Source organism: Lactuca sativa, chromosome 9 (genome assembly GCF_002870075.4).
Source record: "Lactuca sativa cultivar Salinas chromosome 9, Lsat_Salinas_v11, whole genome shotgun sequence".
Classification (NCBI taxonomy): Eukaryota; Viridiplantae; Streptophyta; class Magnoliopsida; order Asterales; family Asteraceae; genus Lactuca; species Lactuca sativa.
This window is the reverse complement of record NC_056631.2, coordinates 14,975,418-15,047,506: the sequence shown is the minus strand read 5'-3', so window position 1 is coordinate 15,047,506 and position 72,089 is coordinate 14,975,418. Positions and strand designations below refer to the sequence as shown.

The 72,089-nt window shown below is 35.5% G+C and overlaps 2 protein-coding genes, 1 long non-coding RNA gene and 1 pseudogene across 5 annotated transcripts; 1 reads left to right on the top strand and 3 right to left on the bottom strand.

Moving 5' to 3' along the window:
• The first annotated feature begins 3,965 nt into the window (after nt 1-3,965).
• Nucleotides 3,966-7,541, top strand: LOC111885528 (uncharacterized). Its single transcript, XM_023881780.3, has 12 exons — nt 3,966-4,188; nt 4,294-4,981; nt 5,103-5,277; nt 5,380-5,453; nt 5,586-5,670; nt 5,757-5,846; nt 5,974-6,104; nt 6,178-6,259; nt 6,340-6,387; nt 6,465-6,537; nt 6,937-7,040; nt 7,142-7,541. Exons 1-12 carry the CDS (start codon nt 4,023-4,025, stop codon nt 7,259-7,261), a joined length of 1,836 nt encoding a protein of 611 aa, XP_023737548.1. The 5' UTR covers nt 3,966-4,022; the 3' UTR covers nt 7,262-7,541.
• A 443-nt stretch (nt 7,542-7,984) lies between these two features.
• On the bottom strand, nt 7,985-9,539 carry LOC111885529 (uncharacterized). The gene is made up of 4 exons (XR_002848133.3): nt 9,399-9,539; nt 8,782-8,898; nt 8,255-8,573; nt 7,985-8,163 (listed from the first exon to the last, which is right to left on the bottom strand). It is a non-coding gene; the product is annotated as an uncharacterized LOC111885529 (long non-coding RNA).
• A 37,272-nt stretch (nt 9,540-46,811) lies between these two features.
• LOC111885598 (uncharacterized) lies at nt 46,812-49,324 on the bottom strand. 3 transcript variants are annotated; one of them, XM_042898517.2, is made up of 11 exons: nt 49,123-49,324; nt 48,862-49,043; nt 48,642-48,718; nt 48,455-48,537; nt 48,307-48,367; nt 47,978-48,045; nt 47,786-47,867; nt 47,534-47,611; nt 47,360-47,458; nt 47,161-47,280; nt 46,812-47,050 (listed from the first exon to the last, which is right to left on the bottom strand). In XM_042898517.2, the coding sequence occupies exons 2-11, from the start codon at nt 48,953-48,955 to the stop codon at nt 46,862-46,864; spliced, it is 951 nt and encodes a 316-aa protein (XP_042754451.1). In that variant the 5' UTR covers nt 48,956-49,043; nt 49,123-49,324; the 3' UTR covers nt 46,812-46,861. The 3 variants fall into 3 exon arrangements, with proteins under 3 accessions (XP_042754451.1, XP_023737612.1, XP_052623239.1); XM_023881844.3 differs by having other exon boundaries at nt 48,862-48,957; nt 49,123-49,323; XM_052767279.1 differs by having other exon boundaries at nt 48,642-48,708; nt 48,862-48,957; nt 49,123-49,323.
• Nucleotides 49,325-70,051: 20,727 nt separating this feature from the next.
• Nucleotides 70,052-70,609, bottom strand: LOC128128857 (uncharacterized; annotated as a pseudogene).
• Between the last annotated feature and the right edge of the window lie 1,480 nt (nt 70,610-72,089).

Genomic DNA, 72,089 nt, shown 5'->3' with positions numbered 1-72,089 from the left:
AATTATTAATTAAGAGATATTTTTAGTTATATAAAATTATAATCATTGCTTTAAATAAATATGTAAAATTATATCACTTTATAATTTGTGTTAATTTTATGTTAAATTGTATTCTAATGATATTAATTTAATATAATTAGAGTGAGAAATTTAAAATTTTGAAATTTGAAATGGAGAATCAATAGGTTGACAAGTGACATGCATTAATCTTACATACTTATAAAGCTTGCATTTTCCCTTGATTGTCATGCATTTGAAACCCCGCACAATAATTTGCTAAAACCTCATGCATTTGAAACCCCCAAACCTTTTCACATTCTTAATAATTAATCACACATAATCAATGGTAATTCATATGAGATAATAATTTGCTAAAACCTCATGCATTTGTATGATAATAGGACATGTTTGAATTTTTGGGTTTTAGACTTTAATAAATAGGTAATCCATTTGATACGTTGGATTTGAAGCTATCTTATTCAAATTCCCCAAAACAAGAGATAAATTAATAATATATGCTCATGCGTGTTTTGTACAAGCCCCAATCAAAATACAATATATCATTATCATATAATTAAGTGTCTTTTATTCCATTTTTGGCTTTATAACAAAAGTTTGTTTACGTGGCGAAGAAAGAAAACTTGAAGATGAATATTTAGGTTGGATGTTTATATAAGATTTGTTTTAAATATATAATATAAATATAAATACACAAATGTACATGTGTCAAATACAGCCCATCACAAATTTAATGTTATAAACTACAATATGACTGAAAGTGGTTTTCCAAATATAATGTTTATACTATAATAAAATATATTAGAAGAATACCATATAGTAGACGAATCTCACATGTTGTGTAGAAATTTAGTTGCATAGATAATATATTATAATTATATTTCATTTAAAATATGTTAGGGTCATTTGGTTATTACATTGTTGTATTAGGCACTATAATCTCATATATTTTGAATGACTTACAAAATTGATGTCTGTAATTTGAATATAACGTAATATCTTATGATGTTTATTGAATGATATTATCTTCGATTGAACACTTTTTAATTGGAATCAACTTTATTATAGTTAAAAATTTTGGCTCCGTTTTTTTCTTTTCATTAGTTATAGAATATGATTTTTTATATTAACTTAAAATATGTCACTATCTTAAAATAGATTGAGAATGAGATTTTTTATATTTACTTAAAATACGACACCATTTTCTATTCAATAGTAAAACTCACAAAAGTTGTTAAATATGTATTTTTATGAGGTTCAACATAAATAGACGACCACAAATGAGAATCCATATCTAATCAGTCATCAACTAATTAAATTAGATACTAATGTGTACATAAAAATTACATTTAAAATTTTAAACTAATAGTAAAAAAATTTCATTATTTATTATGATAAAAAAATATGTAAATCAAAAAATATACATGCTATTTAATCGCATACAAGTTTTATGTATGACTTATTCACAATACATTAAACCATATATAACCATATTAAACTACATAATTATCTCATTGCGCAACGCGCGGACATTCGTCTAGTTAAGAGATATAATAGAGTGATACATGACAAAAGAAAAATAAAATATGCATTAATTATGAGGCCTAATATATTGACACATGTCAAAATAAAAATAAAACTATTATTTTATTACAATAGGGATATATTATTTCTACATAATTCATTGTCTACATAATTCATTGTTTTAAGAATCAAATATTTTTATACTTTTCTTTTACATGGAATACCATTATTATTAACTTGATTGTCATTCTATTTTAACCATGAATTTTACAAAGGAGAATGATAATGTGCATATCATACACAATGATCTCCATCTCATGAATAATCATGTTACTCAAAAGTACGTATCATGTATAAATGTATAATATTATGCATCTAATGTATTAATTTGTGCATATTATAAATTCCATTCGATACTTGGATTTTCATGTACAAACTTTTGAATAAAATGTACAACTTTGTGCTATCTTGAATCAGTATCATAAAAATGCCGCAAATAGCTCGAGTTTTAATAGCGTTAAACCAAGTTTAAACTCTGACTTGTAACTTAACGAGTCTTCTTTTGTAAATTTAAGCTTGCGTACATAGAAATTAGTTAAAGCTCGATTCAACAGTAGTAGCTCAAATACAGCTATTGGAATGGAACTATGTTTAACAAGTCAATCTTGATTCAAATGCTTGAATAATATGAAAATATCCGAAAGACAAAACTGCAAATTTGGTCCTTGTGGTTTGCAAAAATCTTTGGATGGGGTCCAAAAAGTTTCCAGCTTGCACCGAAGGTCCAAAATCAAGGTTTTTCATTGTTTTTGGTCCAAAAAAACTTGAAAAGTCGATTTTACCCTTTTCCATTTCTTTTTTCTTTTTTCTTTATTTATTTTGGTATTTAAATAATTAAAAAAAAAATCTTACCCACCACACACACACACACACACACACACACTCTCTCTCAACTGAAGAACTTCCCATCTCGTCTCCATTGGCAACCTCCAAAGTCTTGATTTTAACTCCGACAAACTCACTGGAAACAGGTGAGCATGGGAACTGCCGGAGTCTCAAGAATCTGAAGAGAAATCAAGAACCTACAACATTTGGGCCAACTCCAACAAACTCACCTCCAAGACTTGATTTTTGTTCCACCAGTTTATCAATTTTAGAACCATAAAGAGAAATCAAGAACCTGCAACATTTAGGCCACCTATCGATGCCTTCTAATTAACTCTGACTAACATTTCCCCTCTCAACCTTAGTCAACATCTCTCTCCCAGAAGGTATCACGATGGTTGGTGATTTTCGTCATCAGAGAACATAACCCACCACCTGTAACTCATCAAAAAAGCAAGCGCCACCATCGACTTGATCTTTGCTTCCTTTTCTCCTCATCATTGAATCACCCCACCTGGAATCTATTATCTAGTACCAAATCTGGAATCCACAAAACCTAAATACACACGAACGAAAGGCAAATTGAAGGGAGCTGAGGTGCAAATGGGAAATTGCAAGGAGGGGCAAGGGGGTCTGTCAAGACCGACGACCCTTTGTGGGTTTACTCTTCGTCTTCACTGATTGGGAGAAGTAAGAAAGAACACAAATAGAAGCAGTCAAGGTGGTGATCTGTTGGTCAAACAGATCACGAGAAGGAGTCGATCTCCGACGAACTCCCCTAGGTTCTTCGCTTGTCGTCGGCGGCCCTAAATCGAGGGGGAAAGGGAACCGATTGGATCGAAGGGAGAAAGAAGAAGAGCAAAAGCACAAAATGGGTGGTTCGATGGAGTTTTGGTCCATCGCTAAAATGAAAGAAGAAAATGAAGGTGGCTTACGCTGTTGGGTGACTATTACAGCGAGGGGGCTGCTCCGGTGGCCTCCTTGGTTGTTCTCATTCTATTCCGTTGGCAAAACACGAGGGGTAAAGGGAAAGAAACACCGAAGTAGCAGCCGAAGGAAGTGACGATACTCAGGGGTGTTTGGTTATTTCCAATTGACAGAAAGGAGGGGTGGAGGAGGGTTGCCGGTTCCCCCTTTTTTCTCGCTGATGGTGTAGAGAGAGAGAGAGAGAGAGAGAGAGAGAGAGAGAGAGAGAATTATTTCCTTTTCTATTTATTTTTAAATTAAAGTAGTATTTGAAAATTAAAAAAAAATATAAAAAAGAAATTAAAAGGGTATAACCGTCATTTTAAGTTTTTTTGGACTAAAAACACAGAAAAATCTTAATTTTGAACCTTCTATACAAGTGAGAAACTTTTTGGACCCTATCCAAAGTTTTTTGAATACCACAGGGACCAATCTTACAGTTTTGTCTATCCGAAAGTTCAATAAAATACGCTTGATAAAATACCCATAACTATCGTGTAGGGACTAAACTTTCATACTTGTAAATTCAGGGGCTAAAATTATTAATTATTTTAAAAGTTCTTCCAGTCCGGATTTCTGAGCTAGAGAACATTATAGCGAGCTGAATAGAGACCTTCGAAGGTTCATCAATGGCGGAAATATCTGAAACCATGGGAACTGAATTGTCGCCATCAGAAGAAGATAGAAAGGAGAACTCGGAGACATTGATATTCGACCATAAAACCATGCGAAAGACAAAACCTGGATTGAAGCGTCTCGCACTAACCCTGTCTGTTTTCTTCTCCTTCCTGTTGGGTATCTCTCTTACTCTATTTGTACATATAGGTATCATATGGATACACTTAAAATCTATTTGTACAAGCGCATTATTGATGATTTGTTTTGGATATGTCATAATAGGTTTACCATGGTTGCTTAAATCGATAGAGATCTATCGATCACCACTTCCTTTTCGAGATATAGATTCACTATCAAACGCAATTGATTCAAAACCGTTCTTGTATCCGTGTAAATTCCACGTAGTGTTCGTAAATCTCGATCACAGTACTCCAGTTAAGTCAAACGCTGAAAAGTTAGGGTTTTTGGTTACCAATCACATGTTACGATTTGCTGATCGGAATTCCGTTTGTGGTACTTGTGAAAACAATTACACAGTCTCAGTGAGCTTAGACTCCGGCAACGATTGTGTAGAATATGGCGACGTTGATCAAGAGAGGGCATGGAGATGTGGAGCACTAAGCAAGTTGAATCATGATGAGACCTTGAAGAACGAAGACAATTTTGATGATTATTTGGAATCTGTTGTAGGAAGGAACAGGGTTTACACTGTTGTAGTTGTGAATACTGGTGAAGGGGATAGGATTAGATCAGTGGTGGGGAAGTATCGACATGCTTGGATTGTAGGTAGGGTTTCAGAGATGAATGTGCTCGCAGAGAAAGTAGCTGAAATTTTCATCAAGATATTTGTGAATGGTCTGAAAGAAGAAGAGAGTATCCAAGGGGAGTTTATGCCTGCTGGTGCTGATGGGAAAATTGTGCTTTCTTTCAATTTGTTGAATGCTGATCCAAGCGATTGGATTTATGATTGGTATGAAAGATTTTCTTGATTTCTTACTTTTTAGATCCCAACATATGTATATTATGCAATTATGCATCACATTCTTATTTGATCCCACATATGGTACTAAAATATCTGATTCTATATGAAGGGATTTTCAGGAGGTAGATGAGAAACTTTTAGCCCCTACACTTGAAGCATTGGGCCCTATAGCAAATATAAGTGTGGAAAGTCAGGTTCTGTATCACACTCCAAAATCTTCATATTCTTATTGGGATGCTGAACAAGAGAGTCATGTCTTTAGCACCAAAGATCTCCCATTCTTTGTAAGTTGATAAGTAATTAATTACTTTCTAACAGAAGATTATTATTATTACTATGGTGTGTGATTAGAGGTTTTTTAAGTGAGGTTTGTGTAAGCTTTGTAGGTGAATTCAAATGAATGGCACGTGGATACTTCCATTGCAGCTGGTGGGAGGTCAAAGATTTTGCAATTTGTGGTGTATATTCTTTAACTCAATATCACCTTTATTCTTATGACTATTTATGAAGAAGTAAAAAAGAGTTTGCACTTTGTGGTGTCATTAGTTGATATCTTGATGTGTGTATTGTGTATGTTTGCACTTAATTTCAGATATATACCATCTGCCAATGAATGCCCACTCAGGTTACAGCTTCCAAATGGAGAGATTTCAGTGACAAATGGCTTTATATCTCCGGTGAACTTCTATGTTTATATTTACTTTTCGTACCAATAAATACATTTGGGATCTTGATTTCATTATAAATGCTTTACATATTGCAGACATGGGGTGGTGTTGTAATTTTGAATCCTCCCAACTGCTTGGAAAATACCAATAGCATGCACCCTCTCAGACGTAAAGTTTCTCCTCAGGTTATAAACAAATATGCACTCTTACAAATCTTCCAAATTGAGAAGTTTTATATATATATATATATATATATATATATATAATGTGATGTGACAAGGATTGATGATGATGAATCTGAATCTGAAACAGGAAGTTAACCAAATATTTGAAGTTTTCATGGGACAGCTTCGACAATTATTTGGTTTAAAATCAAGTGGTTTCCACAAGGGTACATCAGGAACATCTCTTCTTTTAGCCAGTGAGAGAGGCTTTACAGAATGGTATTAATTTGTATCATTTATACTTTTTACCCCTCATTTTTTTTTAAATCAGATTGTTTACTTATGAATTCAGGGAGCTAGATGTGTTGGCTCGTAAACATGCATGCTATAATCTTCGCCAATGTGGTGCAACACTCGGGTCACTTTCAAGATTGGTATTTTTCAGATTATTTTAATAATAATAATAACTTGAATCAGAAATGTTGACTGAAAAAGTTGTCCAATCTCAATGCAGGTCCAGTCACTACCAAGAATGATCATCAAGGATGAGATTGGAAAACAGGTTCCTTACTTAATACAGAAAGAAGGACTTAATAATAATAATACAGAAACAACTTTCTTACAACTTTGCTTTTGCAGGTGAAGTTTTCTCTCGAGGCTGCAAAGTTAGCTCAGAGTAATGCATCACAAGGCATTTATGATGCTTCAGCTGGTATTATTGTTGAATTTGTATATATATATATATATATATATATATGGTTAGGTTATTTTGTTTTTACTATCTATTGTGTGCATGTATGACTGATTCTGGACCAATCATTTTAGTTATTTTAAGAAAGTAATTAATGCATATTACATGTTGAAGATATAATGAATATTAATTACATCTTCATCATTTAATATACATTAATTACTTTCTTAAAATAACTAAAATGATTGGTCCAGAATAAGTCATACATGCACACAATAGATAGTGAAAACATTTGAACTTATCTCTCTCTCTCTCTCTCTCTCTCTCTATATATATATATATATATATATATATATATATATATATATATATATATATATATATATATATTGTTAATGATTTATGTGGTATTTTTGGCAGTTTCCTCGAGGCATGCAAGATCATTGGCTGAGGATGCGTTTTTTCACCCATCTGTAATGTCTGTCAGTTACTACTCATTTGAGCACAACTTTGCTGTCTACTCGGTTAGTTTCTTTTTTTTTTTTTTTTTTTTTTTCCTTATTAAACAAATGGTAAATATGAAATAAAAATTCATAGAACAATATTTTGTGCATTTGCATTGCAGCCTTTCTTTCTGCCACTTTCACTACATGTGATTCTTGCGGTTGTGAGGGAGATGAAAAGATACAAACAAGAAACCCGAAAGTATACAGCTTGGAAAGCTGCAAGAAAACCAGAATTCTGAAGATGTAGACCAATTACCTCTTGTATTCCAAATGTTTTTTTTTATACAATTTCGGACTTTAATTAGATTTCATACGGATTAATGGTTGATGGTGAAAAAAAAAGTAGTTTGTTCATTCTTTGTTCATGGTTTATTTTAGATTTTCTTTTCTAAATCAAGTTATATGACAGGTCATTTAAATTATTGTTGCTTAAGTGGCTACCTATTAACAAAACTACATGTAATTCTTTCTCATTAGATGAGCATGAAAATGAGGTAAGATTGATTTCCTTCATGTCCATTATAAAGATGCAAGAGGAATTGAACTTGTTTAGGTAGCAGATTCATTGGTTACAAGATACCAGCTTAAATGTTGTATATAAGTCAATCGAATCTTCATGAATTCATCCTCAACATTTCTAACATAAATTAAAAGTCTCAAAGGCTCTCTTCACTTTTGATATAATCATCTTGTACATTGAAGAAATTTTGAAAGCTTATTAAGCCATTCTGCTTTTGAAAAACTCACCCCATAATAACATTATACTTCCTTTTATTTTCTTTCTTATCAGGACATTATCCTTTAAAAACTTTACCCAAATATAACATTGTTTTTTTCATTTTTTGTGTTGTGTTTCTAAAACGACAATTTTAATTAGAAGCCCGAACTAGTAAATCTACATGAGCAGTAGTTGTAACTAAAACTTAAAACACAACAAATTGAAAGGAAAAAAGACTGATGGGTAATCTAAAATCGGATGGGTAGGTAGATAGAGCATAACCATAATTGTCATCATCAATCTTCAACACATAAAGAGAGAATGGATATTACAATTTACAAACTTCCCTCATCACTCTTCATTAAAATCTGTGCACATTCACAAGCAATCAGAACTTGCTTACTCCACATTATTTCCTACTTCCTGTCAATAAATAAATTCACATTATATAATCATTACATGTTTGTTGTTTTAACATATAAAGCAAAGTAAAAAAAAAAAAAAAAAAATCTACCTTCTTTGGTGTGGGTTTATTTTTGTGTCGGAAGAAGTAAACAGTTCCATTTCTGAGGTTGTGACTTATTTTGAAGTCTTTTGACAAACGTCAAGCAAAAGCGGTCTTCTGGCAGAGCAACTTAGGATCAAGAATTGCAAGTACTTGTTTTCTTTTTTCTTTTTTCTTTTTTCTTTTTTCTTTTTTGTTGACAGTAAAGTAAACAATAACAGGCTCCTGTCCTGTGCTTCTTCACCGAGCGAAGGCCGAGAAATATTCAGATAACTGGATTCCCCAAGCTTTACATCAAACGCTTGACCACCGCATTTCACTGCAGCACCTGAATCAATCAATGTAAACCTTATACACCAAGCATCTATTATCCAGATCAAACATAAACAAACAAAGCTTGTTTTGTTACAAGAAAACGATGAATATCATCAAGGTAAATCAGAGCAAAGATTTGCATCATTATCAAAACCAAAAGAAGCTCCAATTTTTCATCAAAACAGATAAAGAAATACAAACCAAGAGAGATGATTTGTTACCCCAAAACTCCATTGTTGCAGAGAGAGGAAAACCCAACACCAACGCGCACCCTTTCAATGATAACTAGGATGTGCAACCCAGCAGGTGTAAGCCATTTGTTTTACTCTAAGCAACACCTTTCAATGTAAAAATAATATAAAGGTTTATACTTATAGACATTATAAATAATCAGAAAACCCTTAAAAACCACACAATCAACCACAAATCATATTATGTTGACACTAAATAAAGAATAAACACACCTTTCGTCACGCAAATGTAGCATCTATTCACTACACTTGAATTGAAGTCGATTCAATTTTTAATTTCAAGCTTTTTATCGCCCAAATCCAACACACATTCGCTAAATTCCACTCATGCAGTTCAGATTACCCAAATAGCAACCAGATACGTATGAAGGCATTTTTATTTTTTCAAAATTATGCAAAATAAAGATTCAAATGGAGATAAATCCTAATTAGGACAACCCATATTTAAAATCGGTGCATAAATTTTGTGAAGAGGGGGGGAATCAAAATTCGCATCCAACTTGTTCAGGTAACGGAAATTACGATTGCAAATTAAAAATTACAATGAAAAACCGGTGGACTTACTAAATAGGACAGAGAGGACTTACTGGATGTAGGGAGCCGGTGGACAGGAGGCACAACGGAGAAGAAAGCCGGTGGAGAAGAGGTGTGGGAGTGCCCGTACAGGGTGGTGCAACGTCACAGCATCAACAAGGGTTTTATGCAGAAAGAATAGGGTATTAGTGTCGTTATTTTATTATTATTTTTTTTTATAAAATGCTAAAAATCTAATTATTTAATATTTTAACGGCAATGTTTTTTTTTATTATTATTTTTTTATTTTATTTAAGAGTAATAACAGATTATATGATTTTTTCAAAATAATATATAATATTGGAAACGATTTTATTAAAAAATTTTCTAAAATAATAAGACTTTTCTGTATAAAATCTCATCAACAACGGTGTTTAGCTAAGTTATTTAAAATTTGATAAGTATTTTTTAACTTATAACTTATTAGTTTATATCGGTGTCAAAACAAAGTTTGTTCTTTTTAAAGGTTTAGATTAACTTATCCGATGTCAAAACACTATAAGTTGATATGTCTTTTCTAGTGTTTGACAAAATGACCAAAAAAATATTTTCTACAGATGTTAGACAACTATAAGTTATAATGAGCTTTGATAAATTATGAGTTAGTAGCTTATCAAAAATGACTTACGTGTTGTTTGATTCACATAATGTTGTTGAAGGAATTTGAATTGGAATTAGAAAAAGAAGCTATTAGGAATTTAAATCCAATTCCATATGTTTTTGGTTGGTAGGAAATTGAATTAGAACTAATTTCAGAATCTGTGTGGTTCGCAAAAAATAGAGTTGGAATTCATGTAAAATTAAAAAATTGTCATTTTCTGATTTGTTTAATTTTACTTTGTTTTATAAGTTATATATAAACATATATTAAATAAATTATTGAACTTGTAAAATTTTAATTTATTAATTGAATATGCATGTCAACATATTACGAAAACCATGTTAATAAACATCATAACTTAAAGTCATTCGACTTTGCATCATGATAACGTTATAAAAAAGCATAACAATTTTTTGATACATCCCTATTGAAGATACCAAAAACTTACAAATCCAAAATACCAAGCAGCATCCTAATAAACATCCCAAAAGAACTTAAAAATCTAAAATACGAATTAACATCCTAATAAACATCCTAATTCATAATACTACCCTTCTAAAATGTATTTGACCCAAACCTCTCCATCACCTTCTTCAATTTGCCAAAAGTTTTGTATGTGTATATGATCACTTCTTATCTTGGTCAAAGCTTTGAACTTCTCGATTTCATTTAACATTAGTACAAAAATGATCTACGGTCACACTTTTCGAAAAACAGGTTGTCACAGTCATTATTAAAAGTGTGGCCAAATGTCACTAAAAGAATTTAGAGACTGTTTTTAGATACATTTTAAATTAGTTTGTGTGGCCATTATGTAGATAATCAAAACTTTAACCACATTTAATTATATCAAATATGACAATTATTAGCCACACTTGAACATTTTGGCCATATGTCACCATTAGCTATAATTACTGATTAACATTATGATACGTTTTTTCATATGAGACAATATATATTATATATGGTGATATGAGACAATTATATATGTTTCTGTATCATGTTGTCTTTTTAGACACATGAAATCCAATGTAACCAACAGGTGATACATATGGCCACATTAAATATTTATGTGTCCATAGGGTGGTGTTTACTAGTGACTTAGTAAAAGCAAGAAAACAAGTTACTTTTAGTGGTTTATGGTCATATGCATTTTATTATGTGTGTCAAGATATGATGAATCCGCTTTGAAAAAAAAACTAACATTGTGAGTGTAATTTAAATATAAATATAATCAATACAAAAAATAACAATAAAAACTATTTTTATATAGCACGTTAAATATAAATATAACTAAAAAAATAAATAATTTGCAACTATTTTAAAAGAACCGCATCTCACTTTTACTATCCATCCAAAAAAAATTCATCGTCTTTCTAAGAAAAACCTATCACGACAAAACCCAAAACGGCGGTCGCTTTTTCACTTGTTCGTTCATTAGATTCTCCGCTACTTTGCCATCGACCACCGCTTGGTGGTTTTTCACCACCAAGCCTTTCACTACGGCCTCTCACAACCAGCAAAATCATATACGTCTCAGTCCACCACCTGATCACTCACGACGCCTCTCATTTTATACATTAACATTTTTCAAAATGTTAACACTGTGCAATAGGGCACATCACGATACAGTGCTTCTCCTGTGATTGAACATCTTCTTCCTTCTCAACATACTTCTTCAAAGAGCTTGCTCACATGCTTCATTTTGCTGACATTTCCCCACTTTCCCTTTCCCTCTTTCATCTCTCTTAGTCCAGAAACCCTACCCAAGATTAACTAATAATTTTATTCCTCTCCATTTATATTCTCTAGATAGACACCCCAAAATCTCTCCACCGATTAGCAGGTATGTATATAAATTTTGTAATTTCAGTTCTTGCATCTAAACATCCATCATATTTGTTCAATACACTTCAAAACTTCCTGAATACCTCTCCCTTCTCATTCTCTCTAAGACAAAACCACCACTATCGAGGCCATGACCACTGTCGGACATCACACCACCGCACCAACACTGAAAATCATACCCCATTCTTTATAAAACATAACATTTACCCAATGTTATTTCATTGTTGTTAAGGTTACTTAACAAAACAATATCTTTTGTATGAGTTGAAAAGAGTGTTAGAAATATGGTTTAGTGGCACTTGGAAATCTGAGAATCGTGATAATCACTTTCAAATCGAAGTATTTGGGTGGTACTTCCAAATCCTCAATTGGATAAGACTCAGATAAAATCAGAGAGAAAAGAAAGAGAGATTGATATGGTGTAATTTCGTGAGTACCAGAAAAAGTGACTAAAATTGGTTATAAACCTGCCTTATCCGAAAAACTGTCAAAGCTGTCATATAAAGATTAATTCAAAGTCAAAACCGGGTCAAATATTCAAAATTTGGATTTTCTGATGCATTTTTAATATAGTAATACAACCCAAATAAAATTTTCCCGCGCTGACCTGGACCCCAGCCTGGGGCTCTGCCCCTTGGACCCCGCCAGGGGCTGCCGCCCCTTGGACCCCGCTCCCAGGGGCGCTGCCCCCGGACCCCCGTTCGTTCAGGGGCTTCGCCCCTAAATGACAGTATACTTTAATACTTGATCAAACTTAAACAAGTGTGTAGTCCACACCTTCCTTACTTGTTTAATATTTATCAAGATCATTTTTAGTCAACAAAGTAATCCCTATCACACTTAAATAACATTGATGATAACAAATCACCAACAAACCTCCCCCATTTAAGTGTAATCTTGATTAACTTAAAATGAAACATAACACCAACAAAACTGATGCATAAATGAAATATCGTGACGATTGAATTTCACATTAGTATATTATATAATCCAAATATTCGAATATCAGGGTATCACTAAGGATTGAACCCTTTCTATCCATAGTGAATACATGAAGATAATACACACAACAGTTTACATTCTCATAAGTTCTAACTTGACACTATATTTTACTAGCTTGTGTCCCATCCTTCAATAAGCATATCAAAGCCAAGTCATAACTTCTTGAAGCAGCTAAACTTCATGCTTATATAGGTAGTTCTTTTATTCTTGCACCTGCAAATGCAATTTTTCAAAAGAACTATTAAGAATATAAATTCAACCTCCTTAACTTGCAGTACTGAACACATACCTTGGGATGATGATAATAATGTGTTCCAATCTTCAAATATCAAGCTTTCCACATTGAATTCAACATCTAATATTACATTAGATGGGAATTGGGTATCTCAATATAAAAGATTTTAAGTGGACTTTAAACCCATCCCTACAGCCGCCTTGTGCACAAGATCTCTTGCTAAGCCTTTTGTTAGATGATCGGCTAAATTAAATTGAGTTCTTACAAACTCCACAGATATCACACCAGTCATGATGAGCTCACGAATCATGCTATGTCTAACACCTAAATGTCTAGATTTCCCATTGTACACTTGACTATAAGCCTTAGCCAAGGTAGCAGCACTATCACATCTGATAGAAATGGTAGATATCGGTTTAGGGCATAATGGAATTTCATAAATCAAATTCCTTAGCCATTCAACTTCTTTACCAGCAACAGACAATGCAACAAACTCAGACTCCATGGTTGAGTTAGTAATACAAGTCTGTTTCTTAGATGCCCAAGAAATGGCACCTCCTCCAAGAAGAAACACCCAACCACTTGTAGAGGAGTGATCCTCTAAGTTGTCAATCCAGCTGGCATCTGAATAACCTTCCAAAACAGAAGGATATCCACTATAAGCTAAACCATAATTAATGGTCCCTTTCAAGTACTTGAATACTCTACTCACAGCTTGCCAATGATGTGAACTAGGATTACTAGTATATCTACTAAGCCTTCCCACAACATATGCTATATCAGGCCTAGTACTAATCATGGCATACATTAGACAACCAATAGCCCTTGAGTATTCAAGTTGAGACACTGGAGATCCTTTATTAGGTAGAAGCTTAAGACTAGGATCTATAGGAGTGCTAACAGAAGAACAATTCTCAAAGTTAAACTTTTTCAAGATCTTCTCAATATAATGAGATTGAGAAATTGAAATCCCATTGTTTCCTTTTCTAATTCTTATACCAAGAATTACCTCAGCCTCCCCCATGTCTTTCATATCAAAACTAGATGATAAGAATTTATTGGTTTTATCAACTTCTTCTAAATCAGTACCAAAAATCAACATATCATCTACATATAAGCAAATCATGACGCCTTTACCAGAAGTATCAAATTTGCTGTATACACACTTCTCAGCTTGGTTTAATGCAAAACCATTAGACAAGAAAACATCATCAAACTTTTGATGCCATTGTTTTGGTGCTTGTTTCAAACCATATAATGATTTCTTCAACTTGCACACTTTGTGCTCATTTCCAGGCATCACAAACCCTTTAGGTTGTTTCATGTATATTTCCTCATCCAAGTCACCATTCAAGAATGCAGTTTTCACATCCATTTGGTGAATCACAAGATTATGTATAGCTGCAAGAGCTAATAATAATCTAATAGTAGAAATTCTAGCAACAGGAGCATAAGTATCAAAGAAATCAATGCCTTCCTTTTGTCTAAAGCCTTGGATAACCAATCCGGCTTTATACTTATCAATTGTGCCATCCACCTTCATTTTTCTTTTGAGGATCCATTTACATCCTAATGCCTTGCAACCAGGAGGTAAATCAGCCAATATCCAAGTATTGTTATGCATGATAGAATCAATCTCATCATGAATTGCCTCTTTCCAGAAATGAACATCCCTAGAAGCCATTGCTTCACTAAAAGTCTTTGGATCCTCTTCAATATTAAAACAATATTGATGTTGAGAAATAGTCTCATTCCTTATTCCTTCAACTAAATATAATTGAAAATCAGATCCGAAAGACTTAGCTTTTCTAGCTCTGGTGCTTTTCCTAGGTTCAGGTACAGAACTTGCACCACCAGAAACATCTTCAGCTTGAGTAGTACTCTTGCTGGAAGATTGATGAATCATGTCCCTTGGTCTAGGTATAGATGTAAATCTTTCTTCATCAAAGATAGCATCTCTTGACTCTATCATTGTGTTTACAGACACAGATTCATTAGATTCTAAAACATAGAATCTATATGCTTTGGAATGCTCAGCATATCCAATAAAGATACAATCTATACCTCGCTCACCTAATGTTTTCCTTTTGGGTTCAGTGAGCCTTACAACTGCTCTACAACCCCAAACTTTGAGATAACTCAAATTTGGTACTTTTTTATACCAAAGTTCATAAGGAGTATTCTTACTCCTTTTATTTGGAGTTCTATTCAAGATGTAACAAGCAATTAACATTGCCTCACCTCATAACCCTTCACTTCAACCAGAATATGACAACATGGAATTAACCATTTCTTTCAAAGTCCTATTCTTCCTTTCAGCTACACCATTTTGTTGTGGTGTATATGGAGCTGTGGTTTGATGTATTATTTCAGTTGATTCAAAATAAACTGGATCATAATACTCACCACCTCTATCAGTACGCAATACTTTTATTAATTCATTTTTATGAAGCTCAACTTGTTGTTTATAAATTTTAAATTTATCAAGTGCTTCATCCTTAGAATGTAGCAAATAGATATAACAATATCTAGATGCATCATCAATAAAAGTAATAACATACTTCTTGTTTCCAAGGGAAGGTGTTGCATGGAAATCACATAAATCACTATGTATAAGATCTAACACCTTGCTTTCCCTAACAACATCTTTGAAAGGTTGTCTAGTGATTTTAGTTAGCATGCATGTTTTACATTTTTCATTATTTTGCATATCAAAAGCAGGAATTAAACTCATTTTAGACATGTCTTTTAATCTCTTGTAATGAATGTGTCCTAGTCTAGCATGCCATAATTCAGATTTATGAAATTTTTTGCTAGTACTACTAGAAGCCATGCAAACAGAATTATCACTAGAAGGATAATTAATATTAAGCCTAATCATTCCATTACATATATAGCCAAATCCCATAAAAGAACCATGTCTTGACAAGATATACTTGTCACTTTCTAATACTTGTTTGTAACCACAATTATTTAATACAATTTCAGACACGAGATTCTTACGAATCCCTGGAACATATAAAACATTGTTCAAACACAAACATTTCCCAGAAGTAAAAGTAATTAAAACAGATCCTATGCACTTGATTGGTTCAGTTGCAACATTTCCCATTTTCACAACATATCCATCATCAATTGGTTGAAAGTCCTTGAACCAATATTGATCATTGCAAACATGACTTGTTGCTCCCGAATCAACCCACCATGCAACATTATCATCATGCACATAAAATGCTTCAGAAATCACAGAAATATAATTTTGAATATAGTTAGACTTTTGCATGAAAACAGAATTCTGACCTTGTTGCTTTTCTGGATCCTTGGATCCACTTGGTCCTGCACCATCCTTGTTCACTTTACGCAAACGACAATCTTTCTTGAAGTGACCCGGTTTGTTACAATTCCAAAACACCACTTTAGCCTTCTTGTTGGAAGACTTGTCATCCTTTCATTTAAACTTCCTTTTCCCATTAGACTTCTTTTGATTCTTTGATCCTTCTCCATCCACCATGTTCACAGAAGAGGAACCAACTTGGTTCTTGCCTTTTGGATTGTTATCAAGTTCTTGAGTCCTTAAGGACTCTTCAATCCGTAAATGGCTTCCAAGTTGAGTTAAAGTCAATTCCTCTTTGTTATGTTTCAGATTGTGTTTAAAATCTTTCCAGGAAGGGGGCAGTTTGTCAATGATCACAACCACAACAATGGCTTCATCCATTTTCAGATTGTGTTGAGTAAACTGTCCCAGGATCCTTAACATTTCATGGTATTGTTCCATAACAGGCCTGGAGTCAATCATCTTGTAACCCATAAAGTTACTGACAAGAAACTTCTTGCTAGAAGCATCTTCAGCCATATACTTGGATTCAAGAGAATCCCATAGTTCTTTTGCATATTCGAAATTTTGATAGATATCAAAAAGAGAGTCAGACGTACCATTAAGAATATGACCACGACATATGTAATCATCATTTTCCCACTTTGATCTTCTTCTTGTTGCCTCCAAAGTTTCATCTTCAACAGATTCTAGTAAGACTGGCATGGGTGTACTCAGAACATACACCACTTTCAGAGTGGTAAGGAGAAACTTCATCTTCTTCTGCCATCTACGAAAATCTTGCCCTTCAAACTTGTTCAGTTTTTCAAACTTACTTGTCATTTCCTTCACAGAATCACCACTTGCCATGATCACAGTTTACTTCGATTTTGTTAGAAATATGGTTTAGTGGCACTTGGAAATCTGAGAATCGTGATAATCACTTTCAAATCGAAGTATTTGGGTGGTACTCCCAAATCCTCAATTGGATAAGACTCAGATAAAATCAGAGAGAAAAGAAAGAGAGATTGATATGGTGTAATTTCATGGGTGTACTCGACCCCCGCCAGGGGCTCTGCCCCTTGGACCCCGCTCCCAGGGGCACTGCCCCCGGACCCCCGTTCGTTCAGGGGCTTCGCCCCTAAATGACAGTATACTTTAATACTTGATCAAACTTAAACAAGTGTGTACTCCACACCTTCCTTACTTGTTTAATATTTATCAAGATCATTTTTAGTCAACAAAGTAATCCCTATTACACTTAAATAACATTGATGATAACAAATCACCAACAAAGAGTTCTATAGGAATGGGTTGAAAAGGCATTACCTTCTTGAAAAAGTTCCAGAATATGGCTTGGAAAGACATTATCGTCTTGAAAGAGTTTTAGAGGTATGGGTTTTACCATCTCCTCCATTTCAAGCTATTATCGTCTCTCCTTTTTTCTATCCCACTAGCCACCAATCACACCGCACTTTGTCATCACTTTCATCATCTTCAAATATTTTGTTAGTCATATGCGTTCATTTCTATTTCCCATCTCAAAATTATATGTTGGATGTTTATTTTAGGGATTTATTTCTACCCTAATTGCTTCCTTTCAATCTCACATCTTGGGTATATTGTGCCACAGGTGTTAAGAGGCGAATTCTCCTTCTGTCTCTCTTCTACTAAAACCAGGTATGGAGATGTTATTTCGAGTTTTTCTCCAAGGCTTTCAATGGTTTCTTTCATACCTCAATGTAGATGCTTGGATTTTCTGGTTTTCCTTTATTTATTTTGGTTATAAATTTATTTTTACTTAGTTTGTTCCTAAGTTCAATTATTTAACAACAATAATCACTACCTATGCTCTATTACACATAATTCTAACTTCTAACATATGGTGAGTTAAATCACCTTAGTTATTGTTATTTATATGCATAACTCTTTGTTATAAAGGAATTAAATTAGGATGTTATTTATCAATGATAATTTCAAAACTATAAAGAGCTAGAAGCATTTATGAGTTTGAAAAAATAACCTAAATTATGGATTTTTGAAAACAATAAGCATCCTATTTCAGAAGAATTGAAAACTAAAGTAAGTTGTATTTCTTTGTTTTAAGTTTTTCAGATTTAAGCTTCCATTTTTTGGTTAATAACCTCATTAAATAATATTATAATCTTTAAAATACACATCTCTGTTAGCAACAACTATAACCACTTGTTTTGCATCCTTCTCAAATCCATCCATCTCATTCAAAAGCTTACACATTAAAACACCATATTTTATGTCAACAAGCTCCATAACTATTTATTTAGCTTTGACCATTAAATTAAAAAAATATTTACACAGGTTAAAGGCAAGAAATATCCTGTTCAACAGGTTTAATTAAATTGTATGCAAATGAGGGAGACCATGTATGATCATAAAATGCTCTTCTAAAAATTCATTAGTCATGGGAAAATGCATTGGTATAATTATTCTTGAACATTCGGCTATTAATTCAATTTTTATAATTCCAACTTAAATACACCGCCACTATTTGATTATATGAATCTTATTTAACTTATTTTTTTTTATTATTTTGATGATTTATTTAACATCATAGCTTAGATATTAATATAGATAGATAATCTCAGTTATTATTAGGTATTATCGGTAAATTCTTACAATGTGTCTCTTTCTTCATATGTACAACAACCATGTTTGTTGGATACAAAAATAACCAACTAAATGCATTTGCCTTTTTTTTTGAGTTTTAAACTCACTGAGTTTAATTTTCATTGTAATTTAGCCTATTATTCAAAGTTTTGAACTTACTTAAATTTATTTCTGGATGTTGAAGTAGAGAGGCTTAAAAGTTAAGCATCTGCTCAAATTTGTTGGATCTTTGTTATACCTTTGTATACTTTTTGTTGGATTCGGTAAGCAAAGTTGTTGGATTTCAAGAAAGGATATCATAATATTTACTTTTTGCAACAAGATATCAGGACACTGATATCTAAAGGTGCTAGAGCTTCTTCTTATAAAGGTATTTTCTATCAACTTATGTCAACCCAATCTGACTAAGTACATTTTAATATTACTTATCATTGTAGCCAATCAAGTGTAGTCTATCATATCCGTATAAAAGGAACACTGTTGCTCATGGTACCGTTCACTTATCATCAGAAAGACAATTCATTCATGGAGTTCCTTTATAGGATGATTGCTATAAAGTTTCCATTGATGAAGTGGTAATAAAACATGCATTTCTACCCCATTAAACTGGAGAATTCACATTAGTTGAGGATGCATATAAAAGTTTTGTTCCATGGCAAAAATACATTGTGCAAACTGAGTCAAAGATTTGTTTAATTATGTTCACTACTTTGTGCATTACACTTTATTTTCTTCATAAAGTAGTATACTAAGTTTTTTATGAACTCATTTTTTTGTTTCAATGATGTTGTTATACCAGAAATTATATCACATCAAGAACATCAACATCAAAACTCAAAGAAAAGGAAACCAACTTACATATCATGTGATGCCCTTCTTAAGAAGACAATGAGCAATACAAATAAGATTAATGCCTAGTTATATTTAGGTTTTGGTTTATGATGTGTTTGATTTTTTTACCATTATTTAAATTCTTGAAATTAGGATAATTTTCTTTTTTTTTTTGGTATTTTAATTAGGAATTTAATGTATGGATTTAGATTTCAATTATTACTAATATCAAATTATGAATTTTGCTTTTGTTTCACATTGTTGGGTTTGGTTACTATAATTTAAATTATTTTGATGTGTCTACAATGTTGAAAAAGTAACAATAAATATTAAATTAAAGTGGCTTTAATATAAATTTGGGCATGTTTTATAGGTTTTTAATGTCTCTAAAATTATACAATGGTTACTTTACATCATTTTTTAACATATGGCTAAATGGTTAATAATAACCATAATATATAAGAATTATGAGTCTTCACTTGTTTTAAAATGATGTTTATTCTAAAGTTTTTGTAACTAAGTTAAACAATAACAACATGAAAAATAGTTTATGTGACAAATAAATACCATAATTGATTGTTGTGGCTAAATACTAGCAAATCGTCACTTACATAATTAATTATATGTGTCCATTTACCGAACATGGTGATGTTCACCGTAATTATATGTATCTAAAATATATCCAATAGTCTTAATACGATACCGAATAGTCCTTAATTTTAACAAAATGTGTGTCTTTATAATACTTATGATTGTATTTCACTTAATTATGTGTCTCTATACGATAGGCTATAATCACAAAAATTGATTGTTTTTTGTGATTAATTATTAGCAATTCGCCACTTATGGAATTAATTACATGTGACCATTTAGCAAACGTGGTCATGCTCACTGTAATTACAAGTTTACAAAAGATACACAATTGTCTTAATAAAATTTAAACTGTGTAACAATATAAAAGAAAACAACTACACTAAAATATTATGAATGTCGCAAGTTGGTGATATACAGTCACCACAGTTACTAAATAAATGTGTCTACTGACGGTTTAACGCTACAATATTGGATATTTAAGGAACAAAATTTTGTATACATTTGCCACACTTTTATAATACGGCCACATGTTTTCATATCATACGGACACTACATTTTAAAGTGACCATAAGACACATACGGTGGCGTCACCTTTCGTCACACTTTCAGTGAAAAAATAAAACGTCACTATACACAAATGGTCACACTTTTTTTGTGTTTCTGTAGGTCATTTTTGTACTAGTGTAATGAATTCATCTTTAAAATCTAAGGAGGGATCTTCTCACTCAATTCATTGATCTTTATGTCAAATTTAATACCTTGACTCAAGTCCTTTGATATTTCTTTAAGACTTTCGATAATCAAACCAATCGCATGGAACACATCATCGGTACGACGTATACTCTAATTAGAGCGAACACTTGGTGAAGTTTCCTCATTTTGTACTATTGTATTATGGCTAATTTCCTTAGATTCAAGGAAATCATCATCCAACTCTAGCATTTCTTATTCTAAGTTCACATCTTGCTCCATCTCAATGAAATCTCTAGCTCAATTTCCTTGAGCTCGGTCTTTTCCAAAAACAACGCAAAGATCTTCAAAGTAAGGAAATGATTTGTGTTTCCATCTGGTTGCTTCTTTATGAACCTATTAACCAACATGATAACTTATTTTTAAAAAAATTATTTCCATATAGGTGCTTCATTATAAACTATAAAAATATAAATATTATAACATGTACCTATAGATACGCTTCCTAAACCGCATACTCGGCGGTAACACAATGTTTTTCAAAATCATAACCAAACCCGCTTGTGTTTGAACCGTTTACCATATCATAGACACATTGTCAATCTCTTTTCATGGTTTTTATCTTCGACTCAATATGTAGCTTACCCAAACCACCCGAGTTCGGAAGTGATTGTTTCAATGCTTGCTCAAGGTATTGTAAATAGCCCGACTTAAAACCATTATTGACTTTAACTCCTCCGGCATTTTTCATATTCACCAACGCCTCAATTAGATTTTCTTCATCACTGTTTGTCCATGCCTTATAATTTCTAATTTGACTTGTCATACCTATATAAACATAACAAAACCAATAGATAAGTATCACAACTAATTTTAGAAATGGACCAATCTTCCAACAAAATGATAATGTAACAGCCCAAATTTTCAGAAAAATTTTAAACTTTTAATTTCATAACATCATCCATAGGAAGTAAAAAAATCTCAATACATATCCATATTATTTTTGAATTCAAGGTAGAAAAGGCTAAATGTGAAAACAATGGAGAATGCACACCACGCCATCAAGCCGGGACCTTGCCCTTATCATTAGAAGTACCTGAAATATTCAATAAAACTATAAGCACAAGCTTAGTGAGTTCCCCAATCACATAAATCATATAATCATATAATGTCATGCTCATACATATACATACAAGTTTTCCATGGACTTCAATGGAATGTCATGGGCTACCCCCATGGTCTTACATCCTCATGTCATGGTCGCTCCCCCATGGTCTTGCCAAGTGCTATGGGCTCCCCCCATGGTCTTCACATAACCCATACATAAATAAAATAGCAAACAATTACACATTCCAATACCAATCATCTCATATTAATTAATGGGCCCATATTGGTGTCTTTGACCCATGAGGGTGGTGAGAAGACTCACCTCAATACTGTACAGAAGTTGACTAGGCCGGGACTCCAATATCTGCTCTACACAACCCTAAAACAGAAACAAATTCTTAAATACAACTCAAAATGCCCCAAAACCCCTTAAAAGTGAAACTTGGTCAAAGACTAAGGTCAAGGGTCAAAGTCAACGTCCTGAGTTGACCCAACTCACCGAGTTGTCCCTCAACTCGTCGAGTTTCTCTATCACCCGAACAGATCGGGAAAAATCCCATCAACTCGTCGAGTTCACTAATGAACTCGTCGAGTTGGCCAGAATTACAACCTCTTAATGCATTAAGTTGATATCATCGAAACTAGGGACTCCAAATCTTAGATCCCATCCAAAATGATGTCTAGAAAGGTAAAGTTTCCAACTTTGCCCTTAAGAACCATCCAAAAAGAAGCAAACCCAAACCCTAGGATCTTTAGAGAGAGTCTTAATCCATAAAGCCATTGAACTCTCCCAAAATAGTCCCAAAACACAGATCTAGAGTCCAAAGGTTGGATAATCACGTAAAGTTTCCAACTTTACGTCCATGCAAGCTAGAAATACACTCTAGAGCTTAATAAGGACTGAATGAGGGGCTTAATGCATGAATGGGACTTGGAACTAAGGAAAGCTTGCAACTTTCAGCCATGAGAAGTCATGAAGGGTTTAGATCTAACATAATAACCCCTGGAACCTTCAACATCTTGGCTAGCCCAATCATAATCCCAAAATCATGCTAAAACTTCCATGTAAGAGATCTAGATGATAACAAAGCAAGATGTCGACTTTATACCTCAAGAAGACTGTTATTGGTGAAGAGTTTTTGGATATATACTCCTTCTTCTAAGCTAGATGCTTCCAACTTCCAAGCTTCTTCCAAAGAACCACCAAAATCAACTCTTAAAGCTCACACACACAATCTTGAAAGAAGAAACGGCCTTAGGGTTTTCTGGACAAAAGGAGGCTGTTATGGAGGCCAGCCAATGGGGGTTTAAGTCCTTTAAATCTGGTGCAACACCCTCAAATTAGGGTTTCATCTTCAGCCTCCAACTCGTCGAGTTGGGACTCCCCGACTCGTCGAGTTGGATCATTAAAACCCGCGGCCACAAAATTCTCGACACGACGAGTTGGAGCTCCCCAACTCGTCGAGTTCCCACAATAATTCCAATATTTTGAGAAATGAATAGTACTTGGACCAAACATTATATATAAGCAAGAAACAAATTTTCCAACAAAACTATAAGCAAGCAACGATTTTTCCAACATAATGATAAACAAGCAACAATTGTCCAACATAACGATAAGCAAACAATATAACAATTTGTCAGACATAGCGATACATTATAAATAGATAAGAAAAATGTCAATTTAATTAGTTGTGCCCCTAAATGAAAACATGGACTTGGCTAAATTATATCTAAATATGGTCCATTCATTCGAAGTCCCTATAGAAGTAATAGTATCAACATCTTTAGGCTCAAAATCTCCAGTTCCCTCGTCCCAATCACAATCATTGTCAAAAGGATCTACTTCCATTTCTTGTCTTATGAAGTTATGTAGTAGACAACATGCCATTATGATCTTATTTTTTTTATTTCAATTGGATAATATGAATTGTCATTTAATATTCCCCATCTTACATTCAAAATGCCAAAACATCGTTCAATAACATTTCTTGTTGATGAAAGTTTCATGTTAAAGAATTCCTTTGTTATAGTTGGTTGGTGTCCATGATGCCATTCATTTAAGTGATACGTGTGCCTTGTATACGGGGTTAGGAAAACCTCTCCATTTGGGTATCCGACATCAACTAAATAATAACCTGAAAAAAGTTTTATAGTAAATAACATTTTTTAATAAGATTTATAGTTAAAAAAATATAAATAGAATTTACATACCCGGTCTTGGAACTTTCTATCCATGTGGTTTAAGAAGAACATCTCGAAGAACTTTACCATCCGCAACCAAACCTTCCCATCCAAGTAACCAGGCCCGGCCCAAGGGCAGGGCGACCTGCATGGCCCAGGGCAGCAGTGGACTAAGGGGCATCATGTTTTCAATAGCTCTAATGGATATTGGGTAGGTACTTTTATTTGGGCCGAAGTTCATAATCTATTAAACCTATCAGCAACTTAAGGAAATAAGGGCGCGAAATTGGCAGCGGGCAGCGACAATCACAAAATACGCATCGTCTTTCTTGGTAATCCAAACTCGCATGCTTAAATCAAAATCGAGGAGTCTAGATGGAACATAAGTCGAGGAGAGTGGAGATGGATTCTAAGTATAATTTATTGATTCAATTCTCCTTCTATGTTCCTAAATTAGTTGTTAAATCAAAATACTCCTTCTCCTTCGAGGCCCGATTTTTATGACTCTAAATGCTTCCAAGAGCTCAAAAGGACAGCTCTTATGGGCTCGAACTACCAAAACACAAGAAATCTCAACTATGGAGTCAACATGTCACATAAAACACCCCAAAACTACAACTAAGCATGCAATGGTCAAATTTGAAGCTTGATACCTCAAATGAGTCAGAAAAGATGTCAAACTCCTGGATCTACCAGCCCCTTTCACGTTCTTGCTCCTTCTTCTAACTCCTTCTTCAAAACCACCAAAAAATCACCCAGAAGTGCACCAAATTAGCTCACAAAGCATGCAATAGGGTTAGGGTTCGATTTTTTCTCTTTAGGGACAGTGGAGGCTGAGGGAATGAGGTTTTGGACAGAGTTAATGTCTTTATATACGGTGCAAACCCTAAATTTAGGGCTTGCAATTGGACAGGTTACGCTCAGCATATGCAAGGCTTCTCCCCGCTTCGCGCCTCACACATGTATGCCGTGCGTACACCTTGTACGCCCATCGTACGTCTCTGCCCCAAAATCCCAACATTTCAATATTATAACTTGAACAAAAAGCAACATAATACATGATAAATCCCGAGCGTTACAAGATCACATTTTTATAACTCTAGACACTCTAAAACGTCCAAAAGGACAACTCATTTGGTAGTATATATTTACTTAGACTAAGAATATGGGACTAAAAAGCACAAAACTCCATATCTAGCAATATCTAATGAGATAATCACAAGTTCAAAACTTTATACTTTTTGGAGGTTGCTCAAGGAGTGTAAAACTCATATCTCAAAGCTTAGAGTTCCTTTCTTGCTTTCCAATGACTTATTTTCTTCCACAATGGACACCAAACACCAAAAATGAGCTCAAAACACCACCAATGGAGATTAGGGTTTGTAAGGGACGAAGTGGGCAATGAAGGCTGATGAGGGGAAGAGGTATTGGGAGTTAATGATGCTTAAATATGGCTAAAACCCTAAAAATTAGGGTTTGGGTTTTTGTCACGTACACCCAACGTACCCGAGTGTACGCCCAATGTACTAAAAAACACGTCCCACATTAAGGAAGCCATTGACCAAAATGCAAGAAATCTTATTTCTAGGGTCAAAATTGTAAATTACCTGAGTAATGAATGTTACGGGAAAGGAACATGTAATTACATTTTTCTTACTTTGTAAGGATTTCCTCTTGCTTTGTTGTACAAATAAAGTTAAACAGCTTAACATGACACCCTTTGGCTTCCTAGTAGTCCCTATAAATAGAAAATACAAAAAGGAAAGGGACATGTGAATACATTTTTCTTATCATAGTGTTTTACTTGGTCAATAAAAAATATTTATTTTCTGCTTGTAAAACAAATTAATAAACATAGGACTTCATCTTCTATCTTGAGAAAGTTAAAAGATATCTCATTATGACTATTTATGAATACTTGAAGTGACACACACGATTCATTGAATTCTATACTTTGACATTGACAAAATTACAAGATCAAAAGAGAATTCATAACTTAAATGGGTTAAATAGATATTAACATGTGGAATATATCTCAAGTGAAAGTTTTGGTCATACTCATACATATTTGGCATCAAACACCCCACATTTGTACATATATCTTCTACAAAATTTTGGCATACATAATCCTTAAAAACCCTATAAATAACACAATTTAAATGGTTATGATAAATTCTTAGTTCAACCCCATGACTATGCTTCAAAATTTTGTAATTTCAAGTTTGAAAATTTATTTACCTTTTTGCCCTTGCTTATTTTTTAGTTTAGCATTATTTTGGTTATGGTTTCGATCTAACCTCCATTTTTCCCTAACCATTAAGTTTTATATAAGTTGTAACACTCCCAAAATTCAAAGAAATTTTAAATTTTCAAAATCAACCATTAATCAACATTGTTTACAAAAAGAGTCATTGTTTCAAAAGCATTATTTCATATCAGAGTTTTTGAAAGACCTAGTGACATAAAATAGGAAGTTGTGTATGATCACGCCTTTTCTTTCCCACGATCCTCAGAAGTACCTGAAACAATAAACTAAAAACTGTAAGCCAAAGCTTAGTGAGTTCCCCCAAAGTACCAACACACCACATAACAACGAGCCTACAAATATAAGCAACCAGCCTGACTGGAACACCTAGTAGGGCCTACAAGCCTTAGACATGACTAGACCGCCTTGTAGGGCCTACAACCTTTCTGAATTGCTCTACGGGCCACCGACCTAACCGGACCACCTCGCAGGGCCTACAACCTATATGATCGTCCCTGGGTGTCCTGGCCTACAACACAAATCAGGACTGCCTCAACCCAGCACAATATGTTGCCATATGCAATAGATAAACATAAACACAGAGCCAACAAATACAGATAATCATACAGATCTACTGAACAACTACAAACTATCATAACACTATCCAGACCAAGATAAATAATCTAATGGGCCGACATTGGTGCCTTCGACCCATAGATACAGTGATGAAAACTCACCTCTCAGTCTGACGAATAGCTGAACAATACACTGCTCCGACTACCGGCTCTACAGGTCACCTATTCAACAGATAGAGACTAAGGCTTAACTATAGCTCAAAATACCCTTAAGTCAAACTTGGTCAACCCTAGTCAAAGTCAAAGTCAACAATTAAAGTCCAAAAGTCAATATTCCTTCCTAGCATAGTACGCCCTGCGTACCAAGAGAGTACGCCCATCGTACTCTTTTGTTGACCAAAACCGGGGCGTTGACCGCATACGCGCAATGTACCTCCATGTACAAGCTTCTTGGTTTCATTGTCGCTTTCATTGACTCGAGTACGGATCCTCTACTTCTAGTAGTACGGGTCCATACTACCTTCCATATCTATCCGTACTTTCCTCAAGTATTGCCTCGACTCCGCCAAGTCACCTTATATCCAAACAATCAACCCTCATCAAGATAAGGCTCCCAGCACTAGATCTCATCCTAGCAAGGTTTTCCTAGGGTAAACCTCACACCACTCTCCACCATCAGCCGCAGAAGGAATTCCTGATAACTTCCTCTAACTAGCTCACAAATACAATTACATATCACTAAAACCAGATAATTCTTCAAATGAGAGGTCTCACACTAAAACGGTTGGACTGAAACAAGAGTTGTGCAATAGAGTTAAAACCTAACCTTCTAAAATTATTTAGTTCCTATAATATGTAACTTAGCATATTCTCTTACTAGTTAGCTGAAGTTAGTGAGAACTCCTAAAAGCACAAAGCAAGCAACATTCAAGCATCAAGTAACCAGAACCAAGCATAACCTAATCAGGCTATCCTATCACTAACGGATCAATACTAGCATGCAAATCTACAAGCTCATACAGTAGGCATACAAAGGCATCTCTCCTAGCATTCTGTCATGCAAAAACTGAGCAGGTCCTTAGCCCTAACTAGCATGCGATTCATAGATCCGCAATTCAAATCATATCAAATAACATGTATGGGTATTTGGGGAAAACTTACTTGAGCTCGGTCGATTGCATGCACCACACCCTTCTTTTCTTAGAAAACTCTTTTCTTAAAAATACATTTCTTTTCGAAAAACTTTGCCAAATCCTCAGTTTGATTTCAGACACACCCGAGAGTATGTACGGATCCCTCAAACCAAGGCTCTGATACCAACTTGTAACGTCCTAAAAATAAGACCCAAAAATTTTATTTTTAAATTAATAAAACCAGTATTCCAAAAAAATATCATCATAAAAATCCAGATAAAACAAATCTATCAATCATCATATCATATCAGAATAAATCACAAAATGCGGAATGAGGTGGTGTGTGCACTGCAATCAACCCGGGCTCGTCCCTTTGGAACTGGAAGTACCTGAAAGATAAACTCAAAACTGTAAGCACAAAGCTTAGTGAGTTCCCCAAATTAACGGGCCCCACCCACACTTGCATAACGGGCCCCACCCAATGAGTATAATGGACCCCGCCCAAACTCGTATAAAGGGCCCCGCCCAAATGAGTATAATGGTCCCCACCTAAACTCGCATAACGGGCCCCGCCCACATATAAATCATATAAGCATAACTGATCATAGCATACAGAATAATCATCGGGCCCCGCCCGGTAAGCATACAAGCACATACACATATAAGAGTCACACATACATCTAGTATTGTAGCATAACATGTCATGGGTCGACATTGGTGCCTTCGACCTGCTAACACATGGTGAGGAAACTCACCTCGAACTACTAAATCATACTGATAAATCTCTCGTTGCTTGTCTGAAAAATCCCCGAGATATCAATACCAAATAACATCCAATTAATAATTGGATTCCAATCCATAACCATCAGTCTAATATTAGGGTAAAAGACCAGTTTATGCCTTACCTAGCTTGGTCTAAGACTAAGGCCCAAACCTACAATCCAAAAGGACAAAATCAAAATTAATCACCCAATGCCCAATCATTGGCCAATTTTCCAAATTAGGCCCAAATCCCTTGTGGGCCTTTTCCAAGCGAACTTAAAATAAGCATTAGCCCAAAAACCTGATTGCCTAACAAGTCCCTAAACATCTAAGCCCAAACATGGCCCAAACTGAAAGCCAAGATTCCAAGGCCCAACCTGGTGAGTATGCAAGGTGCACTCAGCTTATACGCGCAACGTACTCGCTTTAGGGCTTGTACGCTAAGCATACATGCTTGTACGCCCATCGTACTCCCATATTTGGCCAACTTCCATTTACAACTCTTAATAGATTAAGACTTCACTCCAAAACTTAGATATGACTTCCTTGAGGTGGTTTATCACGTAAAGTTGCCAACTTTACGTGCATGCATGGCTTAATGAGGATCTTAAGGCTCAAAAGAGCTTAATGGATGACTTAATACATGCACGAGTCCATAAACACCATAAATTTTGCAGCTTTAAGCTTAAGGAACTCTCCAAACATCCAGATCTATAAGATTTAGATTCTAAAACGACCTTAACCCATCAAGACCAACCAAAAAGGGACAAAGAAGCATATAACCATAAGATGAAAGAGATCTAAGTGTAACGACCCAAATTTCAAGGCCAAAAATTTCATTTTTGAATTAACGCATTTAATAAACATTTTACCAAAACCTTGTCAATAAAACATTCCATTTCAAAATCATAATATTGTATTTCAAACCATACATCATAAGTATTGAAAATCAGAGTATAGTCCCAAAAACTTCTTGCGGAAACATGTGTGTGTGTGATGCGCTGCTACACCGCCGACTCCTTCCCCTTCGACGAAGAGGTACCTAAAACCAAAACCAAAACTGTAAGCACAAAGCTTAGTGATTTCCCCCATAATACCACATACCATACAATATCGTCGGTATCTTTCAACTGGTAACCTTCATCGGTATCTTTCAACTGGTAACCATCATCGGTATCTTTCAACCGGTAATCAACATCGGTATCTTTCAACCGGTAAGTGGGGACTATTTCACCCCCTACCACTAGCATACAATCAACAAATATAAGCATACAGTTAGGCATATCCGGGTACTGACCTACCCATGGGTCCTAAGGACCACTGTCAGGGAAACTAAGCCCTACCATACACATAATATAAACCCAGATAAACCTCATAACCAACACATAACCAGACCAAGATAATTATCACAAAGACCATTATCTTCTAAATACCCCTTTTTGGTGGGCCGACATTGTGGCCTTAGACCCACCCCTACTAGAAGGTAACTCACCTCAATGTCGTGCAGTGTCTGAACTAGCTTCGGCGCACAAGTCGACTCCCTACGACTCCTCGATCCCTACACGACAACCTTCAAGTCAACACACATCACATACAACCCTAAACAGGGTCAGTCCAAGTTCAGTCAAATTCAACATTCAGTTGACCTGACTCGCCGAGTTGGCCTACCAACTCGTCGAGTCCATGCTTCTCTAATCCCACACAAAACCCCGACTCCACTCGTCGAGTCTAGCAAAAACTCGATGGGTTCTCCTTCAATCATAACATCGGGACCATCTTCATCCGGCTCGCCGAGTTCCTTCTTGAACTCGTCGAGTTCATCTACAACTTAAGAACTTGTCCAGTCTATGACTCGCCGAGTTGTATGAACAACTCATCGAGTCCATCTTCAAAGATTGGGAGATTGCTATGGACTCACCGAGTCTGCTCATACCACTCGTCGGGTCCCATGGCTTCCAGGTCCCTTTTCGCGTCTAAACCCACAAGGGACTTCCTTCCTAACACTTACCCATTCACAGAAAGGGTTTGGTGCACAATGGTCACCGACTCGTCGAGTGCCAAGAACAACTCGCCGAGTCCAACCTTGACCAATTCCATACAGTTGATTTAAATGAGGTCTAACACACCAAAACCATAGATCTGGCCTCCTAATGTCCATTTTATACGTAAAGTTCCAAACTTGATGCACATGCATGGGGTTTTTAGCTCAAAAATCCATATAAAGTGTCCTACAATGTGAATGGGTCTCTCATGGCCCTAAAGTTGGCACCTTTATGCCATGAGTGTTGGATTAGTGTCTAAGTCCATAACTATTTTGGTATGTACTTGACCCGATTATGAGCATGGTCCTTTTGGGTTGCCTTCACCATAGCAATATGTAGGATGATTTAAGGAGAAAAAGGTTTAAATATGATTTATTAATATATTATGAGAATAATATATTAAAGGAGAAATCATATTGTTTAATTAATATTAGTCAAGAATTAATTGATAATTAATTTTGTGGCTAAAAGAGATTAATTAAATTCAGGGGACTGGACTGCAATTATTGGATAATTGAGTTATTGGGCTAAGGAATGCTAAAGGATCAAGGGGTGAACGAAATTATGATGGAAGCCCATCATATTTTCGTCCATGGCCTTATCCAGAAGGTTCCATGGGCTGCTTAGAGTTTAAGCTGTCCATTAGGGTTTTGACTGAAACCCTAGCAGCCCACACAAGTATATAAAGGACCCCTTAGGCTCCAAAAACGTGGACAACTGATTCTCTAGGGTTTCTAGTCGTTTTTCGGCAGCCTCTCTTCTTCTCCTCTTCATCCAAGTTGTATATGGTGTTTGTGACTCCATTAGAGGTGCAGCACTTGAGGCACTAAGCTTTCTAAGGCCAATCCAAGCAAGGAATTGATTGTTATTGCTATATAACAATCAAAGGTAATTCTCCAAACCCTAATTCAGTTCATAATATGTTAGATCTAAGTTTATTAGTCTTGGATTCAAAGCATGTACAATAGAGAAACCTAGATCCAAGCATTAGGGTTTGTATGAGCACATAAGATTGTTCTTATGCATAAAACCCAACAGTGGTATCAGAGCCTTGATTGGTTTCAGTTGTATGTGATGCTTAACTGCTTTATTTGATGAAAATCGAGTTTTTTGGCCTCTTCCCGACCTGACTCGGCGAGTCAGTGGATGAACTCGGCGAGTCTGTCTGACTCGGCGAGTCCAGTCCCTGACTCGGCGAGTCCAGGGGTCAGACAGAGGGATTTTCGGGTTTTGGCTGCTGTTTTGACTTGGATTTGATGCCTAATTTGTTTTTTGAAGTTAAAATCCGATTTTTATCTTAATTATATGGTTATCCTTGCCAAAACAATAGATAATTTCAAATCTTTTAAATATTGGTTGTTTATGTGATAAATATGGATTATTTAAAGTTTTTTGGTAATTATCTGATGACTAAAATAAGATTAGGTCAAAAAAATAGATAATTATGAAATTAATTGTTTAATTTGAATTATTTGTTGTTTGATCCCTAATGTTTTGAAATGTTTCAAAACTTGCCCTCAAAGTTTTGGAATTTAAAATTTGACTAAAAGTTTAATTTTGAAATGTTAAATTCTAAAACCCTAGTAATTTGAAAAGTTCAAATCACACCCTTATGGTTTTATTAATTAATTAAAGTGTATAATTAAAAGTGATTTAATAAAACCATAAAGTCTTGGTTTACATTTAATTAAAAGTATAATTTTACTAAATTAAACCACCTAGTATTTTAAAAGTGTAAAATACACCTTATACTATATATAACATTAAAAGTCTAATATTATATATGTATGAGTAAACAGTCAGTCTTACCGTTAGTAGGCCTCATTCACGAAGCTGGTCTATAAGGGGTGTTTAAAGAAATTGCCTATAAAATGGCGATTGAATGGGTATCCACTCTTACCCACCGCACTCTTGACTAGTGGAGGGTCGTTAGCCAAACGGGTAGGATAGGACAAAAACCTTCCATTATAAGTATAATGAAGTACAAAGTAACTAAATGCTTTTTCAAATTCCCAAATCATAGTTACTTTAGGCAAAATGTGAAATTGTATGCTAACCCATGGAATTACACTTCGTACCCTTGTCAAACGTTAGTGGAGCATGTGTGGTTAACCGACACACTAATTTGGGGATGACATTGGTAGCGAAGGGTGACTCGATGTTTGTCATAGATCAATGGAGCGTGTGTGGCTAACCGGCACATTGATTAGGTGATTGTAGCATTGGGTGCACCACGTGATTCGTATGGTTATTCACACCTTGTTTGTGATCCTCGGCATCCCAGTCACAAATAGTAGGGCATAATCGAGATTAAACATGCCATTGAAATGTTCAATGAATCTCAAAAGATCTAGGAGTGTCAATTCATTTAAAACTTAATCTTCCTTTTCGTTTTTCATGGTGGAAATTGGTAAATCGTCATTTACCTACCTTCAAATATTCTGTAACTAGATTACGGCATCCCTCTTCTAGGTTGTAGAGTATTGTGTTGGATCCTAGCTTGATGTTTCATTTGGGTGTTGCATCAAGAGTTCTAATCAACTTAACTTGAATTTTCTCCCGTTTTGTAGATGTCTACATCTTACAATGGTCTTGCCAAATCCTTTGGAACAAGCTTTCCAAATGAAGATGACGTTCCGAGATACGATCAAGGAAATGAGAGTCATGCTTCACTTCCTCCACCTCCTCCAATTATTCTCCCTGACCCACAAGTTCAAAGTCTTGAAAAGTTCAAGCTCACTCAAACCCTTTTGGCAAGTAAACACGAAGATGGGAAACCTGTGTGTGCGCACGCCTTAAAGATGAAGTCACACATTGATAGGTTAAACATGTTGGGTGTCGAGATTTCAAGTGAGTTGGCTGTTGACTGGGTTCTTCAGTCACTTCCTGAATCATATAGTGAGTTCATTAGAAAGTACTATATGATGGACCACGACGTGACCCTAATTGATCTCACCTATTTGCTTATAGCTGCTGAATCAACAATGATTTGGCGTGCTGGTCAAGCAAATTTGTCTGATGAATCAAACTCCCAAACTTCAATGGACACTGGCAACATTGGAAGTGCAGAAAGAACTAAGTCTGTGATTTTCCGATGTGTTGTGCCAAAGGAGTCCATTTGCTTTTATTACCAAGAGAAGGGGCATTGGAGACGAAGCTGCCCTATTTACCTGAGAGATCTAAGAGATGGGAGAGTCAAGACGTATGGCTCCACTTAAGGTAAAATCCATTATCTAACTCTTTTAAGTTCCTATTCTAGATTCTTAATACATGATGTAATAAGATTACATTTTGATGTTTTGTAGGATCAAAGAAAAGCGAGGAAGCTTAAGGGAAGAAGTGAGCTGAATCTAATCGTGAAGAAATGGATTTTGATCGCATTACTTGAAGAATGGATTCTTGAGCTACTACTTGGAGTTAGAATAGATTGTTAAGAAATATGTAATAACATAGTTTTTCAATTGAATTGCATTGTAAGGACAAATTTTTCCGCAATAAAATGAATTTTGACTTTATCTTATTTATTTATCCTTGCAATGGCATGTATGAAAGAATTTATGTTTGATGTTTCTATTATTAGCAACAATGGATTTGATTCTTAATTATGTTATTTGTGGAAATGTCAAAAGTTTACCAAATAGGGAGAGTTTCTCATCGCCCAAGTTTCAATTGGACAGAAACTTGGAATCATGCAATGTGTATTGTATGATGAATGAAAAACTTTCACATTTGGGAAACTTAGACTAATTCTTTGGCAAAGTGTCTATTGAAGGACAAGGAGATCAAGTACACAAGGTTGTGCATTGATCAAGTCCACCACAAGAGTGACAAAGATATTCGTCATGATTTACTAAAGTTTAGTAAATATGATTATACTTATAAGATTGAGTGTAATTCTGAGTTGATTGAAAAGGTTTTAGTGAATAGCAGAAGGAATAAGAAGAATCAAGAAGGCAGAAAGATAAAAGTTTCTCCATTCTAAGAAGAAGGGAGAGTACCTTTTATTATGTTTTATGATAAGTCTTAATGATTAAGAACCTTGTATCAATTGATCCTCTAAGTGAGTCTTAGTGCAATTGCATGTCTAAGAAGAGGAATCGAGAATTGTAGAAATGGTTAAATCAAGAAGTCAATCATACTTCGTTCCAATATCAAGTCTTAGAGTCAAGATTGTGACATTGAGTGAAAAGTCATAAGTAGGTTTATAACACTCATCAAATGTGGAACTTGGAAAAGTTTTCTTATTTGCACATTTGAAATTGGTAAGTTGTGCTTTCTTGGATAAGATAGAGACCAACTAGGACCAATTATGTGAAGTGTTTTGCCTTGATAAGAACTACACTAACTTTTGAATATTTGCTTTGTCAAGAAATGTTTCTTGACAAGAGAATCTTATATATCAAGGAGTCAGTGGGAGTCTTAATGGTCTTGAAGGGTTTCAAGAACAAATCAAGAATAAACCATATAGATCATCACTAGCACACGACTTGAGGTTTACAACCTGTCGTGCTGACATTATTTTGTTTCTATGCCATTCCAATTGAGTTAATTGTGTATGTGAGTTCTATGAGTTCTCATTTGAATGCATACTAGAGCCTTAGTCGATGGAAAGTACATTGATATGTAAGGACAAATTACTAAAGACATGGTGGGCACTCGTGTTACCATAAGGAAAGAAATCAAGATTAAGAAAGTTCAGTCCATATGAGGTTGAATTTGTCACAAACTTTGGTTTTGGCAAATTCACATGGATAGGAACTCATACACCGTAAAATCAAAGTGTCATAAGATTCCCTCCTTCATGAAAATGACTGTGAGGAAATGCTTTCACTAAGAGGGATCTTAAGAAGATAGCAATTGTGAAAATTGTATTCTCAAATTCGATTATGGTTACGACATCCCTTTCCATAGTTCGAATTGTGAGATTTGGCAATTAGTTTGAACATTTGGAACTTAGTAACATAAGTTCTAAATTGTTTAAGCACACATATGAGCTATCTAAGGCAAAGGTGTATAAGTTTAAGAAGCTTAGATAAAGGCTTGTCGAAGCATCTGGTATTAGAAATATGAATTTCAGAAATTCAATAGGCATTGTTTTCTGAAAGTTCATTTGTTTTCTGAATACATGTCAAAGCTAGTGGGAGCATAAATGTTATGCTTATATGATAATAATCATCATGATAGTGGGAGCATAAGTGTTATGATTGTATGATTATTATGGTGAGTATTGCAAGTTAGCAATATTAATTATAGAAAAACAAAGATTCAATTTGCAAAGTTGCATGGGTTGAAAAGTTGTTTTGCTATAATTAAGGGAGAGAATATTATACTTCATTTCAAAATCTAAAGCTTAGATTGAGAAATTTTAACATTTTCAGTCAAAGGATACATTGTGTGTTCTTAAAATTCGATTATGATTACGGCATCCCTCTTCATAGTTCGAATTGTGAGAACATGACACATAAAATATTATGGCAAAAGATTGGTAAAGTATCATATCTTTATGTAAGACATTATGCATCGTGTCCCATACGCTTCGGGTATAGGATCGATTGCAAATGCTATAATATTTACCATTCTAAAATTTTTCAAATGTCTAGCACATTAAGAGGGAAAAAGGACTAGAATGGATTTTGACTAAAATTATTAAACAACTATCAAAGGACGATCCAAAGTTCGCTGAAGATTGGTCGCTTGTGAGTAGTTGGAAGTATGGTATTGGATGGATCATATCGACATTATTATGAATAGATAAGATTCTATTAAGAATGAGTTGTCATATGGAAAATGTGGAAATGTTTCCATATTGGGAGTTGGATATTGAGATTCTGTGTCTAGATTAGAAAACTTTATGCAAGAAGGATGTTCAAAGGAATGTACTTTGAATGTGAGACTTCACGTCTATGGAATTGTCTTGTAACAATTTCTAAGAAAGTACTTTGTAATTTTATTAGCCAAGTCTTGGTGATTTTTGTGCTATGACTTTATGAAAGGATCGTTGCATAAGATGTTAGAATCTAGCATATTCTAATAGTAGCAAAGAACCTTGTGTTCTTACACTAATGATAAGGATTGGGAATTGTGAAATGAGCATCATTGAAAAGGTTTTTCAATTGATCTATTTCACAAAGTAAGGACCATAGGAAACATAGTGTGCATGCTTTATGCATGGGACAGCTGTTGTTGTAATTTAAGTAATAAGTTGATTTTCTGAAACAGTAAACGATAATAATGAGTAATCAATATGGTGGTTAAATAGAAGTGTTTTATTTACTCTCACAAGTTTGAGGCCATATAGGATTAAGTATTATTGTTATGTTTCAATTTGCATGTTTTGACTTCCATAATAACTAGGTTATTCAAACATCCACAGTTGGTCATACGTTGGGAGTAGGTATGAATAAAGACTGTCATGAATCTGTCTGTAGACTGTCTGAAGTGTTTAGACATAACACAAGTTTGTTGCAGAGTTCATGAGTGCTTTGATAAGATTAGAGTATTGGATTAAACCCACGCTCACTTGGATCACTTCATGGTTTTATCACGAGTGATTAGTGAGACGATAATATTGTATATTCTTGAAACCGAGACGTGTGAGTTGTTATTTGTTGGTCGGTTGCACATTGATAATAAGTAAACGCACTAGTAACTTGGTGTTATAAAACTTATTGTTGTGTGTGATTCGATCAGTAAATTCAAGCGAGCATTTGAGTCGAAGTTTATCCATTCCTTTTACTCAAAGTGGGATAAAAGCGATATATGTGGGCCTCTCGATGATTTAGTGATGAGACCTAAGCACTTGGCCAAGCCGGGACTAAGTTGATGTGTTCAATTGTAGTCTGTTATCAGTCGTCATAAATCGGAAGTCGGGAAACAGTATAGAGAGAATGATTGAAATTCATGTCTTTTGTCTATACGATATCTTGAGAATGGAGGAATATATAATCCCTTATCTAGAGGACACGCTATCTGATAAGATCAGAGTTGACAGCGGCTTTTGAAAGCTACGATTGCTGATCAGGTTTTGAAGTCATACGGAAAATAGTTATTAGACTTATCCAAGTGGGAGACTGTTGGATTAGTGTCTAAGTCCATAACTATTTTGGTATGTACTTGACCCGATTATGAGCATGATCCTTTTGGGTTGCCTTCACCATAGCAATATGTAGGATGATTTAAGGAGAAAAAGGTTTAAATATGATTTATTAATATATTATGAGAATAATATATTAAAGGAGAAATCATATTGTTTAATTAATATTAGTCAAGAATTAATTGATAATTAATTTTGTGGCTAAAAGAGATTAATTAAATTCAGGGGACTGGACTGCAATTATTGGATAATTGAGTTATTGGGCTAAGGAATGCTAAAGGATCAAGGGGTGAACGAAATTATGATGGAAGCCCATCATATTTTCGTCCATGGCCTTATCCAGAAGGTTCCATGGGCTGCTTAGAGTTTAAGCTGTCCATTAGGGTTTTGACTGAAACCCTAGCAGCCCACACAAGTATATAAAGGACCCCTTAGGCTCCAAAAACGTGGACAACTGATTCTCTAGGGTTTCTAGTCGTTTTTCGGCAGCCTCTCTTCTTCTCCTCTTCATCCAAGTTGTATATGGTGTTTGTGACTCCATTAGAGGTGCAGCACTTGAGGCACTAAGCTTTCTAAGGCCAATCCAAGCAAGGAATTGATTGTTATTGCTATATAACAATCAAAGGTAATTCTCCAAACCCTAATTCAGTTCATAATATGTTAGATCTAAGTTTATTAGTCTTGGATTCAAAGCATGTACAATAGAGAAACCTAGATCCAAGCATTAGGGTTTGTATGAGCACATAAGATTGTTCTTATGCATAAAACCCAACAATGAGACCCCTCTTAAGGCCCAGATCTGAAGTCAAAACTCACTCAACACTTCCAAATCCGAAATATGACTTAGAAATCCATAGAGATCCCAAGTTAAAGATGAATAACCACATAGATGAGTCAAGACAAGGGCATTTTACCTTGAAGCTGCTGAAAATGAAGTAAGATCTCCGGATCTACAAGCCCTAACTCGATTTCCAAGCTCCTTTCTTCCTTCCAAGCTTTACAATCCACACAAGAACACCAAAAATGGCCTTAACTTACACACAGATGGCTAGGGTTCGATATGAAGCTTTCAAGAGAGTGTTAGGGACAAGGGAGGCTGAGTTAAGTTGTTTATATAGGGTGCAAATCCTCATATTTAGGGTTTCACTTATCCAGCACCTACTCGCCGAGTTAGTCTCCCTACTCGTCGAGTCGGTCACTTAAAATGTCCACAACCACGTCCCTACTCGACGAGTTGATCCTCCAACTCGTCGAGTCCCAGAGAAAAATACATATATATTGAAGAAAACATACCAGGTGTTACACTAAGCATACAAATATCAAGGTTGAGACTTTATACCTCAAAAGTCACCAAAAGATGGAGCTAAATCTGGATCTCTAAGCTTCCCTCTAATGAATGAGTCTTCCAACTTCTTCTTCTATCACTTCAAGGAGCATAAATCACCAAAAATCAAGACCAAGGCTCAAGAACACTCAAAGAAACTATTAGAGTTCGAGATTAGGGTTTTAGGGAAATGGAGGATGATAAAGAGGATAGCCCTAGGGACTTAAGGAGTTTATATAGGTTGCAGCACCCTAAAATTAGGGTTTCATTAAACCCTCGTATGCCCAACGTAACCCTCGTACGCCCAGAGTACGAGGATCGACTATGCGATCAAACCTCCTCCTTAGTACGCTAAGCGTATTGTAACACCGGGAAATCTGAGGAGCAACTTTGGGTATAAATCACCTTTTGGGTATTGGACACGGCGTGTTGGAGCCACCAACACGACGTGTCCAGATAAGAAAAGACGCGCGTCTCATTAAGAGCAACACGATGTGTTCCCTCCTGGAACATGGCGTGTTGGTCGCTGGAAATGAAACCCTAATTTTCCAGGTTTTGCTCCATATTTAAAGGAATGAGGAGGCTAGGGTTTGTTCACCCTCAACCCCCATCAACCCTCAAGCCTAGAAAGAAACCCTAATCATCTTTCCCTCTCATTTGTGAGCTAGTGTGGTGTTTTTGGAGCCAAAAAAGGAAGAATTTGGAAGAAGAAAGCAAAGTCCATCAAACAAGTCCCTCATCTTTCAACTTGGAATTCTTATGGACCTTTGTAAGTATCCAAGATCCAATTTTTATCATTCCATGTTGCTAGATCTTGAGTTTTTCCCCTTTAGCTTCATGTTCTTGAGTGTTGGAATGGTTAGATCTCATAAAGTTTGCAACTTTATGAATCTCTAGGTCAAAGAGACCTTGTAGAGTGTTGGATCTGGCTTATAGTTGAGTTTTGATGTCATGCATAGAGATTAGTTCATAATCCTAATTATTGACCTAATATGGGTTCAAGACATGCATTTGACATACATGTCTATAAAGCACCAACCTTTGGGATGGTTTTAGTGCTAGAACCTCTTCTGGAAAGTATTGTGCATCAACTTTAAGAATTAAGTGCTTATTGGGTAAGTCCTTGCATCTTCAAGACTTATAGATGGGTTTTGGACCCTTTGGAGTAGTCCCAGAGGATAAAGTTGGAAACTTTATCCTTCTTAGTATCATTTGTCCAGATTTGAGCTTTGGAGCTATTGGAATCGAATGAAGCAACTTAATGGATTAAGCTTCTGGAACTCTGGCAAACACGGCATGTTGGCTGGGGTTTTCCGACTGTTTGGATGCGGGAGGAACACGACGTGTTTGCAAATCAACATGGCGTGTTGGAGTCAATATGGACTATTGACTTTGACTTTTAACTTTGACCAAGTTGACCTAAAGGGTATTTTGGTATTTTGGGATTTTGATTTGGTCACTTGGATGGATAGGTATTGGTTGGAGTTGAGATTCGGAGTCGGGACCTTATCAGCTATGGATCAGATCGAGAGGTGAGTGTTCCTCACAGTACTTATAGGTTGAAGGCACCAAGGTTGACCATTTGGATTTGATATCCGGATATGTATGCTATTGTTCTGTAGTGATATGTTAGATCTATATCCTGGTATGTAGGATGATTCTATGCTTAGTGATCTGTAAGATCTGCCTGGTTGTCTGGTTATATGTTTAGTTGTGTATATGTCATTGTGGTGTAGGTGGGTTGAGACTGTACTGCTTCGTGCTGTCAGTCAACAAACCCGATAATGTTTATATCGATATGTTGCTATTGTTTACTAGGCTTATATGTGTTTTGGATTTATATATGTGTGTCGAAACGGTGTATGTATGGTTGTGTTTGCTTGGTACTAAAGGCCAACAGACCCAGGGCGTCTCAGATAGACTGAAGGCCAGTGGGGCGTACCAGTCAGGCCGAAGGCCCGGAGAACGTTCCAGATAGGTTGAAGGCCCGATGAGGCGTATTAGTCATCTTGAAGGTTCTGTGAGCGTACCAGATAGACTGTAGGCCGGTGGGGCATTCCAGTCAAACTAAAGGTTCTATGAGCGTACCAGATAGACTGCAGGCCGGTGGGGCGTTCTAGTAAGACTGAAGGCTCTGTGGGTGTACCAGATAGACCGTAGGATGGTAGGGCGTTCTAGTTATGCTGAAGGCACTGATGCATGCAGTTTGTTGGTATTTGCTATCTGTTCGTGTCGTGGTATTTTGGGGGAAACTCACAAAGCTTCATGCTTACAATTTTGGTTTATGGTTTCAGGTACTTTAGTGGACTGTGGTAAGGTGAAGACCTGACCGTACACATCCTCGTGTTCTTGGGACTTATGACTTCTGGGAACTCTGATAATGAAAGTGTTTTGAAAACTATGTTGTAAAGGATTCCAGTTTCAAATAATGTTTTGGAAACAACGGTTTTTGTAAATACCTCTTTAGTAAATAGGTTGTTTTGAAAAGTTAAAATTTGTTGAAATATTTGGGACGTTACACGTACCATGTGGTATGCCCCACGTACTAGCTTCTCAGCTAGTACGCTAAGTGTACCCTATGGTACGCCCCACGTACCAAACCCAAGGACCAAATTGCAATATTTTAATTTAAAATGGTTAAAAGGAAACATACCCAATTCAAGTGTTACACAAGGGATAAAAACATAAACCTTCATACTTAAGAGTTAATTTTGGAAATGCCTCAATGTCGTGATGTTACATAAGTTGAGATGGCTAGCACATGCTTTTAGTTGCTAATACTCCAAATGATTAAAGAGTGCAAATAAAGAATTCGTTTTTTTCTTTAACTAGTAATCCTATCTGTTGTTGGTTGTATCTTAAAATCTTTATGCATATTTAGAAAATACAAGTGTCAAAAAGTCGACAAATATATAATACTTATGTTTAACAAATCATAAATGGTGATGATCAAAATGCTAGAAACTTGTTGATTGTACTTCTTCAAAATGAACTCTCTATAACCTTTTAACTTTAGAAATAGCAACATACTTTAACTAGTGATATAAATAAAGATAAAAAATAAAAAATAGTAAAGTAGCACACTTTTTATAATGTAGAGCATCCCTATCCAGACGAGCAAGGGTACCCGCCAAAATAAGGATTTGTAAGTTTCAGCCAAAGATACAATAAATAAAATTGTCAAACATTATGTATATTTTCAATTTTATACCCATGTGCGACCAAAAACCATGTACACAATTTCTACTCCCTTGTTGCACAATCACAGTCTTTTTAGAACTGCTCGGATGTTCTCAAGTTTCTCAGTCTGAGATCATGTATATCGTTAAAGAAAGATTTATTGGTCTTGTTCATGTGAAGAGACATTTGCATTGTCTTTAAAATATGCTATTGACTCTTTATTTTCTGAATATAGATTGAGTTTGACAAAGATCAGGGTTCAAGGTTATGATGTAGCAAACAATATGATTAGGAACTTTAATGGTTTAAAATCTTTAATCATGAGAGAAAATACATTTGCATTTTATGTTCACTGCTTTGCTCACCAACTTCAACTGGTCATTGTGATGGTTGCAAAAATAAAAAAAAACATCACCATGTTGGAGTCTTTTTTGATATGGTAGTTGTTCTAATGAATGTTGTGTGTGCTTGTAAATGAACAAATATGATGTGAGAAAGTCAAAAAGATAAATTAGAAGAAGCCATCGGTCGTGGTGAAATTGAAACTTGAAGTGGATTAAACCAAGAACTTTCTCTTACTAGAGCCGAAGATACATGTTGGAATTCTCATTACAAAACTCTATCACACATCTTCTATTTGATCTCGAAGTCCTCATATAGCACTTCTTCCAATCTTGGATGGGGGATCACTTGTAGGAATGACATAATGCTAATCCATGTTCCACACGGCCAAGGAAGCATCGGTTTTTAATCTCATTATGACTTGGTCGTTCAGAAGAGATTATTTCTCAATCAGAATAGTGGAATGGAAGGCACTACAAGAAAGATATACTCTTTTTCAAATCGCCCCGCGAAGACAGACGTTCAGAAAGGTTCTCGAGATTCTCAATCGCTCTTTTTTTAGTGGGGAGGAATAGTACGGGAAGGGAGTGAGACCAAGCCGACTGTATAAAGGGTTAAGTCCAATCATTCTCCTCAATTTAAATCGGGCATAACCGTGGGGGATAGGACATAACTCCCGTTGTTTAAGGGTAAAAGGTTCATGAATAAGGTAGTTAAGAAAAAAGTGGGGTTGGGAAGGGAAGAGCGAAAGGCTTAGAGCTTTTTTTCAAGCAGCCTACTCTGTGTTTAGGTTAACTATTGATTCAACAATAGCGACAAGAGCTTTTTCTTTCCTTTCATTTGGTTGGCTTGTTTTCATCTATAATTGAGGTGCTTGAATATATTGAAGATGTGTGCCTTAATAGTTTTAGTCAATGCCAAGCAAGTGGTCTTCGAATATATCTTCGATCATTTGATTTTGTGTTCCTGTTGCAATTGATGTTGAAAATTTTGGGGATCACATAATTAGTATCGCAAGCTCTACAAAGAAAGGATCAAGATATCGTGAATGCTATAAGTCTGGTGAAATCAACAAGTGCAACGTTAAAAAAGATGAGAAATGATGGGTTTAATGCACTTATATTGGATATCACCTCTTTTTGTGAGAATAATAACATTCAAACGCCAAACACGGAGGAATTTTATGTTAATCCAAGAGCCCGAAGACAATATACCAATATCTCCAATCGCCGTTATTACGAGTTTTTTTTCTTGTGTGTGTGTGTGTGTATTTCAACATGGTTTTAGATATGCAAATTCAAGAGTTCGGTGATCGTTTTAATGAAGTAAGTTATGAATTGCTTATTTGTATGACGAGTTTGAATCCACATGATTCATTTTGTGACTTTGACCCATCAAAGTTACGAAAGTTGATCGATTTCTATCCACATGATTTCAGCTATAAAGATAGGTTGGATATTCTACATGAACTTTCAGTTTGCCCGACTCATATACAACAGGATGGAAGATTTGCTACTTAGAATAGTATATCCAACCTTATGAAAGTGATGGTGGAAACCAAGATGATTCTTTCCTTTCCTTTTATTTATTGGTTAGTGAAGTTGTCATTGGTCTTGTCGGTTGCAACCGCAACAGTGGAGAGGTGTTTTTCCGTGAGGAAGCTTGTAAAGTCGGATTTGCAGATGAATTTTTAAATGATTGTGTAATTGCGCGGTTGAACGAGAAGGATTTTCCAAGGTTACAAATGAAAGTATCATCAAACATTTCTTAGCTATGTGTCCTCGTAGATTTCAATTGTAAAATGACATTTAGTTAAACGTTTGAATGTTATTCTGAATTTTTGGTTTTTTTTACACCGGTCAACGGTCAACTATGCACCTCACTTGACTTCCGAGTTGGATCCGCCACTGCTCGTAAATTGATTGTAGGAGATGAATCATATTGTTTAACAATTTTAATATGTAATCAATGAGTTTTGCTAATCGAGTATGTAGAATATTAAACGACAAATAATCATCTCATGAATAACCATATTGTGAATAAGAAAATTGATTATGGAAGAGATTGGAAATATGCACTTTGATAATTTCATTATAATTTAACTTAAAGATATTGTTTTGAATTTTTAAATATATTAATTATCATTTTTTTGGAACGACAAACTAATCTACTCCTAAATTACCACATATGTCTCCAACGAGATTTGAACTCATGACCTCTCAATTCAGAGAGTCACTCCTTACCGTTATATATATATATATATATATATATATATATATATATATATATATATATATATATATATATATATATATATATATATATGTGTGTGTGTGTGTGTGTGTGTGTGTGTGTGTGTGTGTGTGTGTGTGTGTGCGCGCGCGCGCGCGAATTTATAGTTTTATAAGCATATATATGAAATTTTCCAAAAAAAGAAACCAAAGTACTTTCCCTTAAAAGTTGTATAAGTGAATGGAATCTTCATGAATTTTCTTGTATTTTTTAACATAAATTAGAAGAGTCTCAAGAAAATTTGAAAGCCCGTTTTAAAGTAAAAGAGGCTACAAAATTTTCTTGTATTTTTATTTATGTTTATGCACTTGTGGCTCTTCTTTAGCAATGATTGGACAAAACAGCAGAGCAAGTACAAGCATAAACAATGTTTCCCATAAATAAGTACTACATATTTGATGCATTTCTCCTGCATTTGTTAATTCTTTGATTGAACAAATGTAGCCCCCAAGGATGTGACACTAAGAAATGTGTCCTAAAGCAGGATGTCATAATAAACAAATATATATAAAAAAAAAAGTTACCTAACATGTGATTTGGTACATAAATGTGAGAATTTTAATCAAAATATCTATTTATAATTTATGGGGCCTTATTATGGAAGGAAATATGTGTTAGTGATTAGGGTTTAGACCCAAGCCCTTTAGGGTTTAGATTAGATCTCTTATGTATCCTTATTTATATGAGGTTTAACCTTACTATTTATCAATGAAGCATTTTATTATATAACATGGTATCCGAGCTCTAGGTTAGAATCCTACTGCTGACCACAACCCGCTACCTCCGCCCTCCACCTCGACGACATTCTCTCATAGTGTCGTCGGATGTGCCTTCATTATGCTTCATATTCCCTTCGTTTGTTTTTGTTTTCCTCCTAAATAATAAAACAGCCGCAGACACCAAACTAGAGCTCTTACATCGGTTTCTTCTACTGCCTCGTTTGCTTATGTCTCCTCGTCGGATGGCTCCTGCCTCTAAGCTTTTTGCCTTCTCCTTAACTCGCCTCTTCTTAAGATCTATTTTCTGATTCAGTCGGAATAGGCTTCGTCCGCCGTAGCTCGGGCCCTCTTTCTATCTCGCTGCTTTTCTTTGGACTCCTCTACCGTCGACTTGATGATCATCGCTGCCGCCACTCCTCTCTTCTTATACAAAGGAACCGCCGTTGACTCCCGCTTCTTCTTTTTCTTTCTCCAACGAGCAGTTGTTGTTAGCCGTCATCGTTAGCTATGCCACTATCGCTGTTGTTGTCTTAATTTATGTTATGTTTTATGTTTTTGTTTTTCCAGTTTAATCGTCTCCCTCCCGATCAAACTGCGGGGGGTGTTAATGATTAGGGTTTAGATTAGGTCTCTTATGTATCCCTATTTATATGAGGTTTAACCTCACTATTTATCAATGAAACATTTTATTATATAACCATATGGTTGAATTTACACGCTTATTTTTCGGTTGATAAAAGTCCAAAATATGGATTTGTTATAGCAGACTGCAATTCATTTCCAGCAAATTTCAACACCGTCATGTCAACTTCACCTCTCGGAAGAAGCAAATACTCACCACCTTCAACTCTTTCGAACCCACAAACCTCAAGAAACTTAACCCCTTCTTCAAATATCCCAACTCTTTCCTGTTTTTTCAATCACCAATAGCAATGTAGTAATTTCAGTTCTATACACACATAATAGCAACATACTTTTACTTCTATATATACACACACACACACACACTAGCAATTACCTTAAAAGCTGGATTACTCAATCGGATCTTCCTAAATTTATCCTCATCGGGATTTCTTGCAACATTTCTGACATAAACTAAAAGAGTCTCAAAAGCTCTCTTCATTCTCATATCATTTTCCTGTTTTTGCAACAAATTTAATAAAAAGCTTATTCAATTATAACAAAATATCTGTAACACTAGTAAAACTAAAACGTACCTTATTGTTTCGCCTGAGCGACCTTAAACAGTCTCTCATGAGATCCACCTTTGTTGTTGAATTAACACCGATTCTAGTAGAAGTAACAACAGGCGATATCTGATTTTCAATAATAAAAAAAATTCATCATCTTGTTCACAATATTAGACATCAAAACACGATACATAAGCTAACCTTATTTTCTTGCACCACAGGTATGGTGGTTTTAAGAGATGCATGAGCATGACTTTGAATTCCCCCTCTTCTTTCCACCTAAGGCAAAAAAGAACACTGACTATAAATTTACCAATCTTAGAACTGTACTTTCAACCTTTTTTCTTATGAGGTTAGAATACTTGTAAAAATCTGTTGCTTTTTATTTATTTGTATAATATTGATACTATAACAAACAAATCAATGAAAATACGTTGCTATTTCAGGAGCAACCTTGTCCTGGTGTAGTTTCTGACGAATTCTTTCACGATCTCTATTTTCTTCCTCTTTCTCTGCTTTCCTCAAGGCTATAGAACTGAGTACGATGAAGTAATTAAAGAAGCTTATATAAATACATTAAGAGAAACCAAATTTTTTTATATATATAGAAAAAAAAAAACAATTTGGGGTTTCTAGAAAAGAGACCGTTTTCTTTCGTTTTCTTCTGCAATTCTCTTTGCCTCTTGAAGTTCTTTTCCTGCCGGAATTCTTTCCTATAAATGTAAAAGAAAGTGATAAAAATGTTCCTTTATATGAGTTTACAGAAACAAAACAACTCAAACAAATGAGGAACAAAATGTGTTAATAATAGAGTTAAATGCAACAAATAGTAATTTCAAAGTACAATTCCTTATGAGAATAAAAAATTGGAAGTACAATGATGTAAGGATGCTATGATATACAAATAAATGAAAGTATGTTGTTATTTCTTGCATTTATCCCTTAATGACATGGTAAGGGAATGTCTACAATACCTTCTCTCTACTTGGTTCAAGTTTCATATTTTCCTCCTTTTTCCTTTTGCGTGCTTTATCTCTGAATTGTGCATAAACAGAGGTATTCAAGACAGAAAACAAGCAATCATGGGAGAATAACATTTACCAAAAAAAGACATGAAAAAACCTTAGTTTTTGTGCTTTTAGCTTTACTTCTTCTGATACAGAAGAAGAAGAGTCAGAACCCTCAATTTCGATTCTTAATGGAACCTGGTGGATCAGAACACAATTAATACAGTAATAATATAAAGATATGAAATCTTTTTCAATAATGTAACAATTATAAAAAAAAAAAAAAAACTAATGAATCGCACCGAGGGCATTTGATCAATTTCAGGGTCATCCTCATGATCAACAATCCAACTAATAGCATCCAGTAAACTAGAGTTACCTTCACAAAAGAAACTTTATGCTCATGTTAACAATAAAATGCAATAAACATCTTTTTGGGTGTTTTGTTCTATTGTCCGAGTCCAATACATGGCAATACTTTATAAAAAGATCCTGCAACAAAAAAGTAGCCAATGAACAAACCGGAATAATGAAGTGCTCTCATTGCTCGAGCCAATGGGAAACCCATTTCTTCAAGTTCACCAAGTAATTTCATGTTTACTTCAGGAAAATCCATGTCTAATGTACAATACCACACACTACGTGTTAGAGGCAATCATACATAATCAAGGATATGAAATCCCTTATAAGTTTCAGGCCGGATTCTATATAGTAAACCCTAAAAGTTAGTCAGTGAATCTCAATCAAAGATTAACTTAACGCGTACTGTAATTAAGAACTTACTTTTTTTCTCTCGATAATACGCAGACAATCAAAGATAAAACGCTGTTGATGATCGATCATTGATTTGGGGAAAACCCGAATGATGAATAAAAGTGCCGAAGAGATGACCGACATCGGAAGATTACATTGATGCTGATTCGTTACTTCACCCGACAAACCTTCTGGTTTCTTCCCCTCCATCTCTCTCTGCTGCACAAGCATATACTACAAACTGATTCGTTTTCATATTTATACGTATCCCCAATTGGCCAATTTGCCAATTTGACCTTTTTAGTGGGTGACCCGACCCGGACCCACAAATGTTTTCTTATCCATTTCTTTTAGTTATATATATATATATATATATATATATATATATATATATATATATATATATATATATATATATATATATATATATATATATATATATATATATATATATATATATTAAAGATGACCATCTTTATGAATAGTGAACATTTTGATTTTTTGGCAAAACTGGTCCATAAATTTTCATATTTTTAGTGATTCAAATTTTTTTCACTAAAGTTTGTGGTATTGGCAATTTGGTCCCTTAAATTATTAACAGTGGTGTAAAGATAAGGATGGAACTGAAATGTGTCGTTCCCACGTCTCCCCCACTGGTTCTGCCTTATCTTCCCCCCCCCCCCCCCCCCCCCACCCCACTCGCTTTCTCATCCAGCCATATTCGGATTTCACCGCTTTTCGAAAGCTCTCCATCTCCCTCTAAACTCATCACATCAGGTTGCTTTTGTTTTTCTTCTCCAATCTACAGACGGAACGATGCAGATGAGGCAACTGATTCCAACAGACCTACCAAGATTTCAAACAAAGAAACTTAGGGTTTCTTGCTTTCTTCCCCTCTCCAATCTACAGACGGGACGACTCAGATGACCATCCAGCGGGTTCCGATTGGCCATTCAAGTACTTGAACTTCCGCCACAGCCTCTGTAGGTCACTTTGTTTTCGCTTGCCGGTTATAAGGTAATATATGTGCTTTTGAAGTGGTTTTGGCTTCTTTTTCCTCGATTTTGCGTCTTTCGGTTTTATTTCATGCCATAATTCTTACTTTGTATGTCGATATGTCGATTTTGTGTCTCCTTGCAAATTCGGTTACCATACTGATCGATTTTGCTTTACACACCTCCAATTGTCTTCGTCTGCATCACAAGTCGGGATCGTGTTTCTTAACTTTTTATTTCATGCCTTAATTCTGCCTTCTTCTGTGTGTTGTGAATATGTGTATTGTTAGTAGGTAATGTTTACAAGCACATATCCTATTTGCTATGTACGATAATCATGTCTATCTCATCACTATCGGCATCGGTCAATATCGATTAGTCGAAGACCAAATCCAAATGCTAACTTCACCATTCGCGGCTTACTCAAGTTATGGAGCTAGATTCAACCCACCTTTCCCACCGGAAAGCTTCTCAGGTAAAACTCAACCACTTTTTTTTAAAGTTGTATGATTTAGGCTTTATATTGTTTTTTTTTCTTCCTTTTAGAATTAGGTTCGTTTTGATTATTGATGTTTCTTGCTTATTTGATTTTAATTTTTGAGGATGTCGCCGCTAATTCACGTAGTGTAAAGTGATTTATGTGATTGCAATTTGCCATTTTTGGTTGATGATTTCATTCAAGTCAAAATCTTTTCATAGCCCTTTGATTTTGTTTCACTTTTGTTTTTGTGGGCTTTTAATATATTTATTATTTTTATAACATACATTCCAATGTCGACATGGGAAGACTTATCTGTTTGACATGGTGTAAGTGTTCTTATTTTATGTTTTAACCTTTTGGCTCTAATTAAAATGTTCATACATATTAGAGTCGGATTGAGATGCAAGGTTGATAAAATTAGTCAAATTAAATCTCAGAAAATCATTATCATACCACTTAACTGAAATTCCTTAGCTCAACCATATGAAATATGGAAAATTCGAATTTCAATTGTTCAATTTTTCGCTTATTTAATAAATGAAAGGCTTCCAATTTAAGTCAACAGGTTAGTAGTTACATATCAAATGTTTTGTCATCGAATATATCCCTTATTCCTAATTATCTTTGTACCTTTATTACCAAATGTTCTCAAAACCTGATGTTGTTAAGGATTCTTGCGCACAACAATCGGCATTCAATACTCACTCGATTAGTCCTGCAAGAAGCAATTCCTTCTGTGTCTATCTCCGTTTGAACCAACGACGGAGACGTTCTATCCGATTTTCTACTTCATCACTACTCAACCACATTAAAGAAAGGTAATTTCATTTTTGCGGTTTTATTAATCAGATTTTTGTGGACCTACTACATGTTGTGTTGTACCTTTAGACAACTTTTGTTCACATTTGTTAGATTTTACTCGATCTTTCTATTTTGTTAAGCATAAGAGATGTGTAATTGTCTTATTGTCATTTATTCTAATAAGAGTAAAGTTTTTTGTAGTTGTCGATTTTCCTCTAGACGTTTGCTAATTCCATACCTGTACAGTACGCGAACCGAAACTTCATCACCCACGACTACGAGACTGATTGGTGTTTCTGATTACTTTCGACAATTTGGTTGATTGTTTCTGAGAATGGCATGACCGTACCACACTTAATCCTCAGGTTACTACTTTTTTTAGTTAGATTTCAGTGAAATTGAACAAATTTTGGACTATGAGTGTTGGTTCTTTCCTTAGAAAAGGCCTTGAAGATTATAAGGAAATGGAATAAAAAAAGGAGAGCGATGAGGATGATATATGCAATAGAGAGGTGTGTGATAACATTTTCGTTTCTTATGTTTTGTTCTTAGTCCGTGTTGTTACTGAATTTGTTCAGATAACTAACTTTGGGTTCAGCCACCGAACTATTATGATGAAAATCTAAAAAAAAATAGTTCAGTGGCTAAATTAGATGATTCAAAAGTTTTTTTGTGTCACAAAATGGCCGGTAAACCTAATGTTGCCTAAATTTATTTGAACTTAATTCATTTTTAACATGTAACTAAATGTCATCTTCTTTTTATTGATTTATTTTACATTTGTCTTAGTCATCCGACTAAAACTAAGATTTACCTTAAAAATTAGAGATTACAAGGAAGTTACTGAATATATAAAATTAGAGGTAAATGGTCAAGAGTGATATATTGATGAACTTAAATTAGAAGTGAATGGTCATGAAATTAGAAGGAAATGGTGATTACATCAGATGGTTGCATGTGGTCAATTGGAGAGTCCACGTGACTTTCAACCTCTTTTACTTAAAGTGCCTCCTAAGTTTGAAGTCTCATTAGATATGAAGGAAGAAATTGAAAATGTAAGCTTCTCAATGCAATCTTCTATGTTTTACTTCTCCAAAAACCTCTGATTTTTGCACTCTATATTTGTATCACAGATGCATAATTTTTCAGATTTTTTTGATCGATAAATATTACAGGCTGTCATGTTCATTCAACAGCTAACAACATATATGCAAATTTCACATTCAATCGAATACTTAAAAACACGGTAAATGACATTTTTTATTAGCTATTATTCACATTATACAAAAGTTGGACCATTTTTCCCGTGTTCACAATGAATGCAATAACTACTTCGAGTGGACATATTGCAATTTTACTTACAACTTCATTTGTCCCTAATGTCATCATATATATAATCGACCATTTTCTCTTTGAAAACAGTTGGTCTATTTGCCCCGTGTCCATCCTGCTAACAGTTAAAAAAAAAATTAATGTCATTCTACTTTTCGTTTATTCATATTATATATTATGAAGCAAAAAATTGGAAGTATTATGCAGGTCAAATGGAAGGCATGCAATCTTGGGTCTCAAACCACAAGCTCACCAACATTGGTTAGTTTAATTTATAAACTTTAACTTTTATTCAATATAATGATAGATTTGATTTTTTGAATAATTAACCCGACAAAATATAATGGAGTGTTGATAAAAATGTATATGTAAGCACAATTTGGGCAACAACATTTGCTACATCAATGGCTTACACAAGTGCTAAGAGAGTTGCACTTAAGCCTAGCCTTAGGCTTATTCATGCCATGTTTCTAATCTACAAATTATACAATTTATATTGAAGCATTTAAACAATTTATATTTATCTCTGTGATTATTTTTATATGTATTTGTTTTCTCCATCCTTAGGAATAGTGCTGGTTTGTCGGTCATTTTATCCCCACACCTGTAGGTAATTGAAGGTGATTGAAGCAGGGGACAAAAAATGTATGGGAAGGTGATTGAAGTAGGAGACAAAAAATGTTTTGTTAAAACAAAAAACAAGAATAAAGGAACAATAGCAAAAAATGTATGGGAAGGTGATTGACAACATGGGATTGATTATATGCTTATGAACATCTTTTGGGGGCTTCGAACCGGTGGCTTCACGATGCCAAAAAATTCAAATGGTAACTAACTTATTTACTATTATTTAATCTGTCAAAATCATCATTCATATCTCACAAATAAACAAACTCATATATTTTTCATTTTTTATAAGTAAAATAAAATAAAATAAACAGTGCCTCCGAAAGAATTATATGCTACACAGCTGGCACGGCTACAAGAAATGAGATTCATTGACACACGTGAGAATCGTCAAGCACCCCCCAACTCCAAATCGTGCATTGGATACCTAGCCTCATGAGATTTTAAATGCATAGATGCATAGGATACGACTCTCCCCGTTGCATGAGTACCTCCCCTAAACCCGTGATCGACGCATCACAAAATACTACAAAATCCTCAACTCCCTCTGGAAGGGTCAATACTTCCTCCTCAGAGTCTCAAATGCAACTTGCTGGTCAGGCCCCACCAGAAATCCACACTCTTCTTCGTCAGGCGGGCCAGAGGAACAATAGTATTAGAGAAATTCTAAATAGATCTCCTACAGTAACCAACCAAACCCAGAAAACTCCGAATGTCATATGGGGACTTCAGAACCTCCCACTGCATCACCACCTTAATCTTGGCTGGATCGACCATAACCCCTTCCTGATTGATGAGATATCCCAGAAACTAGACCTCTCGTAACCAGAACTCACACTTGGAGAACTTGGCATAAAGTCTCTCCTATCTCAGTACTCAAAGTAGCTATTTAAGATTATCCTCATGTTGCTCCCTAGTCTTGGCGTAGACCAGTATATCATTAATGAAAACAATAACTGACCAATCGAGCATCAACTTGGGTACCTAATTCATCAAATCTATAAATGTTTCTGGTTCGTTGGTGAACCCAAACGACATCACCACAAACTCGTAATGACCATAACGATTTCAGAACATTGTCTTGTCCACATCCTCCTCCCTGACTCTCATCTAGTGGTATCCCGACCTCAAATCAATCTTGGAGAACCAGGATGCACCATGTAATTGATCAAAAAGGTCATCAATCCTAGGGACTAGGTAATGATTTTTTACTGTCAGCTTGTTCAACTCATGGTAGTCTATGCACATACGATGAGACCCATCCTTTTTCTTTAGAAACATAATCAATGCTCCCCAGGGTGAACTACTCGGTTTGATAAACTGCTTGTCCAACAACTCCTAAATCTAAGAGGACAACTCCTGCATCTCTGGTGGTGCGATGCGATACAACGCTTTAGAAATCAATACCACACCACTTGGGTTGCTAACTATCACCAACTATCTATCATTGTCGATCATGCCTCCAAACCTGCTCAACCATTCCATCTCTACAGTCATGCACACATCCCTCATAGGGTTGGGAATCAAGTCAATCAGTTACGACGCCCTGAATATCTCCAAAGTACAATCCTAAAAAACACTCAAAGCAAAAATCTTGTGTTCATTTGTGATGGGAACTCATAACGGACGCTCCAAATCTCCAAGAGAAATGCCAAAATACCTTCTGAATGTCTGAGATACAAAGGACCGACTTGAACCCGAGTCAAAAAGCACAAGAGCAGGCAAATAATTCACTAAGAAAGTACCTATCAGAAATACAAGCATAAGCATGCACGAAATAAGTGAACAAAAAAAATGAATACATATAAGTAATGAAGTTAGGCACCACCCTGGTCTCCTCTGTTGTGAGCTGAAAAGCACGACTCATACGCTTCATGGTCTCAGCCCTCCCTTGGCATACGTCCGTAATTCTCAAAGTAGTCGGAGCTGGTTCCTGCACTGGTTTGGCGAGGAAGGGACATTTGGCATTCATCTGGCCAACCTGATCACAATGGTAGCAAATCATGGTGCTTGACAATGGGGCATGTTGACAACAATCCATCGTAGTATTCCCCTGCCTGTCATATTTGTGGCATCCAAACGTTGATCGACATGTCCCCTCATGTGTCTTCCTGTACTTTCCATAAGTGCGGCCTCTCTGCCCCTCTAATTGTGAATCACAAGGCTTAAATCACTTAGCTGCTGGTTGTGACTGAACAGGGGCCTGCCACTTCTCTCGCGTCTGGGTCTCAATCTCATTTTCCCTCCTCCGAGCGAAGGATTGTAACTCATAGAGGGAACTATACCTCTGGGTTGACACAAAATCATGGATCTCTATATTGAGCATGCTCAAGTAACGGGACATATGGACCTGCTCCGAAGTAGCATACTCAGGGCAGAAAAAAGTCTCTTTTAGTAAACATCTTGGTGATCTCCATCACCAACTCTTTTGTCTACTTCATAGACAGGTACTCTTGGGCTAACCTCTCCATCTCCACCAACGGAACATACTCAGTACAGAACATCTCCGTAAACTGCTCCCATGTCGTTGCGACCTTCTCCTTAGGAGAATAAGCACCGATCACCAGTTTCCACCAATCCTTCGCCCCTACACGAAGAAGGTTCAAGGAAAACCTGACCTTCTGGTCCTATGGGCATGCACATGTGAAGAAACAACCCTCCACATCAGATAGGCACTTCAAGGAAATAATCGGGTCCTTGACCCCGTTGAAACTTGGGGGCTTCATAATGTTGAAGTCCTAGTACTGCACTATCCCTCCCCATGGAGTCCCGCAGCAGCAATGGCTACGTCAACAGCAACCTCAGTGACGACAACATAACGCTTGTCAAACATATCGATTATGGTGGTATTAATAGACCCAAACACCTCCAGGATCGCCTCTCTAACAACCATGGTCACTTAGGTGGTGATCATCCCGTAAATCTCATCATCATATAAACCTATCCTCTCCTAGCCGCCAACTCCTAATCTAGAACCTCTAGTGATCGGCATACTGAAAAACTAACCGGAATACATCTATTAAGCCACAATTCATACAATTCCAACATTATGGGATCACTAAATCTTTAGGGTTCATGACTTCCTTGATACGTGTACGGGTCCTGTGTTTTCAGTAGTACAAACCCATACTAGTTTCCACACCTAATCATATTTGTCTTAGAGAATCGTCACACACTATGCTACTATCAATTTAATTATATACCAATTATAGTTATGGGCTTAGACACCTAATCCAACAATGAGGGCAACCCAAAAATTGACTTTGCTTCAAATTTAAGAATATACCAATTTCGTTATTGACTTAGACACCTTAATATAGTAGTCTTCCACTTGGATAAGTCTGTAAATACAATTGCAAGTATAAATCTTCAATTAAACAACAAAGTGTGCTTTCTAAAGCCACTTCGAAACCCTGATTCAAATCAGCCGTTAGCCCTAAGATAAGTGATCAACTTTTCCTTTTTTCTTCATGACATCGTATAGACACAAGACATGGATCATAATCAATCTCATTGTTCAAAATTCTATTTACCAATTTCCCTATTTGTAAAGTCTTTATTAGACTACGAATTTAACACATCAATAAGTCATGGTTGGGCCCAACACTATAATGCCAATATCAAATCACCGAGGGGCCCAATGATATCGTATTTCCTGTTAGGAAAAAAGGAACGAATAAACTTTGACTATATAACTGTAACCTTTACTCACCAAATCATATATAATGCTACTTTTTATAACATCAAGTTACTGATGCGTTTACACAACACCAATAAACAACCGATTTGTAAATTACAACTTATGTATCTCCATTTGAAGAACTTTAGATATTATCGTCTTAGTTACTTTTGACTAGATCCATGAAGTAATCTCTAAGCATGGGTTTATCTATTACTTAAAATCTCTATTTTGAAAGTACTCATTAATATTGTAGCAATTCCAATTGCAATGTCTTAACCTCGATCGACAATCTACAATCCTTTCATGAGAGTCTTAATTCAATATTCACTTCCAAAAGTATGAACGTCTATGGGAGTTTGAATAATTTAAATTAGTCTAGAAATAAAACATGAAAAAATTAAACATAATAATAAATAATTGAATAAGACAATACAATACTCATAAATAATTCTCTATTATTCATTCACCAAAAATCAATTACATTTATTTTGTTACGATTTTTAGAAAATATCACCTAACTACTAAAACTAACATTGTATGTTAAGCCTATGCTCCTAGCATGCTGGTAGTGTTTGACTCTGCTCAGGGCCTTTAAGAAAGGATCTGCAACATTATCTTCTGATGATACTCTCTTCACCAGAAGATGTCGTCTTTAACCCAATGTCGAATGCAATGGTACTTTCTATTGATATGCTTGGATCTACCATGATCCTTTGGTTTTTTTGTTAAAGAAACTGCGCCTTCATTATCACAAAAGAGTTTCATTGGTTCTTGAATAATTGTAATGAATATGATATCTCCAATAAAATTCTTCATCCAAGCCGCTTCCTTAGATGCTTCACTGGCTGCAATGTACTCTGACTCACAGGTGGAATTATCCACCGAGTCTTGCTTGGAACTTTTCCAAGTAATCGATCCCCTATTCAATAAGAATACCCATCCAGACTGCGAACAAAAGTTATCCCAATCTATTTGAAAGTTCGCGTCACTGTAACCACTCACTCTTAATGTATCACTTCCGCCAAGAACTAAGAACATGTCTCTTGTTCTTTGCATATACTTAAGAATATTCTTTACCGCAATACAGTGGGTGCTGTCGGGATTTCCTTGAAATCGATTAACCATGCTCAAAGCATAAGACACATCATGGCAAGTACATGTCATTACATATATGATCGATCCTGAAGCCAAAGCATATGGGAATCGACTCATGTCAGCTATCTCTTCCTCTGTACTGGGACTTTGAGTCTTACTCAACTTAACAGTAAAATGAATAAGCAATTCTCCCTTCTTGGAGTTCTCCATATTGAAACACTTCAGTACTTTATCCAAATATGTACTCTAGCTAAGACCAATAAGGCGATTCTTTCTATCCCGATGAATTCTGATTCCAAGAATATAGGCTAGACCCTTCATAGTGAAACACTTTCCAATCGTAGACTCAACTTCTTGTAAATTCGGAATGTTGTTTCCTATAAGGAGTGTGTCATCAACGTATAAGACTAGGAAGGTCATTATGCTCCCACTAGCTTTGACATATACGCATGACTCATCTTCACTTCTAGAGAATCCAAACTATTTGACTTTCTCATGGAAACAAAGATTCCAGCTGCGAGATGCTTGCTTCAATCCATAAATGGACTTCTCAAGCTTACATACTCTATCATGAAACTTGACATGTATAAAACCTTCTGGATGACTCATGTAGACGTCCTCAAATAACTTCCCATTGAGGAAAGTAGTTTTAACATCCATCTGCCATATTAAATAATCATGAAATGCAGTTATTGATGGGTTTTAGCCATAAGAACTTTCCTATGTGCGCATGCAAAACCCTAATGCTTGGATCTAGGCTTTCTAATAAACATGCATTGAATCCAAGTCTTCTAATGACCAATTAGGTTAAATAACAACATTGAAACAGATCTAGAATCATACCTTTGAGTTCCTTGTTGATCTTGAGGTCTTGGAGCTTCTAGAGTCACAAGTGTCACTCCTCTAATGGCTTACAAACACCAATAGCAACAAGAATGATTTAGGAGAGAGGAGAGGGGAGGAATTCGACCAGAGGTTCCTTGCTTTAGGTCAAGTGTCGAATTCCATCAGCCATAGGGTCTATTTATACTTGTAGACTCCTTAAGGGTTACAACCTAAACCTTAATTGGATAATCTTCTCTTAAGGCTATCCAAATCCATTCCTAAGATAATCATATGGACGATTTTAGCTATCCTAAACCTCTTAGAATTCGTCCATACCATATCCAAATGGATTTACAGTCTAAAGCTTAACTATCAAACAATTGACAGTTTATACCCCTTTATTTAATTAATCTCTTTAAGTCACCAAATTAATTCTAATTAATTCTATGACTTATATTAATCAAATAACAATATATTATTCATTATATTATTCACATAATATATTAATAATATTTACTCTCTCTTAATAAATCATCCTATCAAGTTGCTATGGTGAAGGCAACCCAAAAGGACCATGCACAACCGGATCAAATACTTGCCTAATATAGTTGCAGCCTTAGACATTATTCCAACAGTCTCCCACTTGGATAAGTCTAGTAACTATACAAGTACAATTCGGTTTGCAATCATAGCTCTCAAAGATGCTGTCAACTCTGATCTAATCAATCTTGTCCTTTAGATAAGGTAACGTACAGTCCTCTATTAGATATCATGCTGACAATCCTATGGAATGGTTAGTCATGCATTTAGGTTTCTCGATCTCTGATTTATTTGACATAGAACTTAATCGAACACATCAATTCAGTTCTGACCGGGCCCGGCACATAAGTCAAATCAAATCATCGAGCGGCCGAGATATCGCTTTTACCTTCTTAGATAAAAGTTACAGATAAACTTCGACTTATATGCATTGACTTATTCATTAACCAACTATACACAACAATACGTTTTATAACACCAAGTTACTGATGCGTTTTCGTATTATCAATGTACAATCAATTAACAAATAATAAACCATATATCTAGGTTTTAAGACTATATGATATTATCGTCTTGCGATCACCTTTTATATCGTATTCCATAAGGTGATTCCAGCAAGCGTGGGTTTATTCCAATGCTCAAAACTAGTTCATAAGCACTCATGAACGTTGCAGCAATCCTTTACTATGTCTAACACCATTTAGACACTCTACACACCAATTCATGACAATCTTCTTTCATATCTACTCCCAACATATGAACGATTGTGGACCATTTGAATAATTCGATTATTCCTAATAAACTCAATTATTCTGGAAGTCAAAACATGCAAAGTGAAACAATAGCTAAACAATTAACATAAGATAGTATCATTACTCATAAATAAAACTCCTTTATTTAATCATCAAATGTCAATTACATTTATCTATTACACGTTTCTAATACTATCTAATCTATGCTAATATCATCCTTCAGCCCAATACTCCTAGCATGCTGCAAGTGCTTAACCCTACTCAGCCCCTTCGTAAGCGGATCTGCTGGGTTATCTTCTGATGATATCCTCTTCACTACGAGTTGTCCTTCTTCTACACGATGTCTGATGAAGTGATATTTTCTGTCGATATGTCTTGATCTACCATGATCCCTCGGTTCCTTGGTTAAGGCAACCGCACCTTCGTTATCACAGAAAATCTCCATGGGCTCCTTTATGGCAGGTACGACTCCAAGATCACCGATGAAGTTCTTTAGCCATATTGCCTCCTTCGACGCTTCGCTCGCTGCAATGTACTCTGATTCGCACGTTGAATCAGCTACGGTCTCTTGCTTGGAACTCTTCCAGGTCACTGCTCCTCCATTTAGGGTAAAGACCCAGCCCAACTGCGAACGGTAGTTGTCCCTGTCGGTCTGAAAACTGGCGTCACTATACCCTCGCACCTTCAAGTCATCACTCCCTCCGAGGACTAAGAACCATTCCTTTGTCTTCCGAAGGTACTTAAGGATATTCTTCACCGCAATCCAATGTGCTTTGCCAGGATTCCCTTGATATCTGCTAACCATGCTCAAAGCGAAGGCTACATCAGGGCGAGTACAAGTCATAGCGTACATGATTGAGCCAACTGCGGAAGCGTATGGTACTCGGCTCATTTCTGCTATTTCAGCTTCGGTACTCGGACTTTGAGTCTTACTCAATTTGGCATTACTTTGTATCGGTAGTTCTCCCTTCTTTGAGTTTTCCATACTAAAGCGTTTTAGTACTTTCTCTAAGTAAGTATTCTGACTAAGTCCAATTAGTCTCTTACTTCTTTCTCTTACTATCCTTATTCCCAAAATGTAAGAAGCTTCTCCGAGGTCCTTCATAGCGAAGCACTTCCCGAGCCAGGACTTAACTTCCTGCAGAGTCGGGATGTCGTTTCCTATGAGCAATATGTCATCGACATATAGGACGAGAAAGCTTACTATACTCCCACTGGCTTTGACATATACACAAGATTCGTCTTCGCTTCGTACAAATCCAAACTCTTTGACTTTCTCATCGAAGCAAAGATTCCATCTGCGAGACGCTTGCTTAAGTCCATAAATGGACTTCTCAAGCTTACACACTCTATCCGGATGCTTCATATCCACAAACCCCTCTGGCTGAGCCATTTAAACATCCTCAGCCAACTTTCCATTAAGGAAGGCGGTCTTGACATCCATTTGCCAAATCTCATAATCATGAAATGCGGCAATAGCTAGCATCACTCTAATAGATTTAATCTTCGCAACTGGTGAGAAGGTCTCATCATAGTCAACTCTGGGAGTTTGAGTAAAGCCCTTCGCAACCAATCGCGCTTTATATGTGTGCACGTTTCCATCCACGTCGGTCTTCTTCTTGAAGATCCATTTGCACCCAACGGTCTTACGTCCGGGCACATAATCAACCAAATTCCAAACTTGGTTATCATACATGGATTGGATCTCGCTATCCATTGCCTCTTTCCATTTTGCAGACTCCGGGCCTGCCATGGCTTCCTTATAGCTATTAGGTTCATCAAGGTTTACTAGTGTACCATCACTAATATACGTGTCCCCTTCGGTAGTAATATGAAAACCATAAAACTGGGGTAGAACTCTAACTCTATCGGAACGTCTAAGAGGTAAGGATTCGTCAATCGGTTCAACCAGAGTTTCCTCCTCAGGTTGAGTGCCAGCGGTAGAGGTTCCTTCATCTATCGACTCTTGAATCTCTTCAAGCTCGATTAGCCTCCCACTGTCTCCTTGGCTTATGAGTTCTCGCTCTCGGAAAACTCCTCTCCTCGCAACGAAGACAACATTGTCCTTCGGTCTATAGAAGAGATATCCAAAGGATGTCTGCGGGTAGCCGATGAAAATACATCGCTCACTTCGAGGTTCAAGCTTGTCGTGAGTATCTCGTCTTACGAAAACCTCGCAACCCCAAACCTTGATATGTGCCAACGAGGGAGCTTTCCCTGTCCACATCTCGTGAGGTGTTTTGACAACCTTCTTGGTAGGGACTCGGTTAAGGATATGGGCGGCAGTCTCTAAGGCATACCCCCAAAAAGAGATTGGTAGCGAAGCACGACTCATCATGGAGCGAACCATATCCAATAAGGTTCGATTACGCCTTTCTGCCACACCATTCAACTGCGGTGTCCTAGGAGGCGTCAATTGTGAAACTATTCCACACTCCTTGAGATAATCGTGGAATTCAAGACTTAGGTACTCTCCTCCTCGATCGGATCGAAGCATCTTGATTTTCCTGCCCAATTGATTCTCCACTTCATTCTTGAACTCTTTGAACTTTTCAAAGGTGTCTGACTTTTGCTTGATTAAGTAGATATACCCATATCTACTATAGTCATCGGTAAAAGTCACATAGAAGCGGTTCCCATCCTTCGTGGTTGATCTAAACGGTCCACACACATCAGTATGTATTAGGTCCAATAGACCCTCGCCCCTTTCACATGTACTCGTGAAGGGCGACTTAGTCATCTTTCCAAGCAAACAAGACTCGCATGTGTCATCTGCCATAAGGTCGAATGACTCCAACACTCCATCCTTTTGGAGTTGGGCTATGCGTTTCTTGTTGACATGTCCAAGACGACAATGCCTCAAGGATGCTTTATCCATACTAGTGGAAGAATCAATATTCAAAACATCATTTCCTAAGTTATCAACAATCATAACGGTTTCATATATTCCATTACATGGTATAGCTTCAAAGTAAAAGACACCATTTAGATAAGCCAAAATAGAACCGTTCTCATTATTAAAAGAAAATCTAAATCCTTGTCTATATAAACCATGAAATGAAATGATGTTTCTTGCCATTTCTGGCGAATAGCAACAATTGTTCAAATCTAAAACTAAACTATTCCTAAGCACTAAGGAATACACTCCAATCTTGGTCACAGGCGAAGATCTTCTGTTCCCCATGATTAGATTGATCCTTCCTTGCTCCACATCCCTACTTCTTCTTAGTCCCTGCACATTAGAACAAATGTGATAACCACAACCGGTATCAAGAACCCAAGAAATAGCATGATTAAAATCGTTAGATTTGATTGTATATATACCTGCGAAAGATGGCTTGATCTTTCCTTCTTTGATTGCTTGCAGGTAATCCGGGCAGCTTCTCTTCCAATGTCCTATCTTGTGGCAGTGGTGGCACTCTGCCTCCTTCGGGTTAGAGCAGGGCTTTGCGGGATCAACTTTGGTCCCACTAGAAGAGGCACCATCTCGGGCTTTCACCTTGCGATAGTTCTTCTATGAAGCTTTCCTCTTCTTTCCCTTCCCTTGTCCAATAGCCAATACAGGAGCAGCGGGCGGATTGGGAGTGGGTGCAACAGACTTGTCCTTGAAGTTGCTCTCAGCAACCCTCAAGAGACCTTGGAGCTTGCTTAGGGTGACCTCTTCTTTGTTCATGTGGTAGGTCATCCTAAATTGGTTGTACATCGGAGGCAAAGAGTGAAGCACCATGTCGATCGCCAAGTCTTCACCGAAGTCAACATTTAACTTGCGAAGGCGGTCGACATACCTTTGCATCTTTTGCAAGTGCACGGTAAGAGATTCTCCATGACCCATCTTCGCGGAAATCATGTTAGTGAAAATCTCGTACCTCTCTTGTCTCGCGTTTTGGTGGTACCTCTCCAATAAGTCTTGATGCATCTCGTACGGGTACATGTCCTCGTAGGACTTTTGGAATTCGGAGTTCATGGTGGCAATCATGATGCAATGTACCTTCGTTGCATCTCGCTCATGAGTTTCAAATGCGGTGATTTCGGCGGGAGTAGCAATTTCGGGGTTGATTTTCTCGAGCTTCTCATCGAGGACATACTCCTTATCCTCATATCAAGCAATGGTGCGAATGTATCTTATCCATTCGCTAAAGTTCGTTCCATCGAAGGTGACCTTCTGGCAAAGGCTCATCAACGAGAAAGAACTAGCAGCAGCGTTGTTTGCGTTCGACATCTACAATTAGAAAAGGACAAAGATAGATTAGAATAAGAATCCCTAATTATCACCCAATAAGAAAATTAGGGCTAGGATCCAACAATAACATTTACATATTAGAAAAGGGATGCCGTAATCTAACATGCAAATAAATTGAAGGTAAGTGAATGACGATTCACTAATTCTCCATCACAAAAAAAACTATTAGTCCTAAGTGTTTTTTTTAGAATTCCTAGGTTCGGATGAGATTCATTGAAACTATTCAATGGCATGTTTAAATCTCGATATGCCCCTCTCGTTTGTGACTGGGATGCCGAGGATCACAAAGCGGGTGTGAATTACCATGCAAATTCACATGGTGCCTTCATTGTAACAATCACCTATTCGATGTGCCGGTAAACCACACACGCTCCATCGAACTATGATAAACAATGAATCACCCTTTGCCACCTTCGCTTAGAACCAATTAGTGTGCCGGTAAACCACACACGCTCCACTAACATCTCAGCAAGGTGCAAAGTGTAATTTCATGGGATTGCATCAATTCACTTTTCCTAAAGTAACTAGGATTGGGAAATTTTAAAAATATGTGTAGTTACTTTATATTTCTTATTATACTTTTAATGAGAGAATGAGGTTGCCCTATCCTACCCGTTCGGCTAACGACCCTCCACCAATCAAGCAAGCGGTGGGTGTGAGTGTACACCCATTAAGCGCCATTTTATAGGCCGCAACCTTATACCCACCTTATAGATCGGCTTCATGAATGAGGCCTACTAACGGTAAGACTAGCATTTAGTTATACATATATATATATATATATATATATATATATATATATATATATATATATATATATATATATTATTCTAGTAATATCATATTTGTATAGTGTTGTATTTTAAAACTTTTAAAATCTAGGGTTTGAAATTTAAGTTGTCTAAATTAAAGCTTTTAATCTCAAAAGTAAATTTCAAAACATGAGGGTAGGTTTTAAACATTTAAAACATGGAGGATCAAATAACAAATAATTCCAATTAACAATTAATATCCTAATTATCTATATTTGATTTATTCAAGATTTCTTTGAAAGATAATTACCAAAATAGTTAAATAATTAATTAATTATCATACAAGGAAATTAAATATTTAATTAGTTGATAAATATCTTTTTCTAGATCAAGATAATAGTCATATATATCATAAAATCGGATTTAGGTTGATCTATTATGATTAAGGTAAGTTTCCATAAGATAAACACAAAGAAATCCCGAATCTGGTCATTCCTGACGCCTGGACTCGCCGAGTGCACAAGGGGACTCGCCGAGTCAGGCCTACTCGCCGAGTCCACCTTGGGACTCGCCGAGTCAGTGACACAGAAACAAAAAAAAATCGAATTTTGCAGGTTTGTTTCAGTTAATCAAGCAACAATTTAAAGAAAACCAAGCAAGGCTCTGCACTACTAGAAAAACAGCCTTTTACGACGCTCATTGCGCGTCATAAAAGGCTCAGACGACGCGCAAATGCGCGTCAAGGAAGGCCCTGTCATAAAGAGAGACGACGCGCATTTACGACGCTCATTTACGACGCGCAATTACGACGCGCGTTTACGACACGCAATGCGTATCAAGGAAGGCCCTGTCATAAAGGAAGACGACACGCATTCGCGTGTCGTAACCTTACGACGCGCGTGTTAATGACACACAATGCGTATCATTAAAACCCCTGTCAAGAAAGGCCATGTCATAAATGAAGATGACACACATTTTTGCGTATCGTAAATTTAAATGTTTAAAAAAAAAATATTTATATATTTATTAATTTTTAAATTAAATTTGCACTTACTGTCTCATAATAGAAATAAAATACCATATAAAAAATACAATCCATTTCATAAAATTTAATGTCATATAATTCTATTTCTTACAATATATAATGTTACAATAAAAAAATAAAGAAAGTAAATTGCTATTTTGAACATGTGAAGCATTATAACAACCTGCTTTGTGACAATTCTTTTGACCTGTCTACCAAGAATTGCACGTGACTTGATGCCTCTTTCAGATTGTAGTGCTTTGTCATCAGCAGCCTCCTGACCCAAATAAAAATTATATAAAAAAAATGCAATTCGGAAAAGATGACATCAGCGAGTGAGGTTTTATTATGTTATAAAAAAATGGAAGTAAAAAAAAAATTGTAAGCATGGTGACATATTTAACATAAAATGTTAATTTAGTGACTTAATAGGCAATAAAAATAGTTTTTTAGCCAAATTAATGAAAATGAGACATTTGGTTGCTATACTAGAGCATTGTACTTTCAAATAAATGAAAGCACATTGCTATTTCTTGCATATTACCTACAATATAACAGTGAGTAGGATGCTATACTTACATTGTCATGGACCAACACTTCAATTCCTTCATCATTTATCTCCTTCATTGCAAAGAATTAGCCACCAATAATATTTCAAGCAAATTTGGGTTTCAGGACATGATCAATTATGGTTGTGATAGTTTGAATGAATTTATATGAAAAGGATTCAGTATTTACGTACCTAGAGTGTATATGTATAAATCAGCAATTATGTTTACCTAAATAACTGGAATACAAAGGACGTCACCTCGCAAAGTCATGATAAGAGAACTAACAACCATCGTTTCTACTACAAACCTCAATAGCATCCCAAAGGCAGTTAGAGTCATGCCACAATTAATTATCTTGGGTTGTAATGCTCCTGAAAAAAGATCAAGTAAAGTTTGTAAAATAGTTCATATAGATTACTTAAAAGGGTAAAAATGGAATTAATTTATTTATATTATAAAAAATTAATAATCACCTTATGTAAAGCTTCAACTAAAGTTGTTTTATATAAAGCTTCAACTTTGTAAAATAGTTCATATAAAGTTGTTGTATATAAGATCCATCACGACCCTGTGCAAGCCCTTTCTCTATAGCTAATTTAGCATATCTTAAAAGTATAGGAATTGTTAAAAAAGAATAAATAAAAAATAAGCATTTTTTTATTAAAATTTGTAATGTTTTTTGTGAACAAGATAGACAATAAACAATTAAATCTGAAACAACAACTTTTCGAACTTCTTCATGAAAGTATCATCTTGATCACCCATCTCCTATCATAAATAAAAAAAGCGTTATTGAAAGATGGAGAAGATAAATAAAAACATTAGTTATTTTCTCCCAATAGAAGGGAAGAGGCTAAGTAAGAGCTACCATCCAAAATGTTACCTATGGCTCCAAGCTTGCTCGCTTTTTGGTGAATATGAAAGAACAAAACTTGAAAGTGAAAGCTCATCTTAACCATATTTTTAAACTTGGGAGTTGGTATTTTTTAATTAAATAAAATTTATATGTTTAATACAAACAAAGTGTGTTCAAGCCCATAAAAAACATGCGCCCATCTAAAAATTCCATACAATCTCTAAAAAATCTCAGATTCTTTAGTGTGTATGGACTATGGACAATAACATGGTATAAAATTGCGTCATGGCCTTATAATTCAAGAGGTTACTCATAGCTATAATGGGTAAAAAAAATTAAAGTAAAACGCCCTAAAAAATATTTTGAAAATACAAAGCAGAATGCTATAAGGAAATAAATGGAAACTACAATGCTATTTCTTGCATAATTGCATTTGCACTTTTATAATATGCTATCAAATGCCTGAGCCTGAGTAGAGTAATTTTAGGTGCAGAGTGTGGTGTAGCAAGTTTTGAAGGGTACCTTTTTGACGATAACGCCCTTGCATTGTCGTTCACCCCTAAAGATGAACATGAAGCACAAACTGAGTTTACTCTTGTCAGAGGCTGCAATTTCTGTTGTCATGAGTTTGTATTAAGTTTTAAAGGGTACCCTGAGGCATACAATCTCCTCCATCAGACCATCTCTTCTCCATGCTAAAAAAGAGATAATTCCAGTGCACACAAAAGCTACATGAGTTTGTATTAAGATCATTGATTATAATGTTATATAACTTTTATAACCTGCTTGCAAGTGTAAAATTTCATCTGTGATTATAGAAGTTGATAGAATTATAAGGCATGGAGGGAAACTGATTGTTGGTGACGAATACAGTACAATAAGGGAAGTTGAAAACCTGTTGAAGCCACTACATTGCAATGTAAATTTGTATGTTTTTATAAGAATTAAGAAGAATTACTCGGTGCCCAGAAGTCAACTTGGAGGCCCAACACATGTGCATTGGCTTCATGATCTTATTCATTCAGAGACTAGATATATCCCAATGTTTTGTTTGTTTAATGCAATTTCCTTTCTGTAAAGTATAAAAACATAAGAAAAGCTATCTTTCAGGGATATAAGAAAGAAGAGCAAATGATGTTATGAATCAGAGAAACAGAAAGAAACCTGCTGTTCCATGCAGTTCCAAAATCACAACTCAGCAGCAAAAGTGCTTTGCTATGCTTCATTAGTTCGTTTTGAAGACCAGTTAGGGGAGATGAAGTGGCTAAGATATTATCCACTTTCTTTGAATGTAAACCAATCAACATCTTATATTGTTGCTGTGAAGACATAAATGCATGTTTAGCAATAGTGTATAATGGGTGGATTGAATCGGTTGAGATGCCCAGTTTGTGATCTTTACTCCAGAAATCCATATCCATATCAGAAGTATTAGCTTGTGAAATGTCACTCATGGCAGCAAATTGGGATGGATGAACAAACCCCACTTCATCACTGTTTGCAGATGAAAAGTAGAAGATAAAGATACGATATTTTAATCATAAGATTTGGTATAGTAGTAGTGCATGGAAAACATACATTAAAGGATCCAATTCAAGAATGGACTCTAATTGATATAGAAGAAAAGAAGAGTCTGAGTAGCTGGATGGAATTGCTTCGGTCATGAATTGAAGGACTAACAGCTTGGCTCTAATATTAGGCACACAGGGGCATTTTTGTCCACAAAAAAAGTCGTATGATTTGAAGGACTAACAGCAATAGCCTCTAATCGAGCATTCAATGAGCTTTGACTTTTCTTCTCATCTTCCGATGGAAAGCTGATAGCTTTATAACATTCTAACATTTCTGCAAGGTTTGCCAACATATATAAAACATAATTTTAATCGAAATTAATGTTTAATTATAAAACCAAAATTAAGGTGCTAAAATATTTATTCTTACCTTGCTCATTAGCCATGTCAAAGAAAGCTTGAAGCTTCAACGTCCTTTTGTAGTACATCATTTCTCTAACTGAACTGGTGGATAAAGGAAAATGTGGTGTTTTACCTAGTGTGCCTATCAGATCCCACCACAACAGCTCAGCCAAGTTAATAGTTGTCCTCGACTACCACCTCTTGGATAAAACTGAAATAACACAACAAAATCTCCATAACACAAAAAGCCAAAAGAAAGCTCTGCATTTAAGCAGTACAGACACCAACATCTAAATCTGTAAAAACCAACTGCTTGGGAAAAAAATTAAAAAAAAAAGACGAGACAACTTTTAATATAAAAAGAAAAGAAAAACTTGTGAACACGCAAGCAAAAACTGATAAGCGTGACTACCTTAAATCCCTAATAAACAAGAAAAAAGACACGAGGTTACAAGCTGAGTGTAAATTTAAGAATTTACCCCTTCTGGATATATCACTTGGCTTTTTTCATGAGTGTTTTGGTTCTATATTCACTGTCATCATGAATAAAGCTCCACCAGATATAAGAAACATGAACCACAATGGCATGTGAAATAGCATGGGCATCCAAAAAACCCTTGTAGGGTGGAAAATCATAAATTTGAAATAAAATAATTAATCCTTCACCAATTTTCACAACCCAAATCTTCCATTTAGATGGATGATTCGAAATTCCAACCCATACCCCCCAAATCAGTACCTTTGCTACTCCCATTTTAGCAGAAGCCTTCATATTTAAATCTGTATATAAAAGGTTTAAAAAGTCAAAAAGCTTAAAAAGGTCTTTTCCTTTTTGTATTATGAGGGGAAATGAACGCTTACCATAGTCAAATTGGTAGCATTTTAAATAAAGAATGTGGATAGTTACAAAGGCGATTAAAGAAGCTACAACCATGATACGTGTAACTTAACTTTTTATACTGAAAGCTTTTAGTATTGATACTATGAGAGAAAATCCAATAACTACTGTTGTAGATGAGTAATCTAGCTTCTATGTCATTTCCACATCCATGAAGGGTAAAATGGTCATTCATCATTTCAACAAGAAAACTTACGTTGTTTCTTTTTGATTTAATCTGGACTGATATAAAGGAGTGTTTCTTTTTAAGTTAATGATAACAGAGGCATATTAATCTCATTTGTAAATAGAAGAGTAAGATGGTAATTTACTCAAATTCAGACAGTCCAGAAAAGAAACATTAGTGTTTCTTTTTAATACTAACAGAGGCAGCGTAATATGTTAAGTGGGAAAGATGGTGTTTTATTGTTTCTAAATAGAAGGGTAAAGTGGTCATTACTTAGATTCAGACAGTTCAACAGCAATATTAAGAGAAGAGAGTGCCACAGACACAGCTTCCTGAAATCTAGATTCAAGAATCAAGAATGAATAATTATCAAAGAGTTGATGTAATGTAGAAGAATTTGATGCACCTCAATCCTAAAGGCATGTCTGAGTGGCCATTTTCCACGATATTTGACAGTTGTATCGCCAGTTGTCTCTCTTTCTTCTTCCATAACAAGCATACATTGGAATCTGCAGCCACTGAGACAATCCCATTTTATCCATTTTATGTATAGTGGCTCTTGTAGATACCATGAATCCTCACCAATCAGGCATATAACTTGAATGCTAATCCATATATTATTTTAGTTATATTTAACGAATTTATTTTTTATAAAATAAGAATCTGAACATAAAAGTTGTTTAAAATCCAAGTAAATCATCATAACTATGATATTTTTATTACTTTTATTTAAAAAAAATGTCATTAAAAATTACACAGATAGAAATGTAGTATTTTTGCAATTTTGCATTCCATTCCATGATTAACTTAATCAAAGGTAAGGTATGAGCATAGTTCCACCACCAACTGTAAATTGATAAAATAAATGTGAATAAAGCTTTCAAACCTTCAATTGAGCTGTTCACACATAAAAATGTTTTTATAGTATTTTGAACCCAAACCTTAGTTGAATTGTACTTACATGGTACTGGTTAAGAAGATGGATCAGCTTTTTGACCACAAAAATGCAGGGGATGTAGCTGAGAAGGTAAGCCCGAGTAGCAGTTCAGATAACACAAGCAAGACTACTACAAAAACAGTAAACTGTAACATAGATAGGTCAAAATTGAACTTCTGAAACGTTTCATCCTGCAAACTATATCATAGATAGGTCAAAATCTTACCTACATCAACTTTAAGGTTGCCTTGTTAGAGAGAACGACTAGAATAGATTTCCCTTTTTAACCATAAAACGTTTTATCCGCATTGTCAATAATCACATCTGAACAGGTGATTCTTCAGAGGTTAATTCATGTCTCACAATAACACATAAAAGAACAATACATGAAATCTACCTCAATGTTATTGCTATTGTACATTACACTTCAGATTTAATAAAAACATGTGTAGTTCCTTGCTCAAAATATATAAGATAGCATTAAAACACAAGAGTCACTCATTGAGGCATTTTATCAAATAGTTGGTGTT

Coding starts and splice junctions, on each gene's coding strand:
- LOC111885528 (XM_023881780.3), top strand. CDS start 4,023: ATGGCGGAAATATCTGAAACCATGGGAACTGAATTGTCGCCATCAGAA. Junction 4,189..4,293: donor TTTCTTCTCCTTCCTGTTGG/GTATCTCTCTTA, acceptor ATGTCATAATAG/GTTTACCATGGTTGCTTAAA. Junction 6,105..6,177: donor GAGAGAGGCTTTACAGAATG/GTATTAATTTGT, acceptor TTATGAATTCAG/GGAGCTAGATGTGTTGGCTC.
- LOC111885598 (XM_042898517.2), bottom strand. CDS start 48,955: ATGGATTTTCCTGAAGTAAACATGAAATTACTTGGTGAACTTGAAGAA. Junction 48,719..48,861: donor GAGAGCACTTCATTATTCCG/GTTTGTTCATTG, acceptor TCTTTTGTGAAG/GTAACTCTAGTTTACTGGAT. Junction 47,051..47,160: donor TGAGTAATCCAGCTTTTAAG/GTAATTGCTAGT, acceptor TTGAAAAAACAG/GAAAGAGTTGGGATATTTGA.